Raw genomic sequence first — 57434 nt, 5'->3', positions numbered from 1 at the left:
TAATACAACCAAAAATTGGCTGCAGTAATCAAAAATTGGGTGTTGCAGCCAATTAAAAATGCTATGCCATATTTTACCATCTAATTTACTGCAACAGCCAATCTTTTCTTTCAGTGTATTAAAATATCAACTCACTTCGCATTTCGTCTCTACATAACTTAAGCTTTCGAATTAACTTCCAAAATTTAAAAATATACTTAAAAATATACTTAAAAAGGAAAAAGTTTTATCTAATCGTCTAGAGTCTAATCTCTAATGTATAATTCATATAGATGTGAATAAATTTGTGAAATAGTCGTGAATAGATTTGTATATGATTAAGTTTCATGAAAATACTAGCTTCCAGTATAAACATTTTATAAACATTTTATAACTTTAATAATATTGAGAGAAAATAATTGATAAACAATAGTAACTCTAAAATTAAATTTATAATATGTAATACATACCACTTCAATATTTGTCAAATTTTAATTTATTCATTTTATTTAAGGCAGATCTGTGACATAATCTTGATGATATGCAATAATTTATTATAAATTAACGCATAAATACACTTGTAAATTTATTATATATTTAACATATTTTTCACAGATCCGTTCCTTCAATAAAAAGAAAGTTCGTCCACTCACCGATATCGAAATGCAGCAGCGGAATCATTATCTATGTTGATTACGATGATTCTGTAACAAATATATCCAAATTAAAGCATTATTCAAGAAAGACAATCAAAATTTTAAGAAATAAGTATTGAAGTACGTTAAATTTTTTTTCGATCTTTGCATAAATAGTATTTTACGATAAAATAAAAATATGATTTCCGAAAAGACTCTTTCTCTAATTTATACTTAAATCTTTGAAATGAACAAATTAAGTAATCAATCAAGTAAGCAATTAATATGACTAATACATAAATGATATACAAATAATAAATTACTTCATCAAAATTCCTTCGCCGGCGTCCGATGCCTCTCCTAGATCTGCTACAAAAACAACAACTTAACCTAACTTAATCTCCTCTTCTAGGAGACCTAATCTCATCTCAGATTGTCACTCTTCCCCTTCCGTTTCTTCTTTAGATTGCACTCGCATGTCATTAGCAGATAATTACGATCACAAGCGCACTAATTATCAAAGTTAATTACCACTAATTATCGAAACTCTTTCCGTGCGACATAGTATGGCACTCCCGTTTACAAAGTCATACTAATAAATATTTAGACAAACGATTTAAAGCGCTATAAAATTTATTATCCAAAGTATTCAATAGTCACACGATAATCAGGTAAAAATTGAATTTTATCTTTTTGTGTTAAAAATATACTTTCAAGTTTTTGACACATGGAACGGCTCGCATCACGCTGCCCGTTCATTCGAGAGTTGGTAGGCGAATGACAACAATGGGCGCATTCAGCGGACTCAACAGTTGAGTGAGCGCTCGCTGTTATTGGTGTATTCTTTTAGATCATCCAATCAGAATTTTAGATCTAGAAGAATACGTCAATAGCAGCGAACGCTCGCTCAACTGTTGAGTCCGCTGAATGCAGCCATTGGTTACGTTTACACCACTTAGTCCGCGACCATACGATAGGTATCATTGGCTACGTTTACACCGTGCGCTTAGTCCGCGACCTATACGATAGGTGTCTTTGTTTAATATATAGGATAAACAAAGACATCTATTGTATAGGCCGCGGCCTAAATGCACGGTGTAAATGTAGCCTTTGATTAACCTACAGGATAAACATTTAGGCCGCATTTAGGCCGCGGCCTATACAATAGATGTCCTTGTTTATCTTGTAGGTTAAACAAAGACACCTATCGTATAGATCGCGGACTAAATGCACGGTGTAAACGTAGCCACTGACAACGCCGTGACCTTAGTGCATTCGTGCGCTTTACAAAAACTAAATACCGACCATTACTAACTGCTGTTGCGGAATATTTTACATTCACAAAATAAAATTCACATTGAATATTTTACATAATACGTTGTATTTTAAATTAAATTTTAATAATGGATTATTGCTGCATGTTTTTGTCACTTTTGTCCGATTGTGAATTTTATTGAAAGAAAAATTAAATAATTTGCATATAATTATATTGAAATTTGTTGCGATTATCAATTTGTTAATATCAACTGATTGCTACCATTATCATCACTACATACTACTACATAAATATTTCGCACACATATACAGGGTGTTAGTTAAGTATGTTGCCATACTCAACAGAGCGATTCTTTGGTTTATTTCAAATAAAAAAGTCCATATAAACATTTGTCCTAAACGGCTTAGTTTCTGAAATATAGGTGAATGTTCGCAAACGTTTGATGAAACGGCGTTGGAGATATCTTTCTGCATAAATGTGCCTTGCTTCACGTGAGTTACCATTCGCACAACCGTAAACAAAGTGACAAAATCAAAGTCAAAGTCACAAAATCAAAAATAAGCTTCAGTTCTGCGGGTCAGTTAGCTTGTACATATGTTTTCAACAATTCATCTAATTGTTTTATTTCATCAGAAGAATTGAAGCCTGTTTTTGTTTCTCTGTTTTTGACTAGTTTTTGACTAGTTCAAGCAGTATTTCTTTCAAATAAACAGATTATTACTGTACGTTTAAATTTTTTTATTTCGGAAACTAAGCCGTTTAGGACACACAGACAGGAAAAAAATTAAAAATTAGACTATTGGAACATAAAAAAAACATCAATAAAGCAACGACTTCTCATACGGTCATTACAGATCATAGGTTGCATCATGGTCATAACTTTGATTAGGATAACGATAAGATTCTGGATGTGGAAGGTTTTTACAACGTATAACATCGGAAATATTAGATATTAATAGACAAATCAATAGTTTAAATTTATAAACTGACACTGAAGCCTTAAGCAACGCATAGAGATTCTCAATAAAGTATAAGATGTTATTGTTTTTCGACCGCTATATTATATGCGAGCGTTTTATAATCGAAGTGAGCGTTACACTGTCAAGACAGGATTTTGATTTGTTCCAATTTTAATTTTGAATTTTAACGTGCTATGACTATTTGCTATTCTCTCTTCTTCTTACGATGTACCTTTTTTTTTGTGTGACTTGTTTGACTCCGTGAGGTGAGCAAATTTTTATTTCTGTTGTCCTTTACTTCTTTAATCTTTTCCAACGATTTTTTAAATTAATTTTAGCCTGAGTTTTTTATCGCCACTCAGCTTGTTAACTGTGTTGGACAACTTGCTTCTGGCCTCACGAATGTTCCAACAGTCGCATACAAAAAAAGAGAAGACTAAAACAATGAGTGCGATTTATTAATTGCTGTACTTATTAACGTTGTAAGATGACTCAAACAGGAGTCGAAATGTACGAAATCAGAGTTTCGAAAAGGAGTTCATAGCTTATTAGTTAATTTAATTTTATTAAGAAAGTAATTGTTATACAAAAATTATATGGTTTAGTCGGTAATAGATGACTTTAGGATTTCCTTAAGAATTAATAAATGGATTAATAATTATTCTTATATACATATATATATATATATATATATGCTAATTCTATGTGATACCAATAGTCAATTTTGATCATTTATAAAATGAAAAATCTTCAATATTTTTATATTACAATTTCCTCTTTTAATTGGTACTAAAAATCTGCAAAATACGCTTTTAAAACATTATTGTAATTGTTGTATATTGTATAAAATATCTTGCACATCTAAAAAAAACATTTACAAAATTTCTTATACAATTTTTACAAAGTTGTATAAGAGTGTTCTAATAAAAGTATATTACGCGAAATAATGATTAAACTAAGTTAATAACAATAATGCATATTTTCAACGAATTGACGAAATCTACGTTTAATCGAAATAATTATTCTTTTATCAAATTAATTTTTAAACACAAATAAATATTAAAGTATATTAAAAAATATTAAAGTATATTTAAATGTTAAAATAATTGACAAAAACATTTAATTCGAATACCAATGACATTGTGAGAATAGACACCATATACCTATAATGACTCCTCTTAAACTCAAGCGACTAGCACTATAATAAACTATACACACCTTCGTGATATATCGTGTCTGTAACGTTATCCCCATCGCGGCACGTATTACACTCTAACTTTATCGGAAGATATCTCGACGGCATATCTGTAAGAAGATAACGCGAGTATTCATCGTCGAATAGTGCCGAGCCTGTGCGCCTACGTTAAACGTTTACGTTTCTTTCCCGTAACGATAGAGGTGACAAGACGGAAAATGAACCTGCCAAAGAGTGAAAACACGCGAAATGTTATTACCATGTGAACCTGCCTTGAAGGTGAATTATTAACATAAAAAGATATCGAACTTTATCAAGTGCAAAACCGAAACGTCTGAATAAACGTAAGTAGATGCTTGTACAATATTATGACTTCGTATCACAGTTTTATTGATTGTTGAAATAATTATTACGAATATATTTCCTATTATTTAATTGTTTAATTTAATGTTAAAAAATTTGTATTTGATATTGTAAATACGTTTTAATGAAGTCTCTATATGGTTTCAATATAACCAATGACTCACAATACATAGGTCAATATCAGATACGTATATCATTCTCGTAATTTTCTTATAACTCTGATTCTATACAATGATTCATATACAATTTATGTACAAGTTGTAATATACAGTTTATTAAAAGTAGCATGGAACACACACACACACACATTTGTTTCTTACGTATATATTATAAGATACTCTGAAAGAAAAAAGTGGATAACTATATTTTTATAGTTGTTTTGACCATGCAAATATAGTCATTTGTGTTATTAATAGTCACATTGCTTAAAAATTTTTAACTTTTTTTTAACAAGATAACTAATTTTTGAGTTATTATTATCATATAAATAATAAGTGAATTTAAGAAAATAGTTATATTTATTATAATTGCGATTCCGTAGCACAATTCATCGGCGCAACATTGGCCCAATATATCCCCAATGTATGTCAATGTTTAATTAATGTTTCGCCAATGAATTGTGCTCGGGTTGCATTTACTGAATAAAAATGTTTATTTGATTTATCATTTATACTTTGAAGTATATTTTAATATTTTGTATTTAAAATTATCATAATATAGTACAATTTTTTCACGTTTCAAAAAACTACGCTAAAAACAAATTATAAATTTTAATAAATATTTGTTTGTATAATTCTAAGTAAATATTTCTAAATAATATATTTGCTAAAAATATTGGGAAAGTTCCCGCGCATAAATGGTTGTATGCATGCGTTGAAGGAGGACTTTCAACGTGGTATATGCTACTTAAAAGGTAGACAAAGGTGATAGAAAACAATGGCAAATACTTTAACTAATTTGACTAATTCATTTTATTTTAATAAAGAAAAATTGTCAAAGGTGCGCGGAAACTTTTCCTACACTCTAATATTTATTTGATACAAAAACTATTAATTTGATTTAATTATAATTTTTCTCATTAAGTAAATTTTTTTACTTAATGAGAAAAAAAAGTATTTTTTTACTGTAAGTAAATCCAATAAATTCAGTACTTCAAAGAAATATTTATTAAGATCTAGTAAATTTTTTTCATGTATACATATATACTTATTATTACTAACGTTATTATATAAATTCATAAAAATGGAACTTCTAACTATAATTATTTTACCATGCAATTATAGTCACTAATACCACAAACACTTTTATAATAAAATACTTTTAAATAAATACTTTTAAATAAAATACTTTTAAATAAAATACTTAACTAAATAAAAGCTATATCTACATATCGCGAATAACATATTTGATTTTAATTAAAAGGTCTTTCAGAAAAATGACAGTCCGTTTTCCTGAAGTAATAAGAAACAGATCGGAAATGGAAGGCGGTTTGACAGGACCAGCGAATCCAATACCTAGTCAATCAATCGATTGCGGCTGTGGACAAATGCAATGCCCAAAGCTGGCGAAATTTGCAACGCGAAAACTCTTTGTAGGATTGATTTGTTGGATCGGTGTAGTGCAAGCTGCACTGTATGCTTACTTTCACGTCACAGGGTCCACGATAGCTAGAAAATTTCAAATCGATCCGTATGTAATGGGTGCGTATTATAAACGATACAAAAAAATATTTAATTGAAAGATTTCCTATATATTTCATAAAATATTTTATTGCGCACCATTTTTTAATTATTATGTAGCCTCTATCTAATGCATTATTTTTAACATATATGTGAGTTTGATATCAACAACTTTTCCTTTCACATTTTTTTCAATAATAAAAAATATATTTAAAATTTGATATAACATGTGGAATTATTTAAAACATGTTTTTAATATGAAAATCTGATATGTAATATTTCTTACAGAAATTTATTTTTTCAGATTGGATTCTCGTTACGGCAGAATTGACACCTATTATATTAGGATTAGTGGTAGCATATTGGGGTGACAAAATACACAGAGCTTCATGGATAGGAGGATTAACTCTTTTACAAAGTGTCATGCATTTCCTTTTGATAATACCTCATTTAACACATCGCGTTCGTGTGATCGAGGAAACGCAAAACGTCACTCATATGTCATTATACGCGGGTTAGTAGTCAAAATATACAATGAAACTTTAACATAGAATTTCTAATTTAACAATATTGAATAAAAATAGACCGAAAAATGTTCAACACTAATAAACGAAGAAGGCCATAATTGGTCAATTATAATTTACATTAGCATTTGATTTGCTATCAAACAGAAAATAATATTTTTTCGTGTTATACTTTTCAAATTTCACAGATGATAGTCCAGAATTATGTACTCCTGGACTATCGAGGATCATCTCGGAAGAAGATCCCTGCTATGTTACTATGGTTATAATAATCCTAGTACTAATCGTAAGCGGAATGTCAAATATCACATACTATGCGCTAGGAATTCCTTATTTAGATGATAATACAAAAAGAAAGAATATAACCGGTTTCATCGGTATAATAATTGCCGTAAAAATTGTCGGGATTTTTCTCGGATACCTTTTGGGTTGGGGATGCTTGCGGTGAGTATTACGCGTGCTTTACTAAATATTACGCAATTATTAGATATTACTATTATGTTTTCAATCTCTAAAAATTAATTATTCATTATGAAATAGAGCCGAATAAATGTATATTTATTTTTAAACTTATCAACTCGCGTCTCAGGATAGACGCGGAAGATTTCAGTGTCGTGAATTCATATCGGGATCAAATCGGAGCGTGGTGGCTTGGATTTCCAATTCTCTCCATATTATTGATGATTCCTGGCTTGCTACTTTCATGGTTCCCAAGAAGATTACCTTCAGAAGTATATAACATTAAATATAAAATATAATATAAATTTATAAATTAATTATGTAAGATTTCATAAGATTTTATATCAAAAGCGTTTCGAATTAATACTAATGCAATATTATAATTTTGTTATTATGTATTAATAATATACTAAGCTATCTCTCTTTATTATATTTCATTCTCTTAAAAAAATTATTTTTGAGCTTAATATAATTATATTATTTCTTTGTCTTAGGTTGTTGAACAAGCCGCAGCTTCACTTCTTAATCGGACTACGATACGTAACCGAGCACCCCACAGAACAACCAATCAAAAGGTCGACAGTCCTGATTTTTGGCCGTCATTATGCAGATTGTTTACTAACAAAATTTTAATATGCAACATTCTGGCGACAGCATTTAGTGCCACGGGTCTTCTAAATTTTATGATGCACGAGGACATCTTTTTAGAGTCCAGATTTTACATACCTAGACCGACAGGAATGTTCCGTGGATTTAACGATCCTCTGCTTTTCAGGCTGGTTACCAGTAAGATTATATAACAATATTTTTTTTAATATATATAAGTATATAGATAAAGTATATAGATAAAGAAGGAAAAGATAAGAAATTATATAAGTACATATAAGATATCAGTTTCTTGGAATATTAATAATTTGTATTAATTTTCATTTGCTATTTTTCTATAAAACAAAAAAACTAAAACTCTCTTTCTAATTAATATTTTATAAGGGAGATTAAATGCTCTATAATTGGATTTTTTACTTATGAAAAGAAAATTATATAACTGATAAATGGAAAATAATGACTAAATGACTGAAACTTAAAAAATAGAAATATATTTTATTTCCAAAACGTCGTAGAAAGTTAAAATGTAATTTTAAATAACATGAAATAATTTATATATGAAATAAAAGCAATATTCACGTTCATTCTAGATATCGGAAGACCTATTCTAATTGGACTAGTTGTAATCATCAGTGGCTTTGTGTTAGCCAAGGCAAAGCCACAAGCGAGATTTATTATTGGTTACAGTTTCATTACCGTACTTCTGACAATTGCGATTATCATCGGACTAATCTTTGCCACCTGCGACAAACCACCTGTCCACAATTTGGAAAAAAGCTCGTAAGTACGAGCCGATTCTTAAAATTAACATTGATTGAGTGTCGTTAAAAACAAAACAACAATATATTGTATCTCATTTTGTGACATTCACAAATTTCACGATAATCGCATAGACAAATAAAATTTATTGATTGACGCTGTTGTAGCGACACCTTGTTGAAATATTGCAACAAAGACTGTCGTTGCTCTAAGGACGCCGATTTCCAACCGATTTGCGATAGTTTGGGAAAGTTTACGTATTATAATCCTTGCTACGCCGGCTGCTCTACAATCATTTACGTCGACGACGTAAAGATCTATAGCGGTTGCACCTGCATAAAGGAGACAGAGTGGGATAATGACCAAGCGATAGATGGCCCGTGCGATTCGAGTGAATGTCAAGCTGGCTGGATGGTTTTTGAGGTGATTACAATTGTGTTTATTTGTTTCATTTTTAAATGTATTATTAGTATTTACTCAATTAATTGTATTTATAATATAATTATATCAATTATATTATATAACCATATAAATTTTGCCATTTAATAGAATCTAATCAATTGTAAATGAAAAATCTTTCTATCATTCTTGTTTCAGTTTGGATCTTTATTAGCGTATACGTTAATCGCTTCCACTTTTGTAGGAGATATATTGGTCAATATAAGATCTGTCTACAAGCAAGACAAAGCTATCAGCATAGGTTTCTGGATGATGTGGATCGCACTATTCGTTTATGTTCCTGGCAAAATTCTTTATGAATTCGTCTCGCGTCAGATGTGTCACTATTGGGGCAGTCAAGAGACAATTTGTCATTTACATAATTCCAAAAAACTCGGGGATTACTTGTGTTATTTAACAATACTATTTTTATCACTTTGCGTTTTACTCAAAATTATTGTTTGGTTTTTCTGCAAGAATTTACAGTTATATGAAGAAGATGAAACTAAAGATCAAGAAAATACTGAGCTACAAGAAATGTTCGAACCAGCAATAATAACCGAGCTACTCGAAACGCCAAATAACAATAGTAAATACTTTTTTCAAAAAATACTAAATTTAATTAATCCGTAAAAAACTAAAGTTCCTTTTTTTATAAAATAAATTAAAATTAATTCCTTTTTCTGTAAAATTAGTGCTATAAAATGCGGTAATACTTGCAGATGATGAAATGAGAGGAGTGGAGGCTGTTGTTGAACCAGAGCTTGCAGAGTCAAGAACAATACTGAAGACAAAATCTCAAGCAGAACCGGAGGAAAATTCAGCGAAGAAAGAAGAAGGTACTCAAAAGAGCGCACCTGTAAAGTTGAACGGCATGATGGTTCCATACAATCGTCGACCGGATTCAAATCGTCCGACAAATCACAATTCGCAATCATCGATCCGTAATATCGACTCTGATAATGATTTAGACAGCTCGAGCGACGAGAGTAAGAAACGGTCCAACACACAAGTTGCTTATACACCGCTGGAACTCGATTCTGATATCGAGAGTGATCTCAGCAGCGTCGGTCCTAAATCAAGAAAGCGCATTCCGAGCAAAGATTATGATCAAACTCAAGACGGGAAAGATCATCCCTCATCAAGCAAATCGTCCATAAAGCGCCGATTTCCAAATCCCGATCACTACGAAGATCCACGAAGAGCTCAAAATTCTAGATTCAAGGATCCGACTAGTTATCAGGACAATTCCTCGAAGACAAACAGTTCCGAGTTGACGAAGAAGGGTCAAGAGAGCAAAGTACCCAAACAGGGCAACTTCAATGAAGTTGGCATACCGATAATGGATCCGTCTCCAGACAGGAAAGGCAACTTGGGCAGTACCAATACGGCGCACTTGAGTGACGTGAAGTCATTGATCGATCGATACGAGCAAAACGCGAGTCAGGAAACTCTAAACGAAGATCAGTTATCAGAGAATATGACAGAGGATATGAGAAGTAGACCGGAGAGCAAGATGGGTATACCTCTGGTAGCTATGGTTCCCGGTAGGTCACCCTCTCGAGGACAATCCTCTTCAGGCTTTGGTAGCTTGCCAGATGTACAGGATAAGAACTCTGACTCACGTTCGGAAAGACTTGAGACTCCTAGTCCAAAAAATGTCGCTAAAGGCAGCAAAGTACCGCGTCAAACCGATCTTTAAAATTAAAGACCGCTCTAATCTAAACGTGATAGATAACGCATGACACGTGAAAATCGTACGATGCGGATATTTATGGAGGAACGAGTATATCCATCTGTACAATGGAGAAGCACTATCACGATAAATTTATATCTGCGAGTGATAAGAGGTCCCGACTTAAAAAATACGCAACACTACACAATACTATCTCTGACACCTGTCGCATTTCAGATATAAAACCATTGATTTAACTTGGCGTTTTGACAGGTGAACTATAAAATTTGACGTACACTTTCTTGAATTATGAATCGTAATATCAAGTTGCTCTAATTACCATGCAGAATTTAAATGTTGCTATTAATAAAGATATTTTTATCCGTGATACTCCAAAAATTTAATAAAGGATAGCTGACTAATAAAACGTTTGCTATATTTCATGGCATACTTCTATTCATAGTCATCCTTTATAAAACGTAACGACGTCCATTATAATTCTTTGATATTTATTACACGATTAAAATCTATCATATCCTAATTTTGTGGATTATTTTGCAATTCGTCTACCTCTTAGTAATGACTTTTTTTTATATCATCTTACATATAGATTCAAATTCTTTCTAACTTTAATAACAGCGAATACATGTATTTCATCGTGAGTAGATAAATTACGGTGTTCTTTTTTACTAATTCAAAATATAATCATTTTATATATGTACAATTATTTAACTTTATAGATGATTCACGCTAGCATGAATCGTTGCTTACACCATCGACAGTGTAAGCCATGTATACAGAGTATATATATACTTTATATATATATTAATTTCGTCATTTTCCGTTCAAACATGAATCCAAAATAAAACAAGTATTTATACCGTACGTACAGTGAATTATAAATTCACCCGTTATAACAATAAAAATAATTAATCGCAGTAAATTAAAATTAATAAAAGATCGATGATCGCTCTGCTTTTGCGAACACCATGGGTGATCTACCAACAGTCGATTCTATCTAGGTTACTACGAGCTTTAAATAGCTAAGGAGGTGCTTAAGGTACTTGTAAAGTCTTTATTTGTCGGTTCTCGCTCGCTTCGCGTTCGTCGTTCGCTCCTTCTTGAAGATCTTCGATCGAAGTCTCTCTTCACGCGCGTAAACGTTTACCCCGAAAGGGTGATTGAACTCGATCATCAATTATTCTTTAAAGCGTCTCACCAGGCTCCTCAGCTATATCTTCTAGTTCAATCTCCTCGTCAAAGATCTTCACGTCTTTGACGAAATACCAAACGCCCACGTCGAATACCGTACCGATCGTTACAAAACCTAAAGTGACAAAGGGACTATAATACACACGAACAACCAGAATTGCAGTTTTTGGATATTATTGTAAAATACTCACTGGCCGCGGTGAAATTCAACAAATACCTCAATGCCTCACCATTATACAACCAGCAATTTCCCGTCCCCGAACAAGTCTTACCCCATACGAGACAAGTATTGTCTAAAAGATATAAAATATTAATTAGTTTCCAAATAAAGCATGTAATCAAGCGAGTTCAAATATAAAGATATATGGAGTATATCTTTTCACAATGATGACTTGAACTAATAAAGCCACCGAAAAAAAGTAAATAAAGACATCGAAGATTTTGTTTGCCATTTGATAATGCAACGTCAGGCAATCTGTCTCTGTCGATGTTAATAACCGCGCGTGTACAAATGAAGTTTATCACTAACCTAATATAAATCCAAACAAAATAGGCGATGGTATGAAGGCAAAAAGACTCATTATCATTAATCCGAAGCCCATAGCAACCGCTTTGTCCTTCTTCTTCAAAAAACACACCACCGTCAGAAAGATGTAGAACTTCTGCATACAGTCGACTGGACACGAACCCGGAATAGCCGTTCCCAAAACTTCGACGGTGGGTTCGGTCGTTTCTAATGGAACTTCGGTAAAGAATGGGAAAGATGTGATGTTGGAAAACGGATACGCCAAGGAACGAGCCAATTTCGGTTTTACGCAATTGCAGTCCGTATATACTTTACTGCCGTTACTGTAAAGCTAAAAATGAAAAGAAGAGATAAATTTAATTAATATAAATTACACGTTAATACAAATTATATTAATAGAAATTAAAAAAAAATCTCGCCTTTAAATGTGGCAGTAACTTAAAAATGTTCTAATATGAAAAATTGCTTAACAAAGATTTTTTTTTATTTCCTTTTACTGGAATTCCTCTTTTTTTTTTACACAGCCAATTTTTTTCTAAAGCGAGATTGCCTTTCACAGAGATTACGCAAAATGATATCAAACCTTCATGCTGCGGCAGCCGGCATGACATGCGGATATAAACGTTTGTCCGTTATCGGAACACACAGGATTATATTCAACGTAGTCGCAGTGACACTGCTCGTTACAGGGCAGCTGTGTTTTCAATACACCGTTCGGCTGAATAGCAATTTGGTTGTCGTTCGCTGAGCAACCGAGAAAGGCGTAAGAGATCATTCCCATTATTGATATAATGCCAATCATGACATTCCACGCCGCTAGGTATCTAGCCTTCGGCTTGTACTTGGAGATGATCAGACCGGACAGCAGAATCCCAAAGGCACTGAATACCAAACCGACCGTGCCGGTAATCAATGACGAGACAGAAGCTGATTGCTTGTACTGGGTCTCGATGTACTTCGGCATAAAGATCCAATAAGGCATGTAGCCCATGAAATAGAAGACCGTCGCCAAATTATTACACATTAAAGTCGTGTTCGTTATCAGGCGCTTAAACGTCCTCAGCATGTCCGAGATTGACGCCGGTAGCTCCGATTCTTGCTCCTTTATGCTCGCAGCCGATTTGTTGCGTTCCAAAGCTAAGACTTTGCGAGCGGCCGCTCTCGGCAGCGTTTTTGGAAAGAGAGCGATTATGCTTGCGAAAATGGCGAGGAGAATGGCTAAAATAATCCATCCTAACCACCAAGCGCCTAACCACCTTAAATATCATTAATGTAAATTTATTAGATATAATTAATTAACAGGAGATTTTCCCAAAACATTTATGTATGTATATTTTGTACATAAACGACTTGTTTGATAAATAATTTATTAACAAAACAGTAAATCACTGTTTAATTGCAACAATATCATTATTCTAATCCTACATACCTCGGATCTTGCATCGTGATAGTGGGAGTTAAAGTCGGACTGATGTAGAACTTCAAGGAGAATGAGGCCAGTCCGTAGCCAATGGCGGGTCCCAGCATTCGCAGAAAGTACGAGAAACTGATCAGCGCCGGCGTTTTCGACTTTTGTATATTGTCGTCCATGTACGACACACCGAGGGTATAATAAAGGGAACCACCCACTCCAGATACTAGTTGGGCTATGAAGAGAAGCACCTGTGGCGCAAAGTTTCCATCTTCAACTTCGCAATCCATCCCGCGATTTTCTTTGCCCATACACAGAAATTTTCGTGAATGTTTTTCAAGAATCGTGCTTGTGTTTAGGGTACTTTGCGCTCCATATTCCTTGGTCAGGGACAAGGCATCCTCGCCGGGTCCATAGAGAAAATGTGGCAGCATCGTAAGGCAACAGAAAAGTACAACCTGATAAAATAGACATTTTATCAATATTCAGGAATGATTCGAGTCTAAGTCATGAGCTTTAAAATATCTATGCGATATTCTTTACTAATTCTAACTTTACTTTTTTTATTTCTATCATTATTTGTGATAATTTATTGTCGTATTATAAATATTGCAGCACGCTCAGCTATCTGTTCGACATCTAGAGCATTCCGCAAGCGCCTCTTTACGAAGAATGAAGCGCTTAGCTAAGCACACGACGACGAGAGTACGATGGCAAGAGGCATGAATGAGCGTAACTACGATTCTAACGCTTCCTAATTTAATTAAGAACCGACCAATCGGTGAGTTATGACGTCTACCGGCTCGTTCCTCGGGGCGTGTGCTGACAGCTGATTTCGTTTCTTGTCGACGCGAAAGTACGGCGCGCGAATAATACGCGGTGCACGCCGCATTAATCGATATCCGAGGATGCATGTGATAAAACTTACGGTGTAAATACCGAAAGCGATCCATCGAGGCCTGTGACCCCTTCCTGCATAATACGACAGGGCGACGGATACGAAAAGTTGCGAGATGTCGTTACCCACTGTGATGAGACCTGCATGAGAAGAAAGTACGTACGTGACGTAAATTGTGTCGTAACAATTCATTTAATGACAATCCTCACGCGAAATAACTATCTTAAGACAACATTTTAAGTTGTTAAAACTGCTAACACTTATAAAATATTTTTTATGTAAGTAAATTAAATTATTAATAAAAAAATTTTATGTATAACAAAAAAATTTTAACAAAAATGTAATTAATTCGCTAAAATATTTAGCAAATTAATTACATTATTAATTTAGATTTAAAATATATAAGTAATACTACTTTAAACTTGTTCTATTTTTTATTTGCTAACAAAATATTTGATCTTTTTTGTTAAAAAAATGAGAGATATAGACGTAAACATTTTTCATTTCTAATATCTATGGGTTAAATTTAGTTTTGTGATACACTGCATATATATAGTATTTAAGTGTAATAAAACATATTATACGTACCCGTCGTTTTCGAGGGTATTTTAAATCTTTTCTCGATGGTAGTAATAGTGCCATTGAAATAAGCATAACTTGCGGAAAATATGCAGCCAAGCACACCGTAGAGAAACACGTATGCCTTCTTGTTGGCGAACTTCTGCAAAGTTGGACCCTTGAGGCACCATATGCCGCACGAGGTGTCGTCGGTGATCGGTAGCTCCTTGAAGACATCATCGAGGCCTCTGGTTGGCGTCGTGGGTGATGACGGTGTCGCGGGCGGTGTCGTCGGCACCTGTAATAGCTTCAAGTTCTCCGGCCCGTTCTTCTCATGATTCGAGTTGCTCGAGTTGTTCTTCATCTTCGCCTCGACCTAATCGTCGCGACTGCCCGCAACTGGCAAGCGCCTAACACCAGTGGCTTCGAGCGAATTCAGTGACCTCAATCGCGGGTCGCACGGTACCGATGTGACTTGATCGTCCTCGCGGCTCTTGGCATCGCTTTTTCGTTCGGTCTGGACTCGCCCCCGCGCTCACTCGCGGAATCTATTCTTTTTCCTCTCGCACTGTCCCTCGTGTCCGTCACTTTATCACGCGGTCACGTGTTCTCCATGTTTCGACTTGGTCTCACCCAGGCAACACCTACGCCAGGAAATCTGGGGGTTGACTGCGACTGTCGCGCGTGCAGCTTGATTTATGCTACGGGGATGATCAATGGTGATGGAAAGATGCCGATGGAAAAATTTAAACCTTGAGTCGAACTGAAGATAATGTATTTGTACAACAACCTCCGACACTGAATGCCAAACAGTATTATCAGATTACGAGTGTTGAAATTGAATAATATTTGAACAATATCGCTAAAAATGACAAGAATGTAAAGACAAGGTCTATCTTCACTATTTCGTTTACTTGAACCGTGTAATTTTCATCAAACAACGAGTGTTACAATAAGTTACAGTCATATAAAATCGTTGTAGGAAATAAAAAAATTCAAACTTTTATGTTATACTAATAAAATTTGTATTTCTTCATAAAATTGAATTACATATTTCAATCATGTATGATCAATGATGTCGCGAGCAAAAAATTCACGAACTGCGGCCACCTACCGCTGATACAGGATGGACCCAAGGTTATAGTTCGAATAATTGATCGCCGAAATGGAGTATCGATATACAATAGCAATCTCTTTTAAAAAAGGTTCGATCGCTTCACGGTGAGTCAGCGTGGTCCCTCGCAAACTATAGATTTGCGTCCGAAAACGAGCGATATTCTTCCGCAACTGAGGCGCCTAAACGCAACAGAGTGTAGGCCGTGTTCTATGCCTACCGAGGATCCCCACCTTCCGCCCCCCAAGGAGCCGATCGTACGAGAGACAGCCACGATCTCTTTACACGTACCTACTGTCCACCGTGTCGTTATCAAGCGGGTAAATTCTGTCTCTCGCAATCAGCCTATTTCACCATCCCCTCCTCACTGTCTCTCTCTCTTTTTCCTTTTGATTATCCCTCTCTTCTTTTCCCCTCTAAACCGGTCGCGATTCTTTCGATCCCTCCTCTACGACTAGCCGTCTTCGTCGTCTGCGAATGTCGTCGGCTCGATCTATCTTGGTCTTGACTCCTACGAAGAAAAAGAACAATTAACGGGGTAAGCGCTCGGCGCCCCGTGCTATTGCGAAATTGGATGTACGAATCAAATGGCGAAGCCGTAAAGCACGTCTTACGATCTACTGCTGCTACTACGGTCTGGCGGCTTAATTTCGAGCATCTCTTATAATCATTACCTGTGAGTTGTTAATTAATTAATTGCCATAATATCAAAATCAAGCATCGTTCATATGCTCATTCTCGAGGCTTTTCAAAGTTACTTGATCCTTAAACAGTACTATTACTTAATTGTACCACTAATTATAGAACGCTCTATATACGCATTTTAGTTAATTATTTTTTACATACGTTGAGGTAAAAAGTATATAAAATAATAATATTTATTATATTACATTTATTGCGTCGATGATTTGCGACTTTTAAATAACACGCTATCTTATGACGTCTGACTCTGGATAACACAAGAGGAAAATTGTTGAGATAAAAAAAGATATTGTATATTCGTGTATATATGTGTATGTGTGTATCGAAATGTGTGTGTGTATGAAGCACCTCTTTCGAAAGTTACTGTTTTCTTTCCCTTAGATTCTACTTCGTTGAATCCCGGCGTTGGTTGGTGAAACGGGGCATCCCTATCGGGGGGACTATTCGCGACGTACCGATCGCGGCGACGTGCACGAGGTCTTGGCTTTCGGTACGGTGTTGTCTAAGCTCGTTTCTAGTCAACCTCCGGGAGCAGAGGCTCACATTGTGGACCCATTATGATTTAATAGAGCCGACGTGATGTACACATGTGCGCACACATAGGCACTCGGTAAACTCTTCCGTCTATTCCCGCGCATTGCTAATGGCATACATCAAACAGCTATGTCGCTAATAGCTGATGGGTAATTGCCGAAGTTTAATTTTTATACTCGCCAAATGGCCAGAACACGTGGCCATGCATTACGACCATGTTGTTAGATTCACGACCGTATCGACCGTTTCGATCAAATATTTTCCGAAAGATCATCAATAGATGGTGGATCAATAATGGACGGTTTCAAACTTAAAGTTTGCCTATACTTATATAACGTTGCATCTTTTCGTCTCAGTAGCATTCAATTTGTTCGCCCTAAGTAAGATGCTGTTATCATACGATGGATTTAAAAAGGAAAAAGAAAGAAAATTGTATTTCTGTTATTCGAAATAATCTTAAATAAATATCTGGCTATCTCATCTTGTGCACAGGAGAAGCAATGATATAAAATGACGTTTAATATAAATTTTCTTATCACGTTTGGTAATCTGTATGCCTAAATGACTACCCAAACTTGCGTATGTATGTCTTAACGTTAAAAAAATAACTTTGTGCAACAATGTTTAAAATACTTATAAAAAATGAGAACTTTTTAGATATTTATAAAATAAAAAATCTAAAAAGTCATACAAATCAGTCGTTCATCATTCGCGTCAAATCAAGTTGGCAGTTAAGTGATATCAAATTAACTGAACTGTCGTTTCACAAAGCAACATTTGCCATGATTTGCAAGAAATGTCTTCCTAGCGGTATTTGCCTGCTCACAAATCTGCCGAGACAAAAGAAAATTTACATCTACGATAACAACATCATAAATACACCAAATAATACACCGTGTATAAATTTCTTGGAAACTTCGATCTGCCGTTTGATACATGCAAATAAAACTTCGCAGAAATACTCGATATCAATTTGCTAAGACGTTAAAAGCTATTGCTATAGAAGATACATTTTATTCTTTATGTAACTTGTAGTTGTTTACGAATAAATTAGATTTATTACAAACTATGTATTATTTTAAATCTTTATTTATATATAATCGATTATTATGAAATTAACAAACACATTCTGCCATTTCTGGAATTTCCATTTTTAATGTTTTTATTAATATAATTATTAACTATTATCATTATTAAGTATTATTTAAATAAATGTAAAAATTAATATATGGAACTTAAGTTTATACTGTAAGATTTATGACACTTCGAAGAGCGTGACGTTGACCAGGTTTAAAATTAGCGAGACGCTTCCCATTGTTGAAAAAAATCCAAAATCCACTGTGATTTATAAACTCTATATTTGCATGATTCTCTTGCAAGATGTTTACGCAACCTGATTCGTGTATATCATTCGAAAGCTGCCACCTTGGACCGAGGTAAAATTGAAGAAACTCTTGAATCCACGAATGTGCTATTTATAATTAATTATATTATGTTAAATGCATTTTTATTTTATATGCTAACATTTTATAGATTATATTTATAACAAAACAACATTTTATATCAAAAGATAATAAGAAATTAATGTTATTAATTTAAAAGACAGTGACGATTCTTATAAATTCTTTAATATACATAGTATTAAATTAATAAAATATTCGATGGAAAATTAGATAAGATAACAATCTTTAGTGCACTACCTATCTTATGAGATATGCAATAGTACTTGAGAATTCCCTTCAATGCCACACGTTTTATCATTGATGCAACATACTGGCATATCCACAAATTTTTTATTGCTTTTAACTTTCATAACATGAACATATTGTAACTATTTTTTTTCAATTCAAACACATTAAGATATACAATACATCAAGGAAATTTATGTATGCATCTTCATCAGTAAACAAGTTATAAGCAATAAAATAAACAAAAGTTTCGAAAAAAACTATTTTTTGAAAAAAAAAACGAATATGCCATATCGAGAATGGCATTGAAGACTTAAATTAGATTAAGTAAGAATGGTTAGGACTGTTTTCGTCCAGATGTTACACATTGCCAATAATCTGCTAAATGTATATTCACGTTCGAAGACACATGTCGCTTACACGATATCATAAATCAATTCTATTGCAATTTCTCTTTGTATCATATTCCGCTAAAATACACATGATCAGTTAACTTACAAAGTACAAGGTTACTTCACCAGCACATGGACAAATTTTGCTTTAAATGGCGCAACCCACTTGCGTTTGTAAATTACGCAGCATTCGTAGAATGACAGAAGGAACGCCGGATGAGCTGCATTAGTATCATTATTATTACAGCAGAGGTAATGGTCAAGTATTTTTCTCGAGTTGAGTTCTAGTCTTTACTTGCGATTAGTTCTTTATGTTACCTGTCTGCCCGTTTGTATCGTAGCATGTTAACACGCATCTGGCAGTTTTTACAAAAAAAAAATATAATTTCCTTTTATTAAAAAAAGGATACGAGGTGTCGAATGTTATGTGACATATTGTGATTTGCGCGTTTTTTTTTTCCAAAAAGAAAAGGAAATCTCGAAGTGGATCAAGTATAATCGAAAATAAAAGCGGCACGATCCTTAAGCTTAGAAGTGGTGGAAGGTGAGTAAACCGATTGCTTCCGGTCATCTATATCACACGCATCTGTCCTTCTTTATCGGGCAACCTCACTTCTAGTCTGATCGGACTGTACCTCGACTTAGAAGACGTTGATGAGGTCTATATGAAAGATGGGTCAGGGTCATGCACAATGCAACCGTGTACACACAACAACAAAACTTCCCAATACCAGGTCGAGACGAAGAAGTGTTAGCTTTCATTCTTTTTATAGATAATGTTTTTATAATAAAAACTTGCATTGAGTATATATATGCATATATTTTTTTATATTCCTAATATTTAAAAATTTTAGATATTTGAAAGACGTTATCAGAAAAATGCAAATAATAAACAATAATTTATATAAATAAACTGTCTCTCTTAAGATTATAAAGTAGTTATTAAAAAAATTATTACGTGTAAAATCTCCAGGTAATTTCTATAAAATTATATATGTATAACTTATCTATGCATGCTATATAAAACAATCATAACATTTTTCTCATACATGTACCTTTTCTTTAAATTAAATTACTTCAAACAACAAAAATCGATAGAGAATTTTTCATAAATCCTATGGCACTTCGCTTTACTGTCATTAACAACGTAGCAACGAATCCTCATTCTCATCGATGTTCGGAAAGACATTCTTAGTCGTCTTGCAGACCTCATTTTTCCTTATTTGCAACGGAATAAGGTAGAGCGCTTAATCGTAATGCCGAAGCGCATCCTCTAATGGTGTTCCAAAGGATGCGATCAATAGGGACGACCTGACGTCACGGGAACGTCGTGGAATTCATTATACGGGCCAAGCCACCCGCTTTAGTTGGGTGGGCTTAAAAATTAAAAGGCTCTCAAACAAAAACTCCCTTTTTACCTTCAGCCTCGTGGGATGTAATCCCTCCGTCCGGTAGTAGCCCGTATGCCCCGCCAAACCTTCTCATTCTAAAGCTGAGGAGCGAGCACGGTCCAATTCACCGATCCACAATGTAGTTTTCCGAATAAACCCTTTCGTCTCGCGGTGCGTTTATATTCTGCTTGCGGGAGATTAGGTGAGCAATAAAATAACGAAGGGTGAATACCCTTATCGGAACAACAAAGCGTTCAACATTACCTGATCAAAAATTGTAGAAAAAATAAAAATAATAATTAATGTATAAATAATTTTTCTAAAACTGTTATGTGTATCGAAAGAAAGATTCTAATAAAACTTTCGCCGATTCTTTGCTAACAGAAAATAAAAATTAAAAATTTGCAATATTGGGACAGTACGATAAAGCGTGAGGGTAACGTGTTAACAAAAAGTAAACGTAATTTATTTACAACGAAATAAAAATGAGCATGATTTAAAAATAAAGGTTTAACAACAAAACTATAACGATAGTTCCCAGCTTTCGATCTCGAGAGAGAGAATCTAGAAGTTTTATCAATTAAGATGCGTTATATTAAAATTATTTACACGATTTACGTCTCCTGTCGCTAATAGAATCATTGCACTGTCTACAAATCATCGGAGTGTTCGGCGTCAGTCACGAAAGCCCCGGAATTTCAGGTACCTAGAGCAATTCCACGAATCTCATTGGATTGTTCACTATCGGATAGCAGCAAGCGTTATAGACGACTCTGCTCTGTCCTCTGATTTACATTTCCATTAACTTCCTTCTTCTTGTCTACATTATCAGTTGCGACATTTTCCTTCACGAACTCGCGTCTCTTGTCACTCTCCGCGGCGCCATACAAATCCAAATCTTTACCGAGATAACAAACTGCACCGTCGAGTAATACTCCTATCATGGTAAATCCTGTAAAAACATACTTCTTTATAACCAAGCTGACGAAATCAAATGATAAAACAATATTCGAATGAGTAACCAATAATATCATTTTGTCCATCGTTCGATAATCATTCTTATCTTACTGCGATTTTTTGTTTTCTTTTTGTCTAATCAGTTGATGAACAAACACATGCAAGTAACATACAGGTCGTTAAACTCGACGATACCCACCGGCCGACGAAATGTTCACTAAGTATCGGAAGTTGTCTCGGTGATAGAACCAGCAGTTTCCTCTAGTCCCACAGGATTCCTCCCATATTAAACAAGTCGAATCGATAATAGCCCCGTAGATAATCGGTCCCGGAATTAGAGCCAGCAACGAGACGATCATCAGCGTGATGCCTTGGGCGAAACTCTTGTCCTTCTTTTCGACACTCCTGTAGTTTACCAGGACATTACCGATTCTCCCGGAACAACCTAGCGTATGAATCAGGCAACTGAGCACTGTGAAGAGCAAATACGGCCGGCTACAGTCAGTGCTGCATGGGCCGGCTTTGACCTTGTCGAAGATCAGCGGAAGTGCTTGCGAGTCGAACTCATATATCTGCTGTTTCGAAATAAAACTGAATGACTGGTCGCTGGAGCTGAAATGGTCCAAATGGTCTTCGATATAGTTTGATTCATTTATTGGCAGACAACTGCAGTTTCCGAATTGTTTGTCGTCCAGGATCGTTCGGCATCCTGCGTGACAAGCAGAGAAGAAAGTTGTCTTTGACGCCTCGTGGCAGACTGGTGAATATTTGACGTCTACACAGTTGCAGTCGGCATTGCAATCAGCTGTCAAATTCATTCTGCGAGCAGATAAAAATTGTACATCAGATTATAATATTAGTAATTAGACAAAATACTAATTTATGATTGCGTTTGAAGACCGAAAAAAATTTTAGCGCGTGGTTTGCAGAATCAGTTGTGTATATAAATTCACATAGAAATATACTTAAGCACTAAGATCTGCTTCGACCAAAAAATAGGATTTCTCTCATTTAATTTGATTTATTCTCATCAGTCTATTTCAAATTGTAATTGTTTATGTTTTATTTATTAAAAGATCAAATTGTAAAAATACTCACTGCATAGTGGTCAAGTCTATACCGTGAATTCCAGCATCTGTGCATCCAAGAAATATGAATACTATTTGTCCTAGGACGAAGCAAATGCCGACGAATACGTTCCATGCGAGGAGCGGTCTGGGCCCCGGCTTGAATTTGCTAATTACTAATCCCGATAACAAAAATCCTAATACCATACCAACTAATGATATGGGACCTGTAAATTAGAACGAAGCAACATATGTGTGTTACAAGTATATAATTATTATTATATACTTTAATATAATTATTATTAAATGCTTCTAACTAAGAACATTTTTTGTCACAAAAATTCGATTTTATTTCTTAGCAAAAAAATCACATAAAGAAATTAATGCTAGACATTAGCTTGAAGTAAATCTTGAAGGCGTTCTTCATAGCAATTAAACGTTATCGCGTGAGGTATTTCACAAGATAACTCATAAAATAATTAATATATGTTTTTGTAAATTAATACACGTACCTGCTATCACAATACCGCCAGCCGCGGACGTACTGTATTGGACTTCAAGATACTTCGCTATGAACGTGATATAAGCAGAAGCGCCAAGAATATAAAATACAGCGCTTAAATTGTTACAGGTCAACAGCCAGTTCGTTAACAACCGTTTCAAAGCTTTTGGAAATTCACGGATTGTCGGTATATACTCAGCTTCCAAGGGTCTTGGGTTGACAGGTTCCATCTGTATCGGAGGCTTCTGCTCCAGCACTAAATCTAACTTCAAAGGTATTTCGCCATCCTAAAGTAAAATTTTCGTTAATTAATTTATAGGAACTTGTAATCCTCCGCGAGTCGTATATGTCTTTATCATTTTAATATATAAAATAATCTCTGATAAAAAAAATTTATACTGATTAAGTTTTTCAGAGAATTGTTGTTGTTTTTATGTAGATAAATAAATATATATGTAGTTGATGTATGCTAATGTTTTAATTTATATGAATTAAAACATTGGCATACATCAACTTCTTGTTGCGCTCTTAACCCTTGACATTTTATTATTTATCTTTATATATTTAAGCGGTAACTATATGGATTATTTTTTAAATAATATATTTTGACGACAAATAAAAATTGCATTAATTCTGTTTTATCATTAATTTATTATTTTAGAACTAAGATATTGATTTGATAATGTACTATAAGTTTGTTTTTTTTTTAAAGAAAGGTGGCTGTTAATGTTTTTTTATGTCATTTATTATAAAAAGATCTTCTTAATTTTAATGATATTATAATATCGAATGTGAATTACCTGCTTAGAAATAGCTTTCGATTTGGGAAGATCACGTGGAAACATAGCAATCAAAACGGCGAACATACCCATCGTAGCGCCGAGAATGATCCAACCGAGCCACCATGCACCTAACCATCGCGGATCTTTCTTCGTAATAACAGGAGTGAGCTTTGGGTCTATGTATAAACTCAAACAGCCAAAACCCAATAGAAATCCGATCGCCGGACCCACGGTACGCAAAGCGAATGTAAAGCCTTACAGGTAAAATTAGAATTTTATTGCTATTAAATTCTATTCCAATTCACGTCGATAATGCAACAATTATTGTATCGTAATAAATTGTATACTTTGAAAAATTTATCATTATATAATATAAAAACGTAATTATAAAAGCTCACGATAAACGCACAACTTGTAAAAATCAGATATCGAATAACAAATATTCCGTTCCAAGAATAACCAGACGTTTGGAATAAACTTATCTTGAATCGCTAAGATACAGCGTTACTTATTTATCAGATTTGTCAAGAAAAACGATTAGTTATTACGCGTTGACAAAAAGCACTTTTACTTTTCATATTATATTTACAAGGAAAGATACATTCAAATTTTAATAGCGATATATTTTTTCTAATTTAAAATCTGCTATAATAACACAGAATTTATCAATAGGTGCTCACCTAAGAGCATAGGTGTATTTTTCTTCTTCGTATTGTCGTCTAAATACGTTTGTCCCAAACCGTAATAAAGAGTAGTTCCGATACCGAGGATAAATTGAGATAGAAAAACCAACAGTCGAGGGAGGTAACTAATGCTCAATTTAGTTTCGGCGTCGCAGAGCTCCGGTTGGTCCATACGAGGACAGATCGCAAGATCGTTCGAGACAGTTGTCATGTTCAGCAAAGTCTGATCCAGATATTCCTTCGTCAATGCCAAGGCGTCCTTTCCAGGACCGAATATGAAATGCGGTAGAGCCAAAACGAGACAGGACAGTGCGCTCAAGCCGACCCCAACCGCGATCCATTTGGGCCGATGACTGGATCCTCCGTAGTAGGTCAAGATCAGAGACAAAATCTGAGAGATCTCGTTACCCGAAAGAATCAATCCTATGGTAATAAGAACATTACACGGACACATGATATACTTATGTAGCCTTTCGATTACCTCTTTAAGTTCTATTCTTTTTAGCAATTTTCTTCGATGCAATAGAATTGGATATAGTTACATAAAATTTCTTCGATACAAAATAAAATTTGTTAAAGTTTATATGTTTTAAAGTTTAATCAACCTTCCGCAGACCATCTTGAATTTCACTACTTAGTCCGAGCATTTAAGTCACTAAAGAACGATTGTTTTAAAGGATTTTTGAACTCTAAAAATCTGAAAAAATTCTGATATACTCTTTTAACATTTAGGAATACAATTGTACAATTATATAATCAGAGACTTTTTATGTTTTTGTATATGTATGTTCAAATTTGAGGTAAAATCGGCAAAATAATTCAAAGTCGAAAATCGTCTAAATCTTCAAATGCGATCTACGGAAGGTTACTTCTAGCTGTGTATGATTTGTAACAGACTTGCAACATCCAAAAGGAGAACGCTATTCAGATATTAAATTACCATAGATATATATCGATCGCTTGAAGTTAATGAAGCTATCGTTTAACTCATTGTACGTAGGAGAGACCAGGGCATCATGAGTCACAAAAATTCAAACTCTTAAAAGTACATCTAAATATCAAAATTTTGTATCATTCTTTTTTTAATAATTAAAGCATAATGCATATTTTAAAATTTAATAAGTATATTTAGTAAATATTTATTAGCTTTTAAGAAAAAAATAACATATTTTTTAAACGATCCGTGGTGCCCTATACCCAGGGTACCATAAATCACACACAAAATAGTAGGATTATGCAAGAAATATATAACGGTGACAAAAGTTGAAAAGTATTTTCAATTAACTTACACATTCTTAGCGTAGTCACTAATACGATAAAATATAATTACAACTAATAATTATTAATGAATAGGAAGATAGGTCAAACACGAGCTTAAAAATAAGATGATACAAATATTTATTAAGACATTAATCTATATCATAAAAGATATAAGAATTTTTTTACAATAATTAATAAATGGAACGTTTCGCCTTTATTTAGTCATCCTCAGCCATTACAATAATAAGAGTAGTTGTTTAAGATTAAAAAGTTATTAACAAATTATTAAAAATAAAATTAAATATTGGAAAAAACATAGAAAAATAGTCAACGAAAAATAGTCATATCAAAGGTTGGATGATATACTATGGTAAATAAAATATTAAAAATTAGATCTTTATGTAAGAGTTGTCAAAACTTTCTGTTCAAAGGTGAGAAAAAACGGAGTCAAACGGATAAGATTTTTTTAAAGTCATAAGATAAATGAAATCAATGATCAATAAGAATCTGATAGTTAAAAATCTTGAGGTATATTTAATTTTTAAGATATGAATTCTGTAGATAGAATCTGTAGAGAGATATGTCTAAAATAATGGAAGAGGTTCTTGTCAGAGCAAATTCTTATCTATAAATGATGAATTATTTTAGTCCAACTTTTGATATGATTTCGTTGATTATTTTTCTATGTTCTTTCTAATATTTAATTTTATTTTTAATAATTTGTTAATAACTTTTTAATCTTATACAACTACTTTTATTATTGTAATGGTTGAAGATAATTAAGTAAAGTCGAAACGTTCCATTTATTAATTATTGTAAAAAATTCTTACATCTTTTATGATATAGATTAATGTCTTAATAAATATTTGTATCATCTTATTTTTAAGCTCGTGTTTGATACTATCTTCCTATTCTTTCCTATCTTCCTATTCATTTGTATTTACGTATTCGAACAAGAAAATCATATTATAATAATTATTAAATAATACAATAGAAAATTATAAAAAAACAAGTGAGAAATAACCATCAATATAAGATAAAAAATTTATTATAATAAAATAAAATTAATTGCTTATTAATAAATAAACTAAAATAAACGTAAATATGTGGTAAAAGAAGTATAAGCTGCCTTTTTAGTACATATACTTTCTGTATTGTTCCGTTTCATCATGAATGAATATTTAATGTATGACCCATGGTACCCTAATTATATATATTTAATTATATACATTTAATTATACATTTAATAGAAAACTATAAAAAATGAATGTTAGATTATTACTTGTAACATAGTAAGATGAGAAAAGATGCACAAAAACTTGCATCTTATCTTCGTATATGTATCTTCTATTACAAAAATAACATTAAAAAATTTTTACGCGGTTAAAAAATTACTATTGCACCACGAAAACCATTAATGATCGATGCTTTTCGAGACAATGGAATTTAATTCCTGCCACCTAGATAAAAAGTATGGACAACGAAGTAATAGTCGTATTATACCAGTAGTATTAAAAAAAAATTTAAACATTCTAGATTATATTAAACAATCGATGATCCATGGTACCCTGTGACTCATGGTGTCCCGGTTTCCCCTACATGAAAAACCATATCGCGGTAATATTAATATAAAATATATTCATATTATTTATCTATTATATGGACATATAAAAAGCAACATGAATGATAATCCGAGATCTCTCTCTTTAGTGCCAAATAAATTCTATGTATATATAAAAAAAATTTTGTTATTTTGACACTACATAAATGCGTTAAAAACAGATTTCAGATTTTTAAAAGAAAGAGTAATTTTTATTAAATTAAGTAAAAAATTAGTCAATATAATAATTAACACAATAGCTTGCTCATTTCAGTTTATTGTGCATATTGTAAACAAAGGATTATCTTATCATTTAGCTTCAATAAATATTACTCACAGAATCTTCTCTTACTCTTAATCCTTTGAATCCTGTCATGGAGAAATATTAGAATTGTATGTATGTGTGTGTGTATATATATATATATATATCAGAACATTTTAAAAATAAAAAAATGTACTTCGTTTATTAAACTAATTTTATAATAAAATCACGTTCATTCCAGAATTATGAAAACGCTTTTCTACGAAATGTGTTAATATTTCGGGTATCGCGACCGACTACAGAATTGTGTAATGCACGTTCGCGTGTCTTCGCTCTTTAATGCATATATAGCGCTCGTTGTACGACAGATTTGTCACTTCTATGATTGCGACACACTACTTACCTACTAGATAGACGCACACGGAAACGCGATTCGTATGTGTGCAAGTACGAGTACTTAAACGCGAGTATACCCGCGAATGCTCGACTGCTCGGCTTTGCCGGCAATGGGATCCGAGGTTGAAGGCGATTAAGACAAGATGACGTTCAAAGTTTTGCTGTGTCGAGATAAAGCGCGGTGTCTAGTATGAATAATTTACTTCGCGGCTGAGTTTTTCTCTAAACAGTCATTTAAGCGCCACGCCGAGATTAGTTGATTATCATACAGAGTTCCGATCACAAAGCCGCGTAGATTCGTACCCGGTAAACGATGTGTATCTTCATCAATAAAGTAATGCACAGTCGCCTCGTCATGAAGTTTTATTATATGTGATTATATATATATATATATCCGTGCGCGCGCGCGCGGAAGTGAGACTCACCAGTCGTACGACTGGGAATCTTGAATCTCTTCTCCAGAGTCGTCAGGGTGACGACAATGTAGATGAAGGCCATTGCCTGGACGGTGCCCAGTAAACCGTACACCACGATGAAGGTCCTCGGGGTGGCTCGATTTCGCAACCATCTGGGATAAATCCCACATATTCCACAGTCTTTACTCATATCTCCAGTAGCCTCTAAAAAGATTGAGCGGAGTCTTTCCTTTTTTAAAATCTAAATTAATTTATCTCATTAAAATTGATTAATTTTAGAATATAAACACAATTAACGTTATAAGTTATAAGACTAGTCTTATAGTGTTTGCAAACCTTCAGATATATCTCATTTATATCTTTTATATTTATTATCTTCATTTCTACTGCTATCTCCAGATTTCAAGCTTGATACCATTCAATAAACAAAACCCCTGACGTTACGTATGCGCAAAGTTAATACTAGCATGGAAATTTATTTGCGATAAAGAAAGTGCGATAATTGATACACATTACAGCGTTGACAATTGAATCGCGTTAAAATTCTTGACAGCTTTCATTTAAAACGATTTCTGCTTGCTTTGTCAGATCAGCTATATTTTGTATCTATTTCAGTGAGAGCGTTCCGGAGAATTAAGTTTTGCGATAAAAGCGTCGCGATAGAGGAAAGTTGCTGATATTAACATATGTAGGTCTTTTAAAGAGACACCCCTTTATTTCTCGGAAACAAAACATTGCACTTTATTAATACTGATGAAAACATGATCTGTTAAATGATTAAAAAAGTAAAAATCTATAATTTATATATTTGTACTTTATTTCTATATATAAATTAGCTAAAAACGAATTCCAAAAATGTGAAAATAAAATTCTAACAATTTTCTTTTGCAAATTGCGTAATTTAAATAATAGTGGATATATTATTGATAATATCATTGTGTATGTTTCTAATTTTCTAAATCTGCTTTATTTATAATTTTCTCGTTGTTACTTTTTATGGTACAGTTTTAAACATAAAATCGGGGTTGCGTAAACCAATCAGTAAGATTGGTACCAAACTGTATATATAAACCATAAACTCACCTAATCTTTTTAGTGTTGCATTATTATATTAAATAGCCATATTGAGGCTGAAAGCATTCTTGTATTTAAAACAATCTTTCAAAAAAGACTGTTACGTTACATGTTTGCGACTTGCAGAGCCGTATGCATAAAAATGAACAAGAAATATTTTACATCGAAGTAAAACGTTCTAGAAATTGTCATAACGTGCATTTGTGTTTTATACAGATAACTCCTATGAAAAAAAAAAACAGGAATGTGTAGCATTATTGTCTACTGTGGTAAGTCCTATTTCAAGACCCATTTTGTCATTGACTCATTTTTGCCCATTTTTGCTCGTCTCGCAAAAAAGTTAATTATGCAAAATTGTAAACAGTATTATAAAACTGCTTTATCATCTGATAGAAGATACCTTCTATCGTATTTATACTCCTAAAGTCATATTTTTAGCTTTACTAAGAAACATAGCCCAAAAACAAAGTGGTCTGATAATATCAGTGATCTTCTTATATTAATTAAATCAATGCGATATGTGAAATGCAATGCTTAAGCGGGAAAATAACACGTCGTTATTATGATAGCGAGAACCGACTTGTGACGGTGACTTGCATTCTTGATCACGTACGGTATAGACAATTTGATATAAACATATATCATCAAATGATATAATATGTAGTATATAAAAAAAGGAATTACGTGACAAATGCTTACAATATTATTATTATTATTTTTAGATTGAGGCTGATGACTACAGATGCATTTAATTTTTAGTTCCTATATAAGTTGCAGCGTGAGAATTTGATGAACATGAGACACGTGCGTGCAATGCAGAACACAATAAAACCGTTATCTTTCATCATGAGTAGCATAATTATTAATACGTTAATATAGATAATAAATCTCGCACTCTCGGTAGATACCTCGGCATAATGTAACGACAGTAACAATGACTTTTCCATATATGCAAATGCATCCGTTACGCAACACACTTTTCGAACCAGAAGACGCCGACCTAATCTCGCGCGTGTTTACAACGCGAGTATTCGTAAACCAAAAGCGAGTGAAATGATAAATGATAATGCGTATAGCGAAATTTTAAACTTACCCTACTTATCGAAATTATAATTTTATTTATTAACAGTAATGCAGATTATTATTAAAATCATAAATATGCTGTTCTGTGTCTTCATAAACTATAACCTATATTCACACTTCATTTATAGACAAATTCGGGTGTCAGGGGTTTACATATATAATATATATAAACACTTAGTTTACATTTATTACAGAACTTTAGAAATAAATGTATTTATTGATAAAAGAGAGTGAGGTGTGAATACAGACTTAGATATATAATTATTATCAGTTACTTGAAACTTCAAAAAGAACAAATTTAATAAATTTAATAAAAAATTTAGACATAATTGCGCATTAAATACTTGTTGACTCGATTAAAAATGTCAAAGAAATACAATTAAGAAACTTTTCGTATTTGTAATTACTCATACAATAAACAACATTGCACACAATAAACAATCTAATCTACAAAGCCAATTAAGTTTATCGCACCAATAAATCATTCAAATAAATCTAAGGAATTTCTTCTGACAAAGTTTTTTGTCAACATTTGTCAATAAAATACTCATCACATTGATTTTTAATTTTTAATTAATATAATGAAACAAACGTGTTATAAAATTTTTTATATTTGCTTCTAAAATTCGGAACAAAGAGAAGATCTCAAGAAATTTACTTATTACCCTTTCATATAGTCAAAAAAGTAAAAATACACGACATTTGTGAGTCTATTTGTACGCTACTTTTTTCATGAGCTCAATTTATAGAATATTTTATTAATATTTTACTCTATATATGTTTCAGAAATATTCGGTTATAAATTTTACTGTATAAAGGGCTACATAATTATTTTGTTAATGCAACTTTCTTGTATAACTTTTATTCTATAACTTTTATTCATCAGTTGAGATCTATTCACTAAAGAAACACTATTCTGTTTCTGTTTATCTGAAATGTAACTTACATAATTTATCTTAAGCATCTGTCTTACAGTCGGAGACATTACGAAATCTTAAGCGATTAGCACTTCCGTTTCGCCACTTATAAAGTTATCTTATAAAAAAATATGTTAGAGCATATTACATATTTATATTGAATCCTGCGGTTAATTTATTTAAAAAAAGATAGTTTATTTATATATAAAATCATATTTAATTTATTTAGTTAAATAATTTTATATTAAAAATATTATTGGTGCTGCATCGTCAAGTTATTAATATTTAAAAAAATTATTTTTGATTGATTTAAATGTGTATTTCAATTATTTATATATATATATATATATACTTAGTATATATCTTTTACGCGAATACATGTTATCATTTTTTAACCGTATAAGTTTTTATGTAAATTCTTATCATCTTTAATTTTAGAAACAAATAAAAATTTTTTAATTATAGCGTTATTAATAATCTTTCTAAATAAAGTTATATAAAATAAAGTTAAATTTTAAATCTCTCTCTCTCTCTCCTTGAACACTTTTCAAATTAACTTTCAATTTCTACAGCAAATGTTAAAAACACTTGTAAGATAGTATAAAAATACTTTTTTGATATCGATGAGAAAGAAAGTACGAATTGAAGATGATTTCTCACCTTGACCTTAGACTCGTGGACTCAGAAGGGACTTCCGGGCCGCGATTCCTACTGGATCGCGATCCTCGAGTCTCGTCTGCCGGGTAACTAGGAAATCACCACGCGCTGCGAGCGCTCTAGTTAGCACGGATAAACGCGGGATAACTGAGCTTATTCGTATGTCAATGGCAATGCTCCCCTACTATTTCTCTGTCAAATCGAATGATAAGCGGAACGTCATTCAAAGGATATCACCAACGAGACACCGGTGCTGACATCTTATTATTGGCACCCAAGCGATCCAATGCGCCTGCGACCGTAAGATAGCAAGCGCATCTCCTGGTTGTGGTCTATGCTGAAGTGCATAACGAGACGAACAACTTATCTGTCTCCTCCGATGGAATTCGCATAGAAATGGCATAGAAATCTATGCGTTATAAGAATAGTATGATTAATATTAATATCATCAATTTGAATAATTGCATATGTAAGGATTGATGTTTATCGCGGGTTGCGTAAAAATCTCCTTTCGTAAAATTCATTGATGCTTGATGATTTGCAGTCATCGAAATAATTTCGTGCTTCAAACATTTTATTTCTTGGATTTTTAAAAAATCATCGCTGATATAAAATTATTCAAAATTAAATTTTATTTGGAACATCGTCATTTCATTAATAATTCAGTTGCTATGAGAGAGAGAGAGAGAGAGAGAGAGAGAGAGAGAGAGAGAGAAAGAGAGAGAATTGTGTATAACTTATATTAATTCAATTTGATTATATCCATAGATAAACATTAAATTCATTAGACTGTTATTTGAAGTATAGAGAGTATCCGAAACAAAACTATATTTAAAAAATAAAAATATTAGGATAAAATTTATTACATTAATATAACTCGCCAAGCAGAACAAGTCAAAATCACAAAATGACATTAAAATAAATTGAATTGGGTTCAATCAATTTAACGTGCAAAGAAATATCAGATTAGAGAGAAATCTGAGAGAAGACATGAGGGCCTTTTTCCTATAACCGCACACATAATTACATATGAAACATTTTTTTCCGGATATACATTTAGAGACATATATATAATTTAAATATAATTTACCTATTATTTTTCCCAGATTAAGAATGTGGAATAAAATGTAAACGACAGAATTAAACAATTCAAAAATAACAAAAAGCTGCGTCAATCTTTTGTTAAAAATATTGCGTAGATCGCGCGGGTTTCGTGTAACAAAAAGTTATTACAAACTAATAATCGCTTATTGTAACACAATTGTAATATCTAAAATATTCATGAACTCTGTGTGCGTAACGAATGTAAGAAGTGAAGCAGAAACCGTGCAATAAAGCCTATTCATCGAAGAATATTAAAAATGTAACGATTGAAATGAATAGATTATTTTACTGATTTTGTAATATGCGTTAATATTTCGACAGTTAGACGGTTTGCGCGCTACACACACCTTGGCGATTGTTTCGGCGCGGAAAGGCGGGCGGGCGGCGCGGCGCGTCACGTTTATACGAAATTAAGGCGCAATCATTCTTTTACCGAGGCTCGTACAGGCAGGTAATCGCGTCGCGTGCCGCTCTTCTTTACTTTTCTTTTTGAAACGTAATCGCGACAAATGCTAGATACTACGAAACCTTATGAATTGTATTTTATGAATACTCACAATATACGATTATTAGCTCCCACGATTAATTAATAATTATTCATAAAAATAACAATCATATATCACGGAACAAATACTTATTTCGTACGGTTCATTCATTTAGAATCAAAACGCGATGGAAAACAAAATTTATTACTATTTCGCTATAATCACGGATAATTATTTTTGCTTAATATGAAATTTTTGTCTCGCTTGAGTATAACTTTCGATTATAATTCGAACGGTATCACACGATTTACAAAAAAGCTTCGTTAATAAATGCTCTCGTGCAAATAACGCAATTTATGCGATTCCTACTTTTTCACAATTAATATAGTATTATGTGTGTAATTAATAAATAATTTAATTAATTTTTTATTTTCATGCATCTCTCTCTTTCGTGATATGATCCGTATAAAAAGTTCAACGTAACTTTGGAATTATTTGTCGGTAATAAAAGAAATATTTCCCTTTTTTATTAATCTCTAGCTCATTCCATTGACTCTAATCATATCTTACGGACATCGTAATAAGAGATTCAGTCCTTTTCCTGTTCTGAATTTATTTTGCAATGTGGTGACGAATTTTATACATGTGCTTGATATTTATTTCTAAAAGTCAATTGCATAGTAATATAGATAATAGAATTATTTATATTATATATTATATATTATATTTATATTATATATTAAGTTGGGGAATTTGGGGGGATTATTAATATTTAACGTTCTGACCGTTATGGCGCTTCTTAATTTAAAATTATTATGTTTAACATTAGCGGTCTTTCAATCTTATTATTATTTATATTATATTACATGTATATTACATTTTTCAAATAATTCTTCCCTCTCACGGGTACGACCTTGACGTGGTGAGAGGACTCAGTACTCGGAGGATATACACGAAAAAAACGGTTTTTCTCAAGTATCTAAAAATTTTCGAATCTACCTGAATGGTATATCTAGATAAATTTTTAGATACTGAACAAAATCGTTCTCTTCTTGTATAAATTCAACGACGGGGAAGCTAACGTACCCTCGTCGCCGATTCAATTGAAAGTGAACGAACCGCAGCCGGTTCGTCGCGTCGCGCGTTTTCTTCGGGAGTGCCGTTTTTAAGTTATCGGACTAATGGACTTTTCACAAAACCCATTCGATGAAATTCTAGTTCGACGATGGAATCATATCTTTGATGTTTCGACAGGAAAGCGGAACTCTCTTTGAGACGTTGCTGCTTAATGCAGGTGACCGGTCACTGGTGCAATGCTCTCACGCCTCTCACGAGGTGAGGCCGACCGCGTAATGTCACGTACGTATTCGCGCGGTTTAGCAACTACTGTTGCTGTCGGCTAATTGAGGACACGCTCTGTCTGTCGGCAAACGGTTCGGCCTTTAGCGGTAAGAAGCGATCGATTTTGACTCGAATTCGTCTCTGTGTATACTATTACTTGTTATACAGTCGTTATGTAACGAGTTACAGAATTTCGCTGGTGGTCGCTCAAAAAGGAGTTGTATAACTCTGGTCAGGGCGCTCATTTCTCCGGGTTTATCTACATGCTGAATCACGTTTAATCTGACTTGGTCAGAGCCTAGCTCTTAGTGGGATCTTAGGACCTAGCTCGTGACGAGGGGTTGGATCCCATTTCCTGGATCGTCTAGATTGTTAGACTCGGCAATGGGTACCAACTTTTCTCTTATTAGAGGCGCTTGTCACGTCTACCAGCCTTTTTGAATCGCTCGTGGTACAGCACCACTTGTGTCACACTAGAACTAGTGTTAGGGCGTATGCCTGAGCCAATTTTAAACGTGATTTCGCGTAAATCAGAGGTGATGGACTCGATACGATCGATTTCGTCTTCTTTCGTGTGGGGCTTAACTCTTGTTCGGTATTCACCGTGTGTTTCGCGTGTACTCGTCGACATGTGGTGTTGATTCCACCGATCGAAATGGAATCATAGATCATGGGTTTTGTAAACGTGAAATACCGCAGTGTCGCGCGAAAGACTTTCATAAATAATTAGTCCGCGCGCGATTATAGTGCATTATTCGCGAGTGTTTTACGCGAGTGTCCTGTGCGAGAGGATGTCAACCTAATTCTGAGAGGAGGAGGAGATCTGGGAGAGGCATCGGGCACCAGCGGAGCAACCTTGCGGTAAATATTATTTTTTATTGATGTAACATCAGTATCTTTCTTCTGTTTAATCTTCAGTCGTTTTATTTTAATGATTTAAAAATGATAATATTGCAAAGAAAAGGTTATTTTAAAATTATTTTGAAATTTTATAAATACCTATTTTTAATAAAATGTTTATAATTTATAATTATATAATTATTTTTATAATTATTACAATTTTTATAATTAAAATATAACTGAATGGTGAATTACAAAATTCGATGTTTATAAAAATTATATATTTTGAAAATTATATGATTATTTTCAAGAGAATTTTGCATTTAGCAAATATTTTTTTAAATATTGATTGGTTTTTTTTGCTCTGTTTTAATTTGGATTTTATATTATTTTTGTTACAGAATCATCGTAGCGACGTTGCAGATATAACTCCGCTGTTGCGCATCGCGGACTGGTGAGTGATAAATTAATGTTTTTATTGGGGTAACAGATGTGTGATAATTTCATTAATATATTATATATCTGTAGATGCATATATGCATTAATTTAATAAAAATATATGAATAATTGTATGTATAGCATTTCATACATCCATTACCTTAAAATGGATCTTAAAATGGATGGAAGTTAAAACAGATTAGGATAAACTTAATCCTGGATGCCTTCTTATTTTTGAATAAATTGTGCATGCACTGTTAAATTTATAATGTTACATTACACCCAGTTTGAATTATTTCTAATTATTTCTATATGTCGCCACTGCTCTTACTCTTACAATATCTCGTTAATTTAACTATAAGAATAGAGTAAAACTATTTAACTCAGGAAAATTTAATTATTCAATTTAGCTCAAATTTTATTTACTAATTGTAAACTTATACGTTAATGTGAACGCTTTTATACGAAGTAACTCAAGTTCGGTTTGATACTAATTGTAAGTAATTAAAGCTCCGAAGTATGATAAACAATAGATTGTTTCGATGGTTTTTAGATTCGTTTTTTAACATGTTTTATACAATATTAAAGTAATACATATTGACACATTTGAAAATAGTAATAAAAGAGAATAAAATATTCGTTTTTTTTAAATATATGAAATACATAAAATTAAAAAATATAAAGTTTATATAAAATAATAATTGAAATTGTTATCTATGGATATCATAACAGGAAAAACATGGAGAAACGTTTGTTACAATATAATAAATATTGTTTTATTAATTTTCCTATCTATCCTATTCCAAAATATTCATTCAGGATTAAGTTTAATACAAGTTGGTGCAGAAAAGCAATATTATATACATACATGTATAATGTACTGTTTTCTAAAAAATTCCTTCTATTGTTTTACACTTATTTGCATACATATTACTGATGAAATAATAACAAAAATTTTAATTTATAGCACATATAATTTATCTCGTTTTTCTATAAAAGACATTTTATGATTATTATTAATTATTATTATTATTTATCTCAATGCATTGACTTTAGCCCAATCTTTTATAATTTATCCATATATAGTAACTGGATTTTATACCAGTTAAAGTAGTAACATGACATAAGATCCAATATACATTTTACCAAGAAATAGAAGAATTTTATATATATATATATATATATCATAATTATTTTTAAATCGTGTTCCGAGTTAATTTGCATGACTTAAAATTATGGAATAATAAATTATACAAAAGATCATTCTAATAGTATACAAAATACGACAGAGATGTATTTATTGATATATAGACGTGAGGGAAAATTATCCCTTTCGGATCTTACATCATTCAACTGAATTTCTCATCTCCGCATGCTTTGAGATGAGATTCAGCAACGAATCGTTCGAATCGTTAAAAATACGTACATGGACCTTGAATTTTATCGGGTAGTAATCGATTTAGTAATTTTCAGTCATTTACTTTTAAATTAAAATTTTGCAGATTACATTATAAAGTTTATATTAAGAAATTTAAAATCTGTTTCAATTTCATAATATTCGAAATTCTCGAAATCAAAATGTTGTTGACGTGAAGATTTTTTAATTTAGATTTATTTTTAGTTGAACACTTATATTTTTAATTTTTAATAAACGAATAGAGAATAGACGCGACATTTATTCGTATATTAATGGAATTATTATTATTATTATTAATGATAATTATTCATATTAATATTTTGTCAATTTCGTTAATATGGTGTTCCCTTCGTATCGCGTTCGTGTTTCGCGCATCGTACGAAAGCGTAATATCTTACGTTATTGTCGGCAATGTTAGTCGGCAGCAATCGACAGCAAAAAGGAGTATTTCTCCTTGTTGTTGATTTCTAGCATATGAAGCCAGAATATTGGCCAGGAGCAACGAAAGGTGAGTTCAATCTGGCCAGAAGGAAGAAGTGAATCTGTACAAGGTGGATTGGTGTGTAACAGTTTTTAAAAAGTAAACTGAATATTCGGAAGGGTAACTTGCTCGCAAATTGCGAGTTCTTATATTTTTTTGAATTATTGCTTGTTTAAAATACACAAAAAAACAACAGAGCTAATGAGAGTTAGCGTAGATAATCAAGCGCAAGTTTTGTAGATTTTTTAAATCGTAAATCATAAACTCATTTTAAACATAAAATAACACCAGTGCACCATTATGCCTCGAAGTACATAAATTTACTTTAGATAATATAAAATATCACAGATAATCAATATATTTGTATAGATTTTACTAAAGTAACAAGAAAAGATTATATAATAAAATAAATGTACTTATGACAATAAAAAATAGAATTTTGTTATTGCTTACCTTATGCGAACATACCAAAGAATCTCATTCGCGGACAGTAAAGCGAACACATTAAACAATTTTTAGTAATTTTCAGGTAAAAATAATATGACAACTAATAACAATATATAATAAGATACATCTAACAGTAACTATTGTCTGACAATTCATTACATATTAGCATATCTGTAAAAAGATATCGAGTACATCCCATTATACCCCATGGTTTCATTATACCCCAGGTTTCCCTATATAAAAAGTAACAAAGATTAATTTGTCATGGTGAGCTCCCCCGTATCGAGAATATAATTGTCAATTTGAACTCAGATAAAAATAAAAGAAAGAAAAAAGAAAAACGAAAAGAAATTTTTAACATATCAAATTAGAGAGAATGGGAAACTAATGTATCGGAAAACTTTAAAATGAAGTTAATTATCCCGGAAATTAGGAAACTCACTATGATCACAAGGCACCATATCGCAAACATTACTATTGATAATTCAAAAACCGGTTTCTGATATGATGGTCAATCAGTGTCAGACACAGTGAGTCACTATTATCTGATTTAGTTAGACTTTATAGAGGTAACAGTAGGAAAATAACGTTAACTTCTTAAACTCGGATCGCTCGATTTATGCGTAACGAAAACTGCAGGAAACTGCGACGAATCAATACCTCGATTAATAATTCTTGCCTCGCAAAAATCATCTTGAATAAGACGTTAAATCTCGATATTGCATATTTTTGAACAGTCCAAATTTGCGGTCGAATTAAACAGTTAAACTGACTTGCGCGGTGGGGGTAAGCGACATGAAGGTGACCGAGGTGACGTCACGTTTCAAAATCATTGGTAAAATGTCGCAGACGCGGAGCGGATCGACTGCGTATCGGACGGTGCCGGGATGCTTTTCCATTCGTAATATCGTCATAATCGCCATTGTTTTCCAGTGCTCGTCAATCGCGCGACACGATTCCTGATATCGGCGATTTTGCAAAACGCGTAGAACGCGAGATTTTTTCGATCGAAACTCAGGTATAAGCGATAATGAGACGCAGGCTGTTTATACCGCCTAGGGGGTCGATAATTGTGTATCTTGAAATGAGATTAAAATTATAGAAATGGATAAATTTATTGATCCAATGAACTTATAAATATTCATTTGAATTTGCTTACTTTTGTATAAATTTTCGACTGCTTTTCTTTTAGGAGATACAATCGATTCTAAACGTCGTTCTATCCTATTTAATAAATAACGAAGATAAAACGACACTTGTATCGATTGCGTGTTCTTAAATAAAAACAGCCTTTATCTCATTTCAAGATACACAACTGATCGCCTGAACGGTTGAACATCGTACTTCGCGAAGTGATATTTTAGCGACATTTTAACATATTCTTCAATTTTCCTTCGAGTTTGAATCTACGTGTTTGCTAATGTCGCGACATGAGACGACATAATCGTCGTGAATTTCCTCGATGATTATTCGAAGTGCGGAGAGTGGACGAAAGTACGTGCGGGGGAGCAACAGGTGCAGCATCGCCGCGAATTTAGCCGCGCTTGTCGCGTGAAGTTGGCCGCGCGAGCTACGAATCTCCGCCATTTCAAATTTGTCCGTTGCGCTATTGCGTATTAGAGTCGTTATGGGCGCGTCGCGGGTGGTTCGCACGAGCGAAATTTCCGCGAGTTGTTCCTCCAATACGATTTAACGAGGTGCTCTTTGCGATTAGTAGTTCTACGGGACCCGTACGGCACAGAAACTTGTAGCAATATTGCTGCAATATTTCAACGTTGCATATTGCAATGCAATGTTGCAGAGACATTAGGAAGGCTTCTTTTTGCAATATTACTTCAGCAATGTTGCAGAATTATTTTATAAATATTACAAAAAATGTCTATGCTATTACTATATATATTTAGCTGCGTTCCATTTAATTAAACATACAACGTTCGTAATAATTAGCATATTAGCCTCATGACACATGTAATAAAACCATTCTACAAGAATTTCCTATAAGAGATTGATGCGTTGTAGAACAATGTTTTATTTTGAGTATTAAGACTTGTATATCTCGCGATATACTACTTGTGTATAACCCAATAAAGTAAGGACCTGCACACATATATGGTATAACGTACAATGGACACAAATAAGATATATACAAAATATATAAAATATAAAGACATAAATTATAATGTCATATTTTATTTGCATCCGTTGTATTATGTTACATTTAACTCCTATTTTTAATTTTTTTTCTTTAATATATCAATTATACAGTATAAAATCTTGCAACAAATTGAAAAACAAAAAGTAAAGGACTCTTAATTCTTGAAACAATAATAAGATAAAAAAGGGCATAATAGTATGAATTAAGAGTCCTTTACTTTTTGTTTTTTTGATTTATTGTAAGATTTTATACTGTACAATTGATATATTAAAGAAAAAAAATTAAAAATAGGAATTAAATGTAACATAATACAACGGATGCAAATAAAATACGACATTATGTCTTTATATTATTATATCTTTATATTATATGCAACAAATATTGCAATAACGTTGCAATATTACAGCAATGTTGCTGCAATATTACTACTTACAATATTAATGTTTCTGTAATATGCAGTAAGTATTCTTCAAATGTGTGCAAAACGTAATATTGCATATATGTATATTATATTGTAATATTGCTGCAACATTACATATCAATATTTCTGAAACGGACATTTTAACGTTGCTACAATATTGCTGAAATATTGCAGCAATATTTCACAATATCTGTGCAATGTTGCAATCTTGCAATGAAATCTTTCTGCAATGTTGCTGCAATATTTTTGTGCTGTACGGGTAACATATTTTAGAGCAACAAATCATGTAACAAATTATTAATTACAAAAAATGGTATCAATATAATATAATAATTTAAAAATAATCAGGTTACAATAGAGACGTGTTTAATAAGTAATAAATAAATAGGTACAACCGTATAAGCAATAATTTCTTTTTTTAATGAGTGAATTACAAAGTGCGATCATGGCATATATTTCCACAGATTAATTGATATGTTTAAGTTAATTGAAATATGTTAGTATACTATATGCATATAGTAATTGTGGTAATATTTATATAAATAATTGCTAATATTTATCATGTATATGATAATTAATAATATTTATACATCTAGTAATTAGCAGTGATATATTCTCTATTTACTAACCGTAATTACCATTCAATTGTTTCTCAAATTACTACTTTACAACACATAGCCCAATCATTTAGATTTATTATAACTTGAGAATTTATATTATTTGATATAACATGAGAAAGGAAAAAGAGAACACGTGAGATCCAATAAATATTTTAAGTATTTTATTAGAATACAATAATTTTTTATGAATTATTAATTTAAAAAATTAAATCAGTTACGTCAAGTATATTAATGTGATATTAATGTGAAATATCTCCTTCTCTTTAATGTATACAAATATAACTTGTATTATAAATTGGTATCCATCAATCAATGTATTAATCTATTATTTTCATATAATCATAAAGTGTGGGATACAGTTGATTCAGTATATCATGCTTAGCCAAGACAAGAGATAACGTAAGATCCAACACACACACAAATAATAAACTTCTTTTCCTCTCTCGTGCAATCAACTTATTATAAATGTTCTATATTTTCTATACACATGTTATTATAAATTTTTATATCAAAATAAATATCTTGATATTACGTTGTCAATAGCATTATTTTGAAAATGATACATTAAAGAGGAGATATTCCACATTAATATCATATTAATATACTTGACACATGTGTGGTCACCACATAACTGGTTTAATTTTTTTAATTATATTTGTTGTGCAAAATTTTGCACTATTATTCAATCCTATTAGCCAATTTTGATATTCAGAGACTCAATATTTCCGTATTAACCCATTTCTTCTCACTATCCTATTTATAGAACAGCATATTTTTAATTTTTTCATAATATGTATACAAAAAATTGAAAAATGCTCCATATAAAGTATTCATACGAAGAAAAAAAATTAAGACACTGTCTTATAAATAAGACGGTGAAAGAAATTAATTATCTCGACTGTATTTAATTTTTAAAGTACAAAACGTACGGTTGTAGAACATTCTATAAGCGCGAGTGTAAAATCATTTCTTCGTGCTGTCAATTAACGGTAATTTAGTTATTTTTTATGGTTAGGGAGATGAGAGATTCTCCATTTTTCTTGTTTTTAATAATTATTTTGACGCTTCAGTCTTGCGAAATCACTAGATTTATTTTTATTACAAATGATGCAGAAGAAATGATGACGATTCCTCCTTTATCAGACAAAGTGAATAATAGAACGATGAGATTTCCATTATTTTATACAAGTAACAAGAATATACTATAATTAATTATAAAAGATAAAATAAAAAATATTTAAATATTTGGAAATGTAGATATTGAAAAATAAATAAAGTACATGATATCTCATGATATTAAGACTTGAATGAAAACGTTAGATTTTTCATAATTCTTATATTCTTTGTTCTTTACTACGCAGCAAATTGATACAAAAGGATATGCATACTTGTGTTCCAAAATTCACTGCCAGCACTGAAAATCTAGTTTACGTTACGTATACTATACATTTTCAGCACTGGCAGTGAACATTTTGAAACACAGCCTTAATTGACAAAAACACAAAGTTTCTCTTAATGACAATATATTTGTTTTCGATTTTCATGAATTTATTAATAGAGCGCATAATTAATAGTATTGAGGATAACAGGCAATATATATTACAACCTATTTATATGATTAAGCCTATATATACAATGGGAGTATAGGATATTCAAAAAATGATCCATGATAAGAATACATCTCTTCATCGCAGGTTTTCTTTTACCATCCTCTTCTTGTGGCAGAATCCTCAGCGTGTTTTTATAACAAATTCTTTATCACGTATACATTCTGTCCGTTAAGTACGTGAACAATGTCATATAATTAATAGTGACAATAATGATGATAATAATAATAATAATAAAACGTAATATCAATAATAATGAAATAATCATATAATAATAATAATAATAATTTATTTTTCTATTACGTTATATAATAATACTTAACACTAAATCCTCCTAACGTTTTCTTTTTCTAACTTTTTACAAAAAGTTTCGCTTTTGGTTTTTTTCGTATATTCATTAACTTCTACTTACAAATCTAACAAACCGAGTTAACCTCGTTTAAGGTTTGAAAGGGTTTGGGACTAGACAACGACGTTCCTCATAACCCGATCTTAGTTGATTACGTTTTGACATTCCTTTAGCTCTCCTCACCCTTTCGTTGAGCGTCACTCTTGTACACGAGTTAGCGCGTCAAGCGTTGCACTAACGAATCGCTGACTAGTTTCTAATCATTACGACTACTCGACTGTGCTAATTAAGGCACTGAATAACTAAGAGTAGACGAATGTACATTTTCTTCTCAGTTTTAAGAACAATCGATTAGATCATGTGTTAGAAAATCATCGCTGATCGTAATTAGGCAATACAATGTTTAAAACGTACGCACACGTTTAAAACAGATGCACTTTATTAAAATTACTAATCATTACGAAAGTTTATTTTTTTCTTAAATAGCGATTAGAAGTGTTAGGCTCGCTCTATATCAATGAAAGTGATTTATCAATAAAATCGATTTACTCCTTGATCCTCTGCGAGTTCGCATCGCCATAAAATTAGTTATCGATGTTATTTCATTTAGTACATCTAGCTGATTAATTAACAACAAGGCCTCGAAAATAAGACACTTCGTTGTTGCTGATGTGCGATTTTAAGGCCACCGCGGTTAGATTAGATGTTTTCGATTCGCTTTGACCATTTTCTTTCTATAAATAAGTTACATTTATGATTCCATCTGGGTAAAATTAATATCTCAACTAGTAATACGTGTAATATTTTATATAGCTTGTAATAAATATTGGTATATTTGTATGTATATGTATATATAAGTTATGTATATATATTATACATACATATATATAAATAAAGTAGTATTCTGATAAGCAACAGAGAGCCGAAACAAGTAGTGCGCACGAATTAATATATCGGTAGACAAGTACTTTGGAAGATATATCTTGTTATTACAACGTATTCTATGCGTAGATATATTTATAGACGATATTCATAATTAATCCTTGAGGTAAAAGAATTGTAATTGAATATATAATTATAGCAATGATAGAAAGATATATATATCTATACATATATTATAAATATAATTCTATATCTATAATATATATAATTATATATATGTATAGAAATATATATGTTTGTGTATGTTTACGCAACATCAACAGGAAATTCTTATTCATCAAGGAGCTATAAATTTCGTCACTCGCTTTTCTAAGCGTTATTCTAATAGTTCCATTACAAACAAACGCGATCCTTTCCTTCGTTGGAAAACGCATGAAAATATAACTTAACAACTTATAACACTAGAAATTTTGTTTATTATTAAGTTTTTATGATCTACTTAAAATTTAACTAAAATTTAAAAACGTCCTCTCCGAAATATCTGAACCATGTAACTGGTTCTAAAATTATTATGGAGTTCTCGCATCTTCGATATTTTTAGCGCATTCGATTAACTTTGTTCAAGACATATCGTGTGTCATAGCTATAATTGTTCTCTGAAGAGAAGTTTCTCGAATGACACTGTTATAAGATTTAACGGAAGTCATTGCGCGAACGAACGCATTCGATTTAGGAACCATCGACGAAAATGCATAAGAGCAAAGAATTATAATACACTGTTGGAAAAAATGTCGAAAAATACGTGGAAAAATATGTTAACATAAACTACATGTCGCAAACGATCCACTCAAACTTTTGGGTTAATTTATACAAGATGAATATGTCAGAAGGTTACACAAATATTATGTAAGAGAATAAATATTTAAAAAAATAACATTGGCATAGTTTGTAAACACAAACCGTGGAAACATTTTTTTCAGAAAATAAATATTTATAATATTAAATATAGTGTTAAATTAACACGTATTTCATTCATTTTTTTTCACAGAATTTAAAATTTATGTTACATAAAACACATTTTTATATTACTTGTTCACTTACTCATAAATCATCAATAAATGTATCATTTTGACATTAAGAAACGTGGAATATCAATTTTACATAAAATCTTTAAATAACAATAACATTATGTTAAATTAACACTCGAATGTGTTAAAAAATTCAACACAAACTGTTAACGTAGAACGTGAGTGGACCGTTTGCGACATGTAGTTTGCAACACAAATACACAATTTTTTTTACTGTGTATTTGATGAATATAAATATTAAGTTACGTTTTAAAAATCATAACGTGTTACATTTCGATACATCGCCCTGTTGTAATATTTTGAAATATAAATCTAATATCAGAATAGCGTTATGTTCGAAAGCCAATAAAACCGTTCGCGCACATAACTTTTGAATATGGAAACAAAATACATTCATAAGCCTCTCTTTCGGCTCTCAAGTTCTGAATCACTCACACGACGAGGATCGCTTTCCCAAACGAGCTAACATCAGCTCATTATAAATAATTATAATCGTAACTCTAAAAATTGTTGCGTCTTTTCTAAAATTCCGCGATATGTTGGTCGAGCGCGCCAGTATCGGCTCTATGGGAGAAGGGAGAGGAAGATTAGATCGGGGAGGCGAAAAGGGAAGAGTATAGTTATCGTTAGCGAGAAGTTGCGGATCGCCAATTCTGACGGGTTTGTCAAAGCTCATCCTCTTCGCCTCTTGCGGTTCTCGCGGGTGGTATTTCGATACATTCGCGAAACGTGATCAGGAACATACAGAAATCTTGAAAAATAACTAATAACGAGGAAGATGATGAGCTAATCCCCGAAGACGGCAATCGAGGATCGAATGTTTCGCGCAGCTCGGTCGCCCATTTCTGTCTCGTACGTAGAAGGCTTAGCTGCAACTATCTCGAGCGGTCTAATGTTAAAGCTTTATTGCAATCTGGCCTCCTGAGGTGTTGTCTGATACGGTAAACCCGGGAAAGCTGCTCCAGCTGCCGTTGCCGCCGCCGCTGCCGCTGCTGGCAGTCCTGCAGCACCTGGCAAAGTCGCATACGTATACGGTGCCACATAACCCGCTGCGGCTGCATTAGCTGCAAAGAAAAATTATTTCCCATGAACATTACGTGTGTACATTAAAAGAAAAATGTATTAAATTTCAATAAATATTTGTTTAAATAGTGTCAGTTGAGTATTTACTAAATATAATCACATATTTGTTTGGTACAAGAGAGCCATTAATATTTAACTATTATCAATGTTTATTTAGCAGACATTTATTTTTCGTAAATAAATGTTATATTATATAGTAAATAAATGTACTGTTCAAATAATTATTTATTAAAATTTAGTACATTTTTCTCTCAGTGCATTTAATATAATATTTAATCTTGTAACTATTTCATTGAATGGAACTTTTATCACAAAATTCTTATTTAGAAATTCGTCTAAAATTTTACACATAAGAGATAACAAATTTAATGTACGTATACAAAATAAAATATCGTTCCTCTTGACATAACAGAAAAAGCATTTGCAAGCGATTTGTGCGCGTTGTAAATTTTATTTTGTGCCTTAGTTTTTTCTTTATAGTGCTATTCGCTTGTATGTAATACGTAAAGCGGATAGTGCTTTCTCTCGTTGACCACCATCACTCACCGCGAGAACACCGCCACCATCACCACAGACAGCGCAGACTGACAATATATATTATATGCGTCAATTTTAAGTTCATGAAGCACATGCAATATTTTTAGCTTGTTCATTGTTCACCCATTTTTGAGCATCAAACAATGAAGAAACATTTCGTGCGCGAACGTATAATGTTAATATAAAAAATATATATAGTTATTTAAATATATATATAGTTATATATATATGTATACAGTTATTAAAAAAATAAAAATATGTAAAAGAAGAAAAATGAGATGCCATTTCATAGCTTGAGAATTTTTGAACTTACTTTTTAACTAATATTGATATGAAGATTGCGAAATATTCAATATTCGAATTCGAAATAAAGCGAAATGTATATCACACAAAAGACGTGGCAGGATTCCCACGAAGGATCCGTCCGGAAATGCTCAAGGCTTTTGGAAAACGCAAGGCGTGTGTATAGAATAAGCAATACTCCATTGCATTCGCTTCGTGACGACATACATCTCCGACATCGGAATTATTATTCCCCTAACCATGCATAATTTGGTGCGTAGCAAAAGCTGCACACATCAGGTTACGCGTTTCCCCAATTCAATTCCCTTCGCATTATCCCATGTATCCCCCAACCCCCTGTGAAAACGAAAACCAGATCCTGTGAGAACTTCGTTTGCGAATAAGCACTACGAACAGCCCCGAGGAAAGTGCGTCGCAACCCTCCCCTATCTTCCCTCCCTATCTTTAAGATCTTCTACCGTAATCACGCAGCACGGAAGGCAGAAATTGCGGTAGGAGAGCTTTCTCCAACCGTTGCTGATGCGCCAACGTCGCACCGGGTCCGTTTTGCTGTTGCTGCTGGTGGTGTTGGTGGTGGTGTATCGGATAGTTGCTACCCTTGCTCTGGACACTATTCAAACACGTACCAGCCGCGGCCGCGGTGGTGTACGGATATGCCTCGGCGAAGTTGTACGAAGTGCTCGGGTAAGTCGCGGCGGCTGCCGCCGCGTTCTGATACTCGTAGAACTGCGATGCCGCGGCGACGGCGGCTGCGTGGCTCAACTGCGTCGTTGGAAGCGGTACCAGACCACCTGGCGCCGCAGCCGCCAGGTAGGGCGATTGGTACACGTAGCCCGGTGGTACCCTGTAAAATGAAAATGACCGTTAGTTACGAATGTTGATGCGGTGTCAGACGCAACGACACTCGAAGATCTAAGGTGGCGAATGTTTGTGAATTAAGTGCAACGCGCACTGATGGCGAGATTCTCATTTTAAAGAAAGAAAAAACTGAAAGAAGCAAAACTAGCTAAGTTTTGCTAACTTTTATAAGATTGAATGCACCATTTCGTGCGAAGTATTATACGAATGTTCACATTTTACAATTTATTCTGTGCGAATGATCTATTTTGTATGTCAAGCGTCAGAATTATTATCTGTAAATATAAATATCTTACTTTTTGTCACGGAATTGGTACCGTGGAAAAATAAAACGCCATCTAGTCTGTGAAACAATAATTCACAAACAAGTAACTGTTTTGAAGTGATCGAAAGCCATCGGCTGATACTCTGAACTTTTGAAAAAGATGCAACGAATAAATCTGATAACTTTCGGTCACTTCAGTTATATACTTCTCTCATTTTATGAGACACAATGGAATTAGGAAGGAAAGATAACGTATAGCAAATGTTATTTGTGTCATGAATAGGTGTAAGTGTAGGTGAACAAATTTTTTCGTGTAACGTGTTTTAACGATTCGCGACGTCCATTATGGATCGTCAGTTGAGGTAAATATTTGAAAATTCTTTTTTACCTCTTGATTATTTTAAGATTATAGATAAAAACGATTATTAAATATCCGGAGATATTGACTCGATGTGATAAAGATGAATTTCGCGTGTACGCATGTTTCTACTATTAATTCGTCAGCACGAAGAGCATGCGCGACGACAAACTTTCTTTATTGCATTTCGCGCTGCAAGAAGATTCTCGGCTCGACGGTCTTTCGCTCTCGAGCAGCTCTCTACCAACACCAAAAGCACGCAACACCAAAGTCACCAAACGGCAGAGTGAGCGAGGGACCGAGTTCTCTTCAACCGATCTTCGCGCATATGTAAAATATATATATATATATAATATATACGAATGATTGGATCAAAATGCGCTTCTGTATGTCGATAACAATCGGTACACGTGTGTATATGAGCGAGAATATTAAATGTACATAATGTTGTATTTCATGTGTTCTAAGATAGCATATCTTTAAAAACTTATTTACATCTTTTTTTTTTGTTTTCTGTGTACTTCAAGATATGCGATCTTAGACCTACGATAAAATGTTCTGTATAAAAATATTGGAAGTCGCATGTTTTCTCTTTAAATTCCTGCTAAATCGAATCGAGTTTTTCAAATTTAATAGAACTATCAACAACTTTCTAATTTTCATTAAAATAAATATTTTAGTAATTAAATCAAGAATTAAAATTCTATTAAAGCGAATTTCATTTATAATCAATTGAGAAATCAGATTTTGTTTCCACACTCTCAAAATATAATTCATTAAGATTCATTAATTTTTTTTATGATATAAATTCTTATTCGATCTTTCAGCAAATTAAGAAAAAAAATCAACTCCATATTTATTAACGAATTTATAAGGAATTAAGAGAAATTCGCGTCTTCTAATATACTGTATGTGTGTACATATGTGCATGTCCAATGCATTCTGATGATGTGTCATGTACGATATTACATAGAAAGGCAATCATTAATTTAAAAAAAATTACATTTATATCGTTTCCAAGATTTTCATTTTTCTCGATAAAATATATCTAAATAAAATTGAAATATACTGATATCTCTCTCTTAAAAGTTTTTATGTATAACGCAAAGTATCACTACGACAAATTTTATCACAGAAAATGTACGTCTATAGTTTACTTTCAAAAGAAAAATCACATCTTCGTTAAAAAAAAAAAAAAAAAAAAAGAAACGACTAGCATCAGGATGCACAGTATATGTGTAAGTATGTGCGTGCGTGCTTACGTTCGATAGATATTTCGTTGGAAAAGGAAAGGAAAACGGGAAAGCGGAAGGAAGCAAGTTGATGTGAAAATGGTAACGTTGCTCTCACTGTGGTATCAATAATAAGGCGGAAAACGTACGCAACAATCCAAGAAAAAATCTTTCACGTGTTGGCAAAACAACAGCAAACCAACGACAAACGTGTATATAGGTGACTGCACGAAATATAAATACTTCTCGGCACACGGCACACGATTATCTAACACCAACGTTAGTACCTAAATTCACAGATCTAAGGAAACGTCTCGAGTTCGCTGCTCTCCGATTTTTACCTTCTTTGGATGTACTTATAGAGTATCTCAAAATAAGAGATACACATATATTTTTATAAATACTTAACACTGCTGTGTACAGATTTAGGGGATGAATTCGATATTCTTATTCATTATCACTTGAATTATAGAATTGTAGAAAAAAAAATTTAATACTTTGCTGCTACTTGTAATATTTATAATAATAGAAAAATAATAAAAACACTATTTTATATTATACTGTATACTATAACGTGTTAAAGATTACAAAGTTTGAAAATTTATTTAAATCACATCGCGAAAAATGTTTTTAAAACAAGATAGTATGTGCGTTTACGCGCTATATTAATATAAACTTGCTCATTACGTTTCGCACGTCATTACAACGAGTACAAGCATTGTTGACTGCATGCATTCATGCTTGTGCATCGCATTCGTTACGTATTTGTATATCTTTATTGGTCACATTCGATTTTGAACGTGCCGAGTTGTCGAATCGATTACATCACTGTCAGGTTGTTGCATCCCCTAAATTTGCGATAAATATTTGGAAAAATATAAAACGTCACACTTAATTCAGACTCCAGAGTATATCCAAACTTGAAAAAAATCGACGCTAGAAGACGTCTCAAAACGTATCCTTATAAGAAAGAAAAAAAGATAGTACATCTCACGGCAGTGCCTCTGTCTCCCTTACACTTTGTCTTTTACTCTTTGCTTTTCTTTATTCTCCTCAAATAATAACGTGCGGAAGACTGGCGAATATTCTTCGATCACCCGCGAAATTTGTTCACCGATTCGCAATTGTTTCTTATCGATCGATGTCTATTCTGCGAATACATAAAAATATATGAAATAGGTAAAATTCATTGTCCAAATATTCATGAATAAAGTTGAGTTTTAAAATTGACAACTTTACAATTTATCATATATTATTTTGAATTATTATATTTAGATATATTAATGAACAATAATCAATAATTTCTATTAATGCATATAATTATAAAATTCTAAAAGTTTCATTTAATCAATTTAACCAATTTACTAATATTAATAAAAAATTGAACGTTTAATTCACGGAAACATATTAAAGCGAAGATATATTAAAAAGATAAGCGAATGTATAGCTGAAAAATTAACAAGTGTTGACTTTCGAAAATGTGAATAGATAGGTCAACAAGTTTCGATATCTCATTTTTAAATTAAACTTGAGATTACAATTTTATCTCATACAGTATGTTTGTGCTATCGATATTGAGTAAACTTAATTTACGACACGCGATCTCAATAAACTATATTTATAAATGGGTGTCATATTTAGATAATTATTATTAATTAAGAGCTAAACATATATTCGATAATTGATTGAACGGTAAAGAGCGATATAAGGTAGAATTTCGAGTCGCTAAAGGAGCCCGGCCTCTTTCCCGGAGACAGCCCTGAACTTTTTAGCGGATCGATAATAGCCAGTGTCCAGTCTGCGAAGGAAATCAATATGTCGTCCTGTGGCTCCGAACGACAGAGCTCCTCCACGTCGGATTGGTGCCTGGTGACCATTATCACACAATCGCAAACAATCGAGAGCGCTTCGACACGCGTGTCGTATGTCGCTTAATTCGAACGAACATGTCAAGTCGCGTGCTGCAACGGGGGAGGAGAAAGAATCACAATAGTCGTAAAATCGACGACCTTGAATTGGAGTTGTCATCCAGGATGGATGACCACGCGGTCGATGAACATTACATGACGCGAGGAGGGCGAAATTATAATAAAGATAAAAGTAAAAAAAAAGAGGGATGTCGTTGCTATAACGCTATAATGTCGCATTGCGGACGAACGGCACTTTTATCTGCATCATTTGAAGAGCGAGCGAGAATCCGATTCTTAATGACGATTTGCATGATAATTTACAATGTAAATTGCGTTATCCAGGGAACATTGGAGCGTGTAAGAAATATGTAATGAATGACTTTTAAATAAACGTTTTTAGGTAGGAAAAATCGCTTTGATGCCGTACTCCAAGAGACTATAATTTCTTTCTCTCTCTCTCTCTCTCTCTCTCTGTGTGTTTTCTACAATATTAATTATGACTTTTTCACAATATAAATAACTTATTCGTATAAGATTTAAAAGAAACTCGAGCAAATTGTACGCGTTTATGAAAGAATGATAAAATCGGCGTCCTTGACGCAGCGAAGCGCAGCAAACTCGAGAAGCATATAGGAATGGAACAATGATGTACTTTTTTTTATCTCAGTTCCAGTTTTAAAATATTGACTTAGTCCAAAGTATTTCGCATATTATCCGCGACGTCAAAGCGTCTCGACGTTGTTCTTAATTGAGAAGAGATTCGCAAGAGAGCCGAAAAATAAAGATAACAGACACGTATTAGATAAATAAAACTTGACACGTTGCGCGGCAATCGATCTAACTGTACAAACAAACATAAAGAAATTAATAAGGGTATTGCCAATCTTATTGACATCGAAGACTGTCAGCCACCTGCTAGACTTTTCAGTGTTTTACAAACACATATACAAACAATACTAAAGATTAATTGACGAACGATCGTTGTATAAAAATATCTTCCTTATTCTTTCTAGATTTCTCGTTCATTTTATATTTTCCATTAATTTATTTTTAATTCTATTATCTTAAAAAAAATCTGTTTAAAGAAAAATAAAATTATCTAAATATGTATATTATTTTCTTAAAATAACAAAGTCTGATCGCATCTTGGTAGCAGCTATTTTAGGATAATTACCACATCAATAGATAGAATTGGATATCTTTGAACGTTTAGTGTAATCCTCCATGAGTAAGAAAATTTTCGTTTGGTCCAAAATTATCAAGTTGCATCAACATTTGATATTTTGCATGGTCTGAAAATAAAGCCGCGACACACAAAGAACAGCGCGCGAATAACGTTCCCTCCTTTCTACAGTCGCTTTTCCATCGCTTTTTTGCGTTTACATTTTCCATCGTATTTATCTGTCGGTCGCATCTCGCTGAGGTACGTGCATTATGGATGGCTCGCGTGTCCTCAACTCCTCTTTTCCTATTCTATGTGTTCCATTCTGTTCTCCTCGTTCCACGTATGTTTCCAGACCGGCGCGTCCAGATGGCAATTTCCAATCTCAATTATCCCCCTCAATTACACCGTCATTGTTTCCCTCGCATTGAATGACAAGCATGAGGAAATCTCATCAAATGCAGAATCATCGAAAAGTTATCGCGAAAGACATAATAAAATAAGAGTCATGGCTGTGGACTTTTTTTTGTTACTACTTTTTATTGCGAAGGTTTTTCATATTTCCATAATACGTAAGAAAGATCGGGACGTATGACTAAACGATTACTCAGTGACGTTGATAATAAAAATATTTTTAAATATTAAGTATCAAGGGAGCGTTTATGAATTGCTGATATGCCGTCTATATGGACGAGAAAATATCTTTACACATCGCACGTTCTCGCGGGAATCGATATAATTGATAGGAACATATTGAATGTTTCGATCCTGTGAAAAATTACAAGTGGCGCGGGAAAAGATACGTTTTATAGCGAATGTCTAAAAATATCTTTCACCATTACGGAAAAAAATGTTTGGTTGAATTAACTGGAATTCTGGTGGAAAATGAACGATCCAGAATTCTAATTAAATCTATTAAAATTCTAGTTGAAATAACCAACATTCAGTTTTAACCAGAAATTTAGTAAAATCTTAACCAGAATTCTGGTTAAGATCGTTCATTTTCTATAAAAATTCCAATTAATTCAACCAAACATTTTTTTCTGTGTACGATATACTTATAAATATAAATATAAATATAATTAATTTATACATTTATCCTAAGCCGATATAATGATAAAATATATAGTTTTATTTATAAGGATAAAATGTAGTTTTATCCAAGGCATAAAATTAAATTTGATAGACATTAATCATTTTTAAAGCCTAACATTTATCTATGTCAAGATTTATTATAGTTTGAGGAGATACATGTGGATTACGAGCTTTCCCTTAAACGTATTTACGCATTTAATCAGATTTCACAGTGCGACATCGTACGAATCGGTGTAATTGTTCCGACGAATTTTATTGGAAGCTATATTCGTAATTTCGCGAGAAACGCGTCGATCGATTTCATCGCATCAACGACAAGAAAAACAACGGAGGCGTAGCGGGCACGCTAATTGCATTCACATCATCGGTTTATTTTATACATGATGACGTGGATAGTCGCAAACGTTACAGATCAAGTTAGAAAAAAATACCGATGGTTTTTCAACGCTTAATTTCCAATAATTACTTACGAATAATTTATGTCCATAGCTAAAAGCTTCTGCCAAATCGAATCTCACGATCGTGAAAGTAAAAGAAATATATTCTTTAACCTTTACAAGACGGAGAAAACCACTATATAGTGGCACTGAAACAATGTCATGTTTTGAGACAAGGAATACAATGAACTATAACAAATCCGAGGAAAAGCAGTAAGGTTTTAAAAATAGCTTTCGTTCTTTAAAGGTTAACACCGCTGACGATATTCCGCTAGAACTGTTGAAAATGCCAATTTGGCAATTTCCTATCCTTGTTTATACAAATATTAAAATAAAGACTTATTTTAATATTTGTATCATTAGAGTTATGTGTATACATTCACGTATTTTTAATATTCTGAATTGAATATTTAATAAAGAATAAAGAAAAAAAAATTTGTATGATTAGTGGAGCAAAAATGTCTGCGTTATCGACGTTTTTATGCGGTTAATGTTTGATACAAATTAATTTCTTTCCTGAAGAAAGCTTAGCTCGAAATTTAATGCTTAAAGCATTTAATATTGAAGAATACAAATTCCTCAAATTAAATATAATAGAAACTTTCATTTCGCTAAGAAATTTTTTAAATTCGAGAATGATTTTTAGAAGAATTTATTCATGCAGTGAAAAGGTGAAACAATATCCGTGAAACGTCCTTCGGCCCTTACTTTCTGTCCTTGAAACCTTCGTGTGAAAACAGGGCGGTCGGTTAATTTTAATGGACGCATAATTTCTATAATAAAAAACGATACAATGTACGACTTTTTACACGATCGATGTAATATACGAACAGACAAAAAAATGTAAATGCATAAGTCGCATTATGGCGATTCCCGCGAGAATGGATGCGCACGCTTGTTGCCTCAGCAATTTAAAAAAAGTAGCGTCAGGATCGATAAAAATAAAGGCGATTCCGAGAAAAATTTTTATTAGTATTAAACAATACAAATGTACAAAAAAAATACGATCGAGTAATATGTACGAAGCAACAAGATTTTTCACTTGGATAATAGAAGAACCTCAAAACAGAAATAATTAACATTTTCAAATTTCAACTGTACAGAACAGAAAATAACTCGCCACGTCTATATTTAGAACCAATATCAATTTTTCAATATCACTACCTCCATCAAACGTTGTATAGTTAGAAAGGAAATGCATTTTCCAGCGAGTCCTGACAATGAAACTATGTCGCGTCCTGGAATTTCCGCGTCTCTTTGTAAAACGCTAAGCAGAAAGGGCAGCGAGATGAGGGACACAAAATCGTCCCGCAGTCACGAAGAGACTCTGTATCGTCCCTTCGTGACGGATCTAAGTGACCACCCTCGATTTCCGACGTAAAGTGGCAGCGTACCGCGATTAGAATCTCCCGTTCCCTACATTACCACGCAACTTAATGATATAGTATATGAGGGGGTGAATGGTAGCGACAGGGGTTGTTCAATCAACCCCATTAATTTGTGCGAACGGGCTGGTACGACCCCCATGGGCGATTGTTAACGATGAGGACGATGAAGCGGAAGTGCCCGTTAGCGAAGCGGAAATCACCAAAAACACCTTGCACGATACGTTACGATATGAAGGATCCATGATCTAGTAACCGATATTTCTTTTTTTTTCTTTCTACATCCACGAGAATGTAATAATCGATAGACTATTGATTTTCGTGAGGTTTAATTTGTGTTATCAAAGGTTCTAAATACAACTGTCTTTCAAAAAAGATACACATGATACATGTAGAACAAACACAGAAGTCCTACTTTATATATGATTTCTGATGGAGTTGGCACACTGAAAAAAAGATTGGCTGCTGCAGCAAATTAGATGGTAAAATATGGCATAGCATTTTT

The 57434-nt window shown here is 32.8% G+C and overlaps 4 protein-coding genes across 8 annotated transcripts in view; 1 reads left to right on the top strand and 3 right to left on the bottom strand.

Annotated features, from left to right (window-relative positions):
- Positions 1-4183: 4183 nt before the first annotated feature.
- Positions 4184-10838, top strand: LOC108722606 (solute carrier organic anion transporter family member 1A5). Of its 2 annotated transcripts, none has more exons than XM_018447789.1 (10): positions 4184-4388; positions 5839-6107; positions 6391-6600; positions 6799-7054; positions 7200-7341; positions 7564-7855; positions 8266-8455; positions 8602-8857; positions 9032-9461; positions 9595-10838. In XM_018447789.1, the coding sequence occupies exons 2-10, from the start codon at positions 5843-5845 to the stop codon at positions 10572-10574; spliced, it is 3021 nt and encodes a 1006-aa protein (XP_018303291.1). In that variant the 5' UTR covers positions 4184-4388; positions 5839-5842; the 3' UTR covers positions 10575-10838. The 2 variants fall into 2 exon arrangements, with proteins under 2 accessions (XP_018303291.1, XP_018303292.1); XM_018447790.1 differs by having other exon boundaries at positions 5830-6107.
- Positions 10839-11154: 316 nt separating this feature from the next.
- Oatp58Dc (Organic anion transporting polypeptide 58Dc) lies at positions 11155-16569 on the bottom strand. Of its 3 annotated transcripts, none has more exons than XM_018447792.1 (8): positions 16267-16569; positions 15183-15915; positions 14625-14734; positions 13715-14154; positions 12869-13541; positions 12289-12616; positions 11951-12052; positions 11155-11874 (listed from the first exon to the last, which is right to left on the bottom strand). In XM_018447792.1, the coding sequence occupies exons 2-8, from the start codon at positions 15514-15516 to the stop codon at positions 11753-11755; spliced, it is 2109 nt and encodes a 702-aa protein (XP_018303294.1). In that variant the 5' UTR covers positions 15517-15915; positions 16267-16569; the 3' UTR covers positions 11155-11752. The 3 variants fall into 3 exon arrangements, with proteins under 3 accessions (XP_018303294.1, XP_018303295.1, XP_018303296.1); XM_018447793.1 differs by having other exon boundaries at positions 15183-15853; XM_018447794.1 differs by having other exon boundaries at positions 15183-15796.
- Positions 16570-21438: 4869 nt separating this feature from the next.
- Positions 21439-32757, bottom strand: Oatp33Ea (Organic anion transporting polypeptide 33Ea). The gene is made up of 8 exons (XM_018447804.1): positions 32633-32757; positions 28908-29102; positions 24962-25387; positions 24300-24535; positions 23510-23786; positions 23029-23224; positions 22130-22749; positions 21439-21925 (listed from the first exon to the last, which is right to left on the bottom strand). The coding sequence occupies exons 2-8, from the start codon at positions 29086-29088 to the stop codon at positions 21735-21737; spliced, it is 2127 nt and encodes a 708-aa protein (XP_018303306.1). The 5' UTR covers positions 29089-29102; positions 32633-32757; the 3' UTR covers positions 21439-21734.
- A 13776-nt stretch (positions 32758-46533) lies between these two features.
- The window catches only part of LOC108722608 (RNA-binding protein 24), a 31594-nt gene continuing 20693 nt past the window's right edge, over positions 46534-57434 (bottom strand). The window contains exons 5-6 of one of the 2 annotated variants that reach the window (XM_018447795.1): positions 48686-49071; positions 46534-47368 (exon numbers count right to left, since the gene is read on the bottom strand). In XM_018447795.1, coding sequence (XP_018303297.1) covers positions 47208-47368; positions 48686-49071 — 547 coding nt within the window. In that variant the 3' untranslated portion in view covers positions 46534-47207. The remainder of the gene's footprint in view (positions 47369-48685; positions 49072-57434) is intronic. The other variant, XM_018447796.1, reaches the window with a different exon arrangement.

The sequence above is a fragment of the Mycetomoellerius zeteki genome, unplaced genomic scaffold, assembly GCF_001594055.1.
Source record: "Mycetomoellerius zeteki isolate Tzet28-1 unplaced genomic scaffold, Tzet1.0 scaffold211, whole genome shotgun sequence".
Lineage (NCBI taxonomy): Eukaryota > Metazoa > Arthropoda > Insecta > Hymenoptera > Formicidae > Mycetomoellerius > Mycetomoellerius zeteki.
This window is presented reverse-complemented; position numbering and strand designations above follow the sequence as displayed.

What these genes read in the sequence shown, in the direction of transcription:
- LOC108722606 (XM_018447789.1), top strand. Translation starts at nt 5,843, where the DNA reads ATGACAGTCCGTTTTCCTGAAGTAATAAGAAACAGATCGGAAATGGAA. An exon ending in TTGGGTTGGGGATGCTTGCG is followed by an intron (nt 7,055 to 7,199) that starts GTGAGTATTACG and finishes CTCGCGTCTCAG; the next exon opens with GATAGACGCGGAAGATTTCA. An exon ending in GCTTTTCAGGCTGGTTACCA is followed by an intron (nt 7,856 to 8,265) that starts GTAAGATTATAT and finishes CGTTCATTCTAG; the next exon opens with ATATCGGAAGACCTATTCTA.
- Oatp58Dc (XM_018447792.1), bottom strand. Translation starts at nt 15,516, where the DNA reads ATGAAGAACAACTCGAGCAACTCGAATCATGAGAAGAACGGGCCGGAG. An exon ending in ATCACGATGCAAGATCCGAG is followed by an intron (nt 13,542 to 13,714) that starts GTATGTAGGATT and finishes ATGATATTTAAG; the next exon opens with GTGGTTAGGCGCTTGGTGGT. An exon ending in TTTGTTTGGATTTATATTAG is followed by an intron (nt 12,053 to 12,288) that starts GTTAGTGATAAA and finishes TATATCTTTTAG; the next exon opens with ACAATACTTGTCTCGTATGG.
- Oatp33Ea (XM_018447804.1), bottom strand. Translation starts at nt 29,088, where the DNA reads ATGAGTAAAGACTGTGGAATATGTGGGATTTATCCCAGATGGTTGCGA. An exon ending in ATAGACTTGACCACTATGCA is followed by an intron (nt 22,750 to 23,028) that starts GTGAGTATTTTT and finishes ATCTGCTCGCAG; the next exon opens with AATGAATTTGACAGCTGATT. An exon ending in AGTGAACATTTCGTCGGCCG is followed by an intron (nt 21,926 to 22,129) that starts GTGGGTATCGTC and finishes ATGTTTTTACAG; the next exon opens with GATTTACCATGATAGGAGTA.